The following is a 55,512-nucleotide window of genomic DNA, read 5'->3' on the forward strand; positions in this document are numbered from 1 at the left end:
CAGCGTTGGATATCTTCACAGGACCATCATTTGATTCTCCCTCTACACCAACCACAGATTCTGGCTCCAAGCACGGCAGGGCTGCAGAATTCAAAAATCAAATTATAGAATGTCTGGAGTGTAATGGCTTTTGGAGATGACTGCTTGTGACTTTACTTGCACTGACCATCCACATTGGACCATGAACCAATACTGCATTACTTAATCAAATAATAATAATACAGTTGTACCTGAACAAACGGCAAATTGAATTGGATATTAACACATGCAAAAACAGCTTTTAGCTCATCTAAAGGAAGAAAACTGTTCTTGAAATGCACTCCTACCCTCTGTGTCCATGTCTGTGATGAAGTCTCTGCACCCCTGTACTTGCAAGTCTTCCAGGACAGCGTCATGGGAGAAGTTGTTGAGCAAGGCTCCATATTTTCTCTCTGAAAGCAGGGCAACCCGTACTGATGGCCACAGCTTTCCCAGCTGGGCACTGTATGTGGTATCAAAGTGCTGCAGCGCCAGACTGGTAGGAGGGAATTTGGGACGTGTAGTAGCCTGTTTAAAAAAAAAAGGTCAAAATACTGGTAATGGTTTACTTTTGGATTGAAATGTTTGCGTGAAGGGCAGAATTGTATACAATTTAATTTGAAACATTATATACAATGAAAATAAAAAATAAAATGGAATGTATTATGCATCAGCAAATGGTAGAAATATCATTAAGTAGTAAATCTCTTTAATAAATAAACTGTATAAACTGTCATTAACATTGTCATTCAGCTACACAGGTCACAGGTCAAAACATGCTCACCATATTCTCACAGTGATCCTGTACTTGGAGCATTATTTGACAGGGGATAATGTTCTATCAAAAAATACTACCCCTCACATCTTTAATCAAGATGTGATAATAGAGTAACAGAGTATCATTTATCTGCGGTCAGGCTATCTGACACTCGTTTCCTGCGGTCAAACTATCTGACATTGACTTTGATTGTCCTCCTTCCAAAGGCTCTAAAAACCATGCTAATTCAATGCATCAAGCTGATTTGTAAGGATGTCAACAACTGGTTTGCAAAATAAAATACTGAGAGCACTTTTGTATGGGAAAAAGTCAGAAAATTCTCGCAGCTGTATGATGAGAGTTATCTAAACGTTCCAAATAAGAATGAGTTGTGTTCACAGTATTCACACTTTTAAATTGGGAAATAATTAATTTTGAGATGAAAATACATCTTCCATTAGGACATCTTTGACTACTGCCATAGGGTCATGGTAATGCGATTTTTTTCTACAGCTTTAGAGAATTTCCCATATTTAAGTTAAATGTCCCATATTCAAAAATGTGCTTTCAAACGTGCACTCTGTGTTTTTATTTTGAAAACCGGATGTTTATGTCATATGTTCATCATCAATCAGTTTGATTAAATTAATCGCATGCGCTTTTTTTTATTTTTTTATTTTTTTTACCGTAAAACCTTTGTAAAGAGGGCGTTACAATTTAACGTCATGTACTTTGACCATGGAGAAACGAGTGTCAGGTAGCTTGGCCGCAGTTATCTCGATGTGTAACCCAAAACACACACATTAAGATATCATAACACGTTGAGAGTATGAAAGTCGTAAAGTAGAATGTTACGATAAGGCAGGAAAACTCGACAGAACACCGGTTCTCACACACTTACTGATACTTTGCAGCCACAAAAATACAAACAAAATATCTATTATAGCTGTGACTGCATCCACTCGCCACTGCTTTGTCTACTAAGTTGAAAACATACCCATTTTTCTTTCATTCGGTGTCTTTTGGGCGTTAAATTCCTCATATTGTTCACGTTTCTTAGTAACAATCTGGTGTTCATGAGTAGCGCCATCTTGCTGTCTGTGTGCGCCCGTTTTTTGGGTCCGACGTCGCTTTGACCCCTAACCAACAGTTCCATGTGTAGGAATTCAAGTAGGTGGGGGAGAGGATTCTAAGGGTGGTGCTTCAACAACTACACCGTTGATTGGGTCAGAGTAATGTCCATAATGATTTTGACCAATAGGAAATCACATCCGGCCATCGTTCTGGTAGCTTCCTTCCCTTATTTGACCGTCCGACCTCACGTCTTCGTCAAGTATCAGTGAAGCTCCTCGGCGTTCATTCCTGTTTTCTCAGGTTTTGTTGTGAATTCTCTCAACTTCAATCATGGTTTTCGAGAGGAAGATGATCACCTCCGGAGACCCCGACGACGAGGTAGCGAGAATATCGCTTTGTAACCGTTCAGTTGCTTTCTGTAAACGTGTTTAGTAAAGTTACCCAACACATAGTAAGTGGAAACATACTATAGTTCCCCTCTGCTGCTATTAAACATTTAAAATACATGTTTTTAATGTAATTTTAAATTAAGCGTCAAAAGTAGAAGGTAGCAGATTTTTATTTAATATGAAGATAGTTTATAAAGTGTTTGCTCATTTTTTATGACTCTGGTCTGGGGCGCCCTCTCTTGGTTGAATGTGTTTGTAATAATGTGCAATATCTTTGTGAAATTAGAATTATCAATCTAAACTATATAATATATGTCAAATGTTATTGTTACTGAATAGGAGGAAGATGCTCCAGAGGAGGAAGAAGAAGAAGAGGAGGAAGAGGATGAAGAAGAAATGGTGGTAAGTTTGTCATTACTTATTTGGTTTGTTTGAACATTAAGTCATTTTATCACACACAACATTCCTTTTGTAAAGAAAAATGTATATTATAATGAACGTATAGACATAATAAATAATAACCATATGATAACTTTGACTGATGATGAATTCTGAACACTGCATTTTCCATTACTGTTTTAGTCTGGAACAGGTCAAACCTTTTGATTTATTAATATACACAATAAAGCTCTGAAGTCTTTTAAAGTTTTGAACATTTTGCAGTCGTTTTAGTTCAACAGCTACAATAACTGAAGTGCATACTCGTACATGCTGTAATCAAACTGTCTGCACGACGCAGCAAGTACACCCGTGTACATTATTAATCATCCTGTAGTTTAAAGGCACCGTCTCACAGACTAACATGCCACGTTCCCTTTCAGGACCCTCTAGATACGATACGAGCCAAGTGCGAGGAGAGTCAACACTGTGTCCACTACAAGGAGCGCCTGGAGACCTGCGAAGCTCGAGTCAACTCGAGGTCCCACACGGAGGAGGAATGCACAGAAGAGCTGTTCGACTTCTTGCATGCACGGGACCATTGTGTAAGTGTCACGCTCAAAGAGAGAAGACGTGAAGTTGAGAAATGCAAAGTGTTAAAGAGAATTGCTTTGTGCAGAGCACATGCTTTGGCCCTACTTGTCTATCTTTTTATGAGACGAACCGTTCTCCTTTGTCATTACAGGTGTCACACAAGCTGTTCCACAAAGTGAAATGACCTGCCTGCCTGCCCAGTTTCCACCATTTGCAGCCACAGTTTTTATGCAGCTGCTCTAGTGTAAAATAATGACATCTGTTGTTCTCCTGTGTATTAGTGGACATGAATTTTACTGGAGGTTTGTCCAATAAAGACCCAACACCTTGCTATAAATAATGCAGCTCTGTAGACTGGAGTCAGATTCTGTTAGAAATAAATTTCTGCTTGTACGGGTGATGATGGGCATGTTCTTTTGAAAAGGTTGTGTAAAGAACGGTTCAGTCAGTCATGGGGTGCTTCATGTGTAAGTTCATCAAGTCAATTTGCTGCTACTGTAAGGGATTTTCCTCAGGTTTGGTCATGGATTCATTATTCTGTCCAATAATAAAAGGCTTTTCTTCATACAGTTGGTCAGAGTTAACTTTTCCCCATTGTTTTTCCCCAAGTGAATGATGGTAGATCCAATTGAAGCAACTAAGGTTTCACGATTTCACGTCAGGTAAGGGACAAAAGTGATAATGAAATTATCAAAACATGGAATATATTGGCATATTGGCTCTTAAACACTGAAGCCATGCTCCTTCATAATGATAAAAGGCAAGAACTTATCTACTTATAATTCATGAACATGCAGCTACATTTTAAATCAAGGAACCCAATGTTGAGGCAATGATTACAAGGAAACTACAGAAATATTTGACTAAAACTTTATTTAAAAACAATAATATATTAAAAATCATCGTATTATAAAAATAAGCTCTTAAAAAGTGCCAGTATTGGACACATGGTGGCAGTGTGACTTCAGTTACTGCCTGGAACTGTGAGGTAGCTGGTGAATGTTGATGTAGAAGACAATTAGGGAAGAGTTAAAAAATGCACATGGTGCACAACATTAGAAGATGGGGAGACGTCCTCCTCCTCACCAAGAGTTCTCTTTGTTGCCAACAAAATCATCCATGGAGGCCTGAGGACAACATTGGAGACGGGGTATTTTACTAGAATGAATAAGATTTGACTTCAGCAAAAGCAGTTACATACATTAATATAAACATTGTTGAATTCATATTAATTTAAGAGCACTGTACTGACTTGCATGAGCAGCCTCTCCTTCCTCAGTTTCTTGCAGAAGAGGAGAACATCTGGATCTGCTCGCACCACACGAGGGTCAAAATCCATGACCCTAAGACCCTCCAGGCTCCGAGCCCGAGACAAGGCCACGTAAGCCTGGCCGCTCTCAAATACACGAGCCAGAGAGATTTCCACACAGTCCAGGGTCATTCCCTACAACAGACGGACAATAGAACAATTGTTTACAGGCCGAAACAATTAAAATCTGAATTTTTATAGTTTAAACTGCAGCCTGTCTTGATGGATCGATATTCCAGAATATGGATTTGAACAGGAACCCCTCACAAAAAGTGTTGTGCCATGCAGGAAAGCACATTGAGTTTGTTGGATGTGCGAGTTTGAACATGAAACACATCACCTACTGTGCATCAAACTGTGAATTCAAAGATTGAATCATTGAAAGACACGTATAAGGAGATAATTTATGGAAAACACAGTTTCTGCATTTAAAAACCCCCCACAACCTTGGTGTTCTCCTGCATTATTTGTCCACTTAAGTGGGGTTTCATTAACACATGGGTCGTGATCAATGAACTAAATTACCCAGAGGCACTTTCTCCGTTTTCTATAAGCAATTTCAAAAGGAGTGAGGTCCGAATGCCCAGTGTCCAGTTGAAACTCACCTTGAGGAGAACATGAACGTTTATTCCTCCCCAAAAAACATTTCACAGCACTACGTTCAAGAGGTGAGACAACACACTAAAACCACATAATCAAATCCTGCCGGAAATGTCAAGAAGCTACCATTATTATTGCGATTCATCAAATAGAATCTATTTATGTCTAAACGCAATTTCTCTCCTGCGCCCAAAAAGATGCAGTGACCTCATGTCTGGGTTTTTTTTTTGGTCCCCACTACTGTTATAATCAAATCAATCTGAAATGAATTTTTGATGGGAGCACATTATTGCCCCCCCCCTGCAGATTATAAACGTCACAGGACAATCAGCTTCTGATGACTCAGACGCCACAATCAAAACCTCAGCCATTTCTTTAGTTATCTCCAAGTGATCAGAAATGCAGCACAAAAGAAAAAATTAATTAAAATCGTAACTCCTTGTGCGGGTTATTCTTTCAAGACAAGGCCACGCTGAGCATTTGTTGCTCCAAGACCGTGAGTTGTAACCGGTTTAACGCGTGACCGACTGAAACTGTACGCACTTGGCTCTTGTGGATGGAAATGGCCCAGGCCAGTTTGAGTGGCAGCTGCTGTCGACTCAGGTGGATCCCACCGTTGGACTTAAAAACCCAGCGCTCTGGTTTCAGCACTTCTGTAACGCCACACAGGAAACGCACACGTGGGAGTCCTGGAGATAAAGGAAGAAAAAAGGTAGTCAATTCTTTGTTTTACCCCAAAATAGTCACTGCATTTAAAGTCGAGAATAAGAAGTTGACCATAACAAGGCAGCTCTAACAAGAAGTTGTGAAAAGAAAATTACATCAAGAAAACTAATTCTCAGCAGAATTAAACATTTCTAGTTAATCAAACAATTTGTTACTGACCCTGTTTTCCAGACTCGAAAGCGACGACAACCCCTCGCGCTCCATTCACCAGGCCTCGAGCAACGTCGAGGTTCTTTGTCAGCATGACCTTGAAAATGTAAGCAACATAATTTCAGAGCCTGGCATCGCAAAACTGTGCAATGTTAACTGATGACCTGCAGTGGTTACACAGATTTTGGAATTATTAAAACCCGCAATCAAACCTGAGCTCCCACTTTGAGCTGGATCAGTCTGCTCACAGGGCTGTGAACGTCGATGGTCTTCACCTGAGATGGGTCATTGTCAAGCGCCTCAAACTCCCGCACTGAACCTAAGAGGCAGGGAGAGATTTATCAAACACATCGTATGTGTGGCAGGTCACATCAGAAGGAATATGCAAAGAATAGTAATAGTAGTAATAGAAATTGCCCTAGTTTAAATGCAATTTATTTTTCCAATAAAAGTGGATTTGGGGTCCAAAAGAAACCTTTAATACACATATTCAACTGCTGTTCTAGTGGATCAGACACACTGCCCAAACGTTCCTGATGCAGGTTCAGCTTACAAAATCAAGAGAAAAAAACAGGAAATAATAAAAAATGGTTGAGGCCCAAGAACAAGATGACTATTTTCAACAAAAGATGCCAAGGATAGATCGATTTCCTTCTGGTTTGACACCACACTCAGTGACACCTATTCAGAGTTGAGAAAATCTAATTGAATTGAAGAATTCAAACCTGGCAGCTGCTGCAGTTTGTTGTCATTGGTGAGCTCCACATCATCCTTGTGTGTGCACAGTCTGGTCGCTAGAATGCCGTCCCTCTCGATGTGATGGTAGGCACTTTTCAGCAGCTTGGCAGTGACTTCCTCCGTCACCCTGAATAGAGTTGAATTAAGATAGAACTGATTTTATGCAAAGTAGAAAAAAAGGATGCACCATGTCTGCAACAACCATTAATGTGTTTGTTTATTTCTAAATGGATACACATTATATTGGATATTTTGAATAGAATTATTAAATTAGTGTGTTCTCTGTGGTCTCGTTAGCTGAGAAATGGACAGAAAAAGAATAATGTTTTACCTTCCCACTCTCACTGCCTGCAGCAGGGAGATGAAGGACTGGTCCGTTTGCCTTCGCACTTCCATCAGCTCCATGTTGACTTGTATCACTTTACGCCAACTCCTGGCCTGAAGGTAAAAAGAGAGGAGGTGTTTTTCTCAGAAGTTGTTCTTTGAGAAATTAAGCAGAGAAATCTGGATTCTCACTCATAACCACAGCATTGACAATCCTAGATATACCTGGCTTCTGTAGTGTAATGTCTCACATGTGCTACGACCGACATGTCAGCATATAGTGAAATAGCAGAAGAAGAGAAACAGATTGTCAAACCTGGAAACAGAAGCTCGCCTTCTCCTTCCCTTTAGAAACAGGAGGCAGCTGAAGGAAGTCACCACACACGATCAGCTGGATGCCCCCGAACGGCTCAGTCGATCTCCTCACGGACCTGGGAGAAGATGACGGAATGAATGTCTTTACACTGTTTTTGCCTTATGACCATTTTAAACCCCCCCCAAAAAGTATCATTTATCACCAAGTTCTGTGGTAAAGGGAAGTTGGAGTCATTAATACAGTGATTTTAAATAATCTTGGGAAAATAAATTTTTCAATCGTTTCTATGAATTCACAAAAGACCCAGTTCAGGTAATCTCATTTTTTACTGCCCACTTGTGGCGTTCTTATATATATATATAAAAAAACTTGTAATGATGGACTGTTTCTTAAATTGTCAAGATGGAGCACTGACAATCAAAGGTTTGTAAGTGCTGCCTTTTTTCTTTATACCAAAATAAGAAATGACATCTATCATTTGTGCAGGATGAGACTCTCAGAGAATAGTATATTATTGTATGTCATTAAACTTTTTCCTTTCTCTCCCTACTAGATGTGTATTCCCTTCCTGTCCTCTCCCTGCCCTCATCTTGCAGGTGACCTGTTGGCTGCAGGATCCAGACACCAGGCTACTATTATTATTATAGTCATCATCATTATTATGCTGTGATTAAAATTGATATTAATATGATTTCTTTTCAACAATCTTGGCTACTGCGTGTATAAATGACACTGTGGTACAATAAACGCACCATAACTGATTCAGAAATGTCCAGTCTAAACCTATAACTTAATGCAGGATTTCTTAATCCTGGTGCTGGGGACCTACTGCCCTTCTAAAAAAATACAAATGGCCAGCTTGAACATAATAGAATAAAAGATAACTACATGGTCCACCAAGCCTTCAGCTCGCCTCCCTCTTTTCCTTACTATCGAGTTTTCTCTTCCCTCTATAATACTGTAAATGTTTCTGTCTTACCAAGTACAATGCCAATAATGCATGTTGTGATTTGGTGCCATACAAGTGAAACTGAATTGACCGTCATCTCACCGAGCAACCGACTCCAGCTTGTCAAAGAACTGAGCCTCCACCATGGAGATCTCGTCGATGATGAGGTGTCGACAGCTCGTCCAGTGCTGCAGAACCCCGGGCCTCTGAGCCAGCTCGATGCACTGCTCCAGTGGTGCAGAACCAGAGCCGATACCTGCAGAAAGCAACAGGCACAGAGGATGGAGAGACAGTTGGTCAGAGGGGACACAAAGGACAACACAGATGGAAATACAATACTTGACTGATACTCTCCATCTCTCTTCTGCATATTTAGATTTAATCAAACATCTTTCAATGTTAAAATATATCCATTATCTCCTTCTGGATTATATTTAGATACAATCTGAAAATTCACTGCAATATGAAGCATAGCAGTAGTAGACATCAGTTTGAATAAAAGCAATAAAAGGAAATGGGAACAATTACATTATTGTAAATTATTGTATTGATTAGAAGAGAAATCGACCTGGGACATTCAGTTCATCAACAGAACATTTGATGAACAACAAGTAACGGTTTCTCTTATTGATCGATTACACATTTGAGGATCGAAAAATTAATTATGAAAATACTCAAGACATTAAATTACAATTAAGACAAACGAGTCTATCATAAGAAATATTTGAGTGCCAATTCCAATTCATTCGTGTGCTCGGTTTAGAGATAGACAACATACACGTACCAAGCCATTATTACACAAGGGTGTGGTGTTGTCAAGACAAGTAAAGTCATATTTATTGATATAGCACAGCACGGAGTTTAGTGCTTCACAAAGGGCAAAACAGGCAAATGTCAGGCCATGGCTCATCATACTCCACAGTCCAGCTCAGCCTCAAGTCTATTTTTTACACAATCCATGAAATATTTAAAACGATAAATAGCCCAACTATGGAAAATGATGTGTATAACCAATGATTTACTTTCCCCCCTCCTGTTTTTAAAAATCACTGCCAAATTTCACCTTATTTTTTTGAAAGTATACACAATTTATTTTAAGGGTGAGAAAGATGAGCAGACACACACCAGCGCTGTGAAGAGAAGGTGGCTGTGTGCAATTACACCGTGGTTGAAAACCCTGTAACAAGGACCAACTTAACTTCCTTCAGTTTTTGGTTTGATGCGAGTCCCCTGGGTTTGTTTTGTCTGGGGTCACCACCAGAGTCTTTTGAAAATCCACAGACGTTTAAGTCTAGAATAAATCAATTTGGTCCATTAAAAGACACACAATAACAAACCTGCAAAGTTGTGCAAAGTGGTTCCTCCAATGTGACACGCAGCCACTCCTGTGCTGGCTGTGGCAAAGGTGCTCTTTGGAGGAAGAGATCCCACGATTCTCTTGAGCAAGAAAGACTTTCCTGTGCCTGGAAAAATACATCAAGGGAGATTAGATCAATTTCACAGACAATGACATGAGTTAATTTACATCTTTAACTAAACAAACTATTGTATGGTCCCTCTGCACAGCTGCAATGTTGACATGCGTCAGCAGTAAAAGCAGTGTGTCAGTGAACAACCATGCACTGCACCTTCATACTGAGAAAGCCAACAAACTCATCATTATGTAGATTTACACTTGCGATTTTCCTCCTCTAATCTGTCAAAATGGCTGCTGCTGTGCAAAAGGGGCCATTATGCAAGGATTATGACTATTTCAGTCATCTAAAGTGTGATCACACACACACACTCACCAGCACTTCCAGTGAAGAAGACATTCTTGCCGCTCAGCACTGCACTCAGAACAGCAGCCTGCTCTTTGTTCAGTTTACGTGATGGCAGAGACAGAATGGGCTTCTTACTCGGATTCGTCTTCACCTGAAAGAATCGAAACCAATCTATTGACTCATAAAACGTTTGTGCATGTACATAAATAAAGAAATTATTCTCCTGATTAATATTTAAGACTTGTGTGTGCAAGACTCACAGGACTAAAGTTACTGTCAGCCCTTGACCGCTTGACCTGCTGTCCTGGTCTTACAGCGGTTTGATTGGTACGGTCCGTGAGTCCACTGGGAGCCAATTTACTCCTCAGCTCATTGACCTTCTGGATGTCTTTTTGCTGCAGGGGGCTGATGGCCTCGAAGCTGCGGGGCAGAGCAGCTTTGAGCTTCTCTCTGGCGCTTAGAGGCTTGCTGCTCTTCCACGCCTGGTATTTGATGCTCAGGGTTTTGAGGAAGAGGCTCAGCTGGTCAGGAGGGCAGTTGGAGATCAGCACCTGGGTGTTTTCAGGGAGCAGTTTGACGGTACACTTGCCCTCTCTGGCAAACTTGGTGAAGAGTTTGAAATCTTTCAGGCTGAAACTTTGCGGGACTTTTCCGTTGTGGACTTGAAGTATAATTTCCTGGAACTCATTCCGGCCCAGGACAACAGAGGCTTTCCGGATGACCTGCCTGCGTGTGGCCTGACCAGAGGAGTTGAGCTGCTCCACCATCACACAGCACTGCAGCTGGGAACCGTCCTCCCCTGCCAACATCGCTGGAACTCTCTGCCCAACACAGATTTAATAATAATCAGTGAACAGCAGTTTACTCAGGTGCAGTCAGATAATGGTGCTACACAAAACAGCACAGTGCATCAAATGGCAATTAATGCTTTGTTTGAACAGCCTAAAATGAGTGAAGTTAACTTTAATTAACCAGTCAGTTTCATTGCAAAGCACTTTTTCCTCTTACACACAAATAAATGAAGAATTCAATAAAAACCCAGGATACTGTTACTGCGGTTGTATTGTTCCGTTTCCGTGTTTTCACAAAGGATGAAAACATGTCACACATCGCGATCATAAACAAACAACTCGACTCAGACATGCGAAACTTTAGATGAAGTTACAGTGTGCAACAAGCGCTTACCTTAGTTTACGTCCTCAAATAAAATGTGTCCGAATAACCTCCGTCTTTGCTGCTGTGTTTGTGACGGAGTGAGCAGCAGCTGCTCCGGACGCGAAACAAACGAATTTCAAATTGTCGGTGCGTGAACTCAGCCAATGACAGCGCGACACCTCTGACCAATCAGAGAGAGGGGATTTAACAAAGTAACCAATGAACGACGAGATGGGGACGTCGCTCACGGCTTTAAGACCAATCACACACATTTACACTGGTCTACCAAAAAGGCACATGGCTAACCGGAAATGGCTACAACGTTTCTGTGTTGGTCATTTAACAGACGTGTCAAAAGTAACACACAGCATATTTGTGAATACGTAATTTCAACAAAGCCTTGTCTTATTGAAAAAAATAAATAAATATATATCTGTATATATATTATAATTAGTGTGTGTTTCATCATAATGACATTTTAATGATTTTTAATGAATGAAAATGCAATGGCTCAAAAGGCAAATTTGATTCTGCATATAAATCTGCTAAGTTACGTTTAACGTTAATGTTAAATATAGATGTGTTTCATTTTTGGGAGTTAAATTATGGAATGGACTTAGTGATGAACTTAAATTATGTAGAACACTGTTGAGTTTCAAAAAAAACATTGAAAGGTAAAATAATTAAGGACTACAATGTAAAATGAAATGTGAACTGATAAATAAGAATTTAGAGTACATTTTTGTTAAATTTTTTTGTTTGTTTGTTTTTTCTTCTTCATTGTATTACTGATATTTTGGGTTATTTCATGGATTGTGCAGATTAGGCAAAAATAAGCCTCGGCTTCAGCCTATTCCTTTTTCAGTTAAAGAGTTTCTTTAACATTTTGTTGTGAGAAAATGTTGATTGTAAGTGTGTATGGTAATATTTGCCAATTAATTGCACATAATTTAAGTATTTTATATTGTAACCAAAATAAAACTATTCAGTCATTCAAAGGTAGCGAGTTAACAGGATCAGTAGCAATGCTACTGGCAGTGTAGATTCAAACTTCAAATTCTAAATATAAAGCCAAGGCTGCTTATTTCCCCACAGTGTCTTTCATTTTTTAAGTTAGTTTATTTTGTTTGTTTTGTTTTTTTAAATCTTTCAGAAATTGAGAATCTGTCTTCATTTTTACCACCAAAATCTAATTAATTCTTCCTTGAGCCATAACACTCATCCCCCCAAAAAAACTTTAATCAAATCTTTCCTTTACTTTTTGAGTTATGCTGCTCACAACCAATACATTTCAAAACGACTACAACTGTGATATTTTAGCTTTTGGGGGCCAGTGAAGCAAAAACCTGTTTCTGGTAAAAGCCGCAGGAAAACAACATGATTAGAAAGATAATCAATAAAGCTAAAGTTAATCCTGAACAACTGCAGAACTTAATAAAATTGAATTGTTGTCATTACCGTGGGTTTTTACTGGACAAATGTTGCTCATCTTCTTGCTGGAAAAATTGCTTTCCCTGAAGCAAAATACACATCATAAGGCTGAGGAATAGAGTAGCTGTGTTGGAGAGACACTGTTTTACTGTATATAGGGTATGTGATTGCAGTGGAGCTGAGGAATTGTGTGTAGAAAATGAAACAAATGATAATACTACATTAAATAATTAGAGTCGCCTTATCTCTCGCTCCGTCTTAATCAAATTTTCTATACCAGTGTCTGAAAGTGAGGAAGAGGAGGACGATGAGAGAGCAAATTATCTTATTGGGAATAAATCTACTTTTTTACACCACTGTATTTTAACGTTGGCAGTAACGGTGTTACTTTGCGAGCTCAATATTTTCTCAGGTGGATATATTTAATTTCTTAGTATTTGTTTCACTTTATGTCCCCATTTCTTTACTGAATATCAGTGAATATGCTTGGCTACAGCATGTTGGATTAGACCAAGCGTATACGTCCTTTAATTTAAATTAAACATGTATATTTTACATGTTTATATATTTGGTTTAAAGATAAAAAGCCTTTAAAATCCTCTGTCTTTGCTTTGTTTCGGAATAGTTTCAAGAGCCCTTTTTTGGCACGTCAAATTCTTTTATTTTAAGTTTTGGGAAATGTGCACAGACTGGACTAATTTGAGATGTGATGATGTCATATTATGTTCACTGAGAAGGAGCCGTGATGTGTGATGACCTTACTACAGGCAAAATGTTAATCATCTTTCTTTGACTTAGACATCAACCTAATAATATTTCCAGTGGATTAAAATGTGCCCGTTAAGACGATGGACATTTTAAACTCATTAAAATTGTTCCATCTTGGCGATTATTCATTAGGATGCTGTTGTGTAACAACAACACACTGCGTCAGGTTGTATCAGTTCGGCTGGTTAACATTTCATTAGGCTGTGGATTTCAGCACATGGGGGTTTGCTCTTATTATGATCTGTTCCTGTGGTGCATTTATAGTAAACACGGCCTCTGATGGTAAATGATGATATTCCGGCCTGGTCCAGGATGAGCACAGCATGACTCTGTTGAAACCACAACATCCTTTTAATTCTCTGTATTCTGGATAAACAAAAAGCTGGACAAGAGCAACAGTGATTTTCCAGCATTATGTGCAAATGGAAAGATACGTTATGTGAGTGACAATTTTAAGCTTTGATTAATAAATGCATTTTGAGCATGCAGGGCCCAAAAAAGATGCATTAGAGAACATTTTCATTAGTGTGAGTATTTTTTATGGGTGGAAAGAGCACTTATGAACTGAAATGAGGTGGGCATTATTCATCATTTCACAAATAACTAATTTACAATAACAATATTAATCCAAGACACAAGATTAACAAGACAGTGCCACAACACAATGACAAGAGCAGACTCAACACGAGTGATGTGTGCATTGTATAACACTGAATGCATCCTGAAGCTAAACCCACACATATGCAGTGAAACAGTCAATGCAACAACACTTCCTATTAGTATAAAAATACACTGTATTTATAATGTAATGCTAACATTTAACTCTAGTGTTTCCTAAAGCTGTAGTTTGCAACTTTTAAATATAAACACATGTCTGTCACATGACTGTTTCATGCAGTGTTTTGGTGACATAATTTACACTGTGGCTTCAAACAGTAAAATTCTTTATTTTAACACTATTTCAGAGTGTATTTACCACTTTTTGTTGTTACTTTAACACTAACAAATATCTAACACCATTCCATCTTTGCCTTACTTTAACATAGCACATTTTACTGAATAAGGAAGATAATAGATTTTCCCCAGATCTTTATGAACCTGGATGTTTACAGAAAGTACACGTGTTTACCTGTGGAGGGCAGCATTACACCTCTGATTGTGCAGCCTGCCAGAAAATATCACTAGAAGAAGAAGGAAATGTGAGTCATTAAACATTAGACTAATGAGTGATGACACATAAACTGGTTGGTTAGGGGAGATTTGTAAATGAATAGAAGAGGGTGAACCTTGTCAATGACACACAAGATTTTTGTGCTTGTCCATAATGGACGTCTCACTCTGAACACAAACACAAACGAGGGAAGAAGCTGAGACAGTGCTAAATGTGAGCCGTTTACACAGTTTCTTCCTCCTTTCCTCCTCCTCCTCACTCACTTTACCGCAATGTGTTCCAGGTTCAGTAACAGAGCTGCAGACTGAGGCACAGACATAACTTGTATCTTGTCAAAGTAAAGGGCATATCCATTATCCCCACACTGACTGGTAATGTTCATGCAGAGCAATTTGAATTTAAAGTGCAGAGCTCCTTCTCATTCCAGCAGCCAGTTATGCTTTGCTGTTGAAAGTGCAGTCTGAAGATAGGAAGGGAGTAATGAGAGAGTGGGTTTTCTCCAGGTTCTCTAGTTTCCTCCCACAGTCCAGAAACATGCAGAGGTGGGGATTGGGTAAATTGGACACTGAATTATGACCCTCCCTGTGATGGACTGGCGTCCTGTCCAGGGTCCTTTCACCCTGTGTCAGCTGGAATTGGCACCAGGTCCCCCCGAGGACCCTCATGTGGAGGATAAATCGGTGGAAGATGAGTGAGTGAGAGTGAGTGTAATGAGAAGCAAGCATTGGTGAAGTACATCAGATGCTCACCTGACATCGAGCTCATAAAGTGCTCATATGACTCATACCATGAAGGAGAGCTTTTCTTCTCTCTCTTGTGAATCTTGCATTTATCCATCTTTTATGCTCTCTGAATTGAGTGAGAGTTGAAGAATGTATGAAGCTGCCTCTGTACATAATAGTATCAAACACATGGCATTCACACTCTGCATACACCCGGGCAGAGAAGAACACAAGAGGTCTGTGTGGCTTCATCAAAAATCATAAAAGGTAAAGGTAATGTTTAAGGTCTTCCATGCACATCTATTTACTGCTTATCCTTTTACAGAGACAAACAACTTTCTATACTCATACTCTATACCAGGGGTCACCAACCTTTTTGAGTCAGAGAGCTACCTTAAGGGTAAAAAATAATATGGAGGGCTACCATATAATATTTTTTTGTTTGTTTACCATTTAAATGATTAATATTATGCATTCAACTGCATACACATTCCTTCCGGTGCTTACTCCTAACGATTACCAGTTTTTATAAACAATATCAAAGATATTTTACTGACAGATCATACGGATACATGCAAGTGAGGTGAAGTGAAGTGAGCCCGCGGGCACTGTATTGGCTGCCCGCGGGCTACCAGGTGCCCGCGGGCACCACGTTGGTGACCCCTGCTCTATACTATATAGAGTATACAAACCCTTGTCTTTCACACACAGAAAGTAACTATATATTTATATGTTATATATATATATATATTAATGCAAGCTTGTTTCCATTTTGTAGTTCATTTCTGGCATCAAAGTATAAACAGACTGCATACACACAATACTCTATGGATGGATGTCCACATTGCATGTGCATGTGCAAGATTTAGCAATTTAGACATAGAGCAGAATCTTTGACCTGTGTGCAGTAAAATCTTGAATGCAGATTGATACGTCGTGTATCACCCTAAAGAGGGTCAGTAATGTCTCATTATTTCTGAAGTGGAGCAGTATAGCCTGTGACTCAACCTATTATATGTGAGAACACAAAAGGTGACTGCAGTGACACTGAGTGTAGTATATATGATTCTGTGCCTGACAATCCGAGCTTTATGGGAGAGATGTGTGCACAAAAATATGGACAAAAAAATGGACGAGAGGCTGCAAATTATAGTGTGAAAGAGGAAGAAAGACATAATCGCAATAGGCCTTGAGTTGGTGGCAAACCTTTATGTAGCTGAATTCCCTACCACATTAAAAAAAAAGCCACTGAGCCAGACAGACAGATATTAATATTTCAAAACTCTGATGATTACCAGTTACAGAGAATGAACAACAAATGCACGCCAATGTGAAATTGCCTGATTAAAGAAACATGTTTAGTCTGCTTTTTGAGAATCAAACCACACCATAAGCACTGAAACAGGAGTTAGCAGAAGAAACAGTAGGAAGTTACCGCCAGCAGCCGATTAAATCAGCTTAACACATATGGTGAATATCTGCCTTAAACCTGTTCACCTACCAGCACCTGTCTACTCCTAACATCAACGTCAACACTTAACCAGAAAAACAGTCTGATGTTATCATGACAGTGAAACCACAAACTCTTGGTATGGGGAAATATATGTTATTATATTACATTTCTGTGTGGATACAACATCCAAATATGAGAGAGGACGCAAATAAGTGCTTTTAATAGTTATTAATTAAGTTAGTGTAAAATACTGGTAGTTATAACCTGATATAATTCACTTAGGATTTGTTTTGCCAAATCCTGTAAAGACTTAACTTAACCTTGTTTTCTTTCTTCTTGTTTGTTGCAACCTTGAATCCTCTTTTGCAGTTTCCCGTATTTAGTGGTGGTGTCTCAAAAAACAACAACAGCATAATGCCGTCACCATGGAAACACATTTCCACTGCAATAATAGCGAGTTCCTTTCATTTTTCAATTAAGGCTGAGGGGTAAAAAAACATCTGCAGTAATCTGAAGAGCATTATCTGGAGTGCTTATCCAATGATGGAGGTAAAAGCTGAGAAACAGGGTAAAACCTGACCAGACCGCCATCACAGGCCTAAAAGAGTTTCCAATTAACAAAAACCCAATCGACATGTCTTTGAAATGTGGGAGTCGACATGCAAACGATTCATAGAAAAGCTCCAGTTAAACTGCAATTTGAAAAGGAATGTTTTGAGGCACATGCAGCATATATAAATATATATACAAATGATTAATGACCCATTTTCTGTGACGTCATCAGATCAGTTGATGTAATTCTTCTAATCAAGAGCGGTTGACAGTGACTTTGCACGTTAAGCCGTCTGCAGGTCGTCAGAGGTGATGGCAGAGAGTTGAATCTCTGTCTACACTGATGAGGCCGACGTTTGTTGTGAACAGACAGAAAAGACACAGCGGAGAGCATGCTGTGAGGTGTTTAAAACAATTGCAGGCGAAATGAACAAGACTTTCTTGGAAAGAAAAGCGATTGAGTTGGCACGACCCCGGAGAAAATAAGTCAAAACACACCTAAGGCATCACCTTAATGAGGTTTGTGCACCAGATGTCAAACTATTTCATTTAGTGCAGGCAAATGGCAGCTTTGAAAGATAACGACTGCAGAGTAATGACACACTTTCCCTATCAATTAATTAGTGTAGCTGTAGTGCCATGTTTCTGTATCTCTCTGTACTCACTCGCTCTCTCTCCAACAGACGTGTTAAACTGCTTTTTATTGCCTTTGGTCACATCGATCTTTCCAATTAGGGAGTTTTTCTTAATCACTGTATGATGCTGTTGTAAATCTATTTGGTCATTACAGGTAACAGAAGAGATGCCTTGTGATTTCTTTAATGGGCTTTGGAAAAAAAAAAAAAAATCCTCCCACTCCAATTAATATTTTGCTGTCACTTTTTTAGAGGTGCCCACATATAGGGAAATAGATTAAAGTAAATTATACAACGCAGGACTTAATGATAGCAACATATGATCAACAGATTCATAGAAGGAGGTTAAAGCTGTAGTTTGTAACTTTTAAATATGAAAGATGGTTCATTACTCAGGCAAATTGAACACTCTAAATTGACTTGATGATGATTATTTAAAGGTCCCATATTATGCAAAATCAACTTTTTAATAATTGTTATACTTAATATTTGGGACTCTGGAGGCCCTACCAGTCGCCAAAGTGTGAAAAAAGATGACTCACTCACAATCCTCCTCAGTCGTAGTACAGGAGATAAAACACATGATGTTGACTTCCGCACTCCTTGGGACGTCATAAGATGATGTTGTCTCGCGGAGCTCCGCTTCGTCTGTAAAACAAGCAAGAGTGCTGGCGAGGGCAACGGCATTCAAAAACCGGAAGTCCAAGAAAAGTTCTATTCTTGGCTCCACAGTGTAGCACAGAGTTCTACACAAACTTCCAGCCTCAGAAGATTTATCTGTCCAGTGGATACATGTTATATATGACGGTAATGTGCCTGCTAGAGCCTGCAAATGATCACTTTTCCAAATGCTAACTGCTGTTAGCTCCCAGTAGCCTCTGCGGCTGATGTCATTTCCTGTCCAAGTTTCATTTTACTTTTTCTTTTTTTTTAAGGTGGACCTAAACAGATCGTACTAAACTGAGCGTTCTGAACAGGGCTGTTTTGGCAGGGTGATTGAACTGCTGTGGTGCTTCATCCTTATGGTATTTTGACAAAAGCATGTCACAGACATATTCATTAGGACACCAGGGAACTAGGTTAACTTGGAGAAATAGGATATACTATGGGACCTTTAAAAATTTAAGAAGAAGCTGCAGATAATAATGTTTCCAGGCCTGATTTAAATGAGCTGACAGTCTGAGCAGACTTTGATCCACAGGTGAGGAGCAGAATAAATGAATGCTGCATCACTTTAGTTGGTTCTGCATCAGGGAAAACCTGTCCATCTGAGAGCTGTGGATGCTTCATAGGGAAGTAAAACGTTCAGGACGTATTCTGGATCAAACCATTCAAAAACCATTGTCAAATGAGTCCAAGCTCTGCTGATGAATATCAGACTCTCTCTGTGTTTCTCAGCACACAGGGTGACAGATTAGCCTCATGAAACACTACGAACCTGGCTGTGACAGAGTGTAAGTGCTCATGTGTAGCACATGCAGGGATGGATCAGAGACGTACAGAACAATTAGAAGCAACGCAGAGTCCAAATAGCCTATAGTGTTTCCATTGATCTGAATGATCTGGCGGAGTCCAGGGAGACGAGTTGAGGATGAATTACTGCAGTGGGTTGAAAAGTTAATTAGCTAAAGGTTGATTTACGACAGGTACAGAGGCCTATGACAACACTCTCAAGCCAAGGGTTTTATCCTCACGTGAAGACGGAAGTCAGGCACTGTGAGAGATGAGATGATCTAGTTTTAACAACAGAATTTTTATAATTTAAGTAGTAGGTTTGACCAGGTCAAATAAAACTGGTTTAGCTTCTTCTTGTTCTTGCAAGAATTTCTATTTTTCATTTTTAATCCTCAAATGTAACCCTCCAGGCCTGTTGTTGTAATAAAGGCTTACAAAAGAAAATAGCTCTGCCGCTGGCTAACACGAAGGATTACACCAGATGTATCCATCATGGACGGCGCGACCGTTAGACACATTTATCGACTGCATTTGAAGGACTAATGGGAGCACTGGGACAGCCCACGCTTCAGTGCTGTGGCACATTTTGACGTCATCAGACGTCACGACAGCTCCACACGTGTGAAGATCCAGCCCTTGGATTGAGACGCAGCTTCATTCTTGGTCTTGTGAGGACACTTAATGAGTTCCCTAATCTCTTATCTAAACTGTTACTATCACAACAAACAACCTAATCCCAGCTCTTACCTTGACTGGAATAGATTAAACGGGGGTAATGTATTTATAGGATGATTCATGTTCCGATGAGGAGTCATGGAACACATTTTGTCAGTGAGAATAAAAGATAGAGTGCAAACATATAATGGTATTGTCTTCCATTGTAATGATATGCCCTCATAAACTATATTACTATATTTGCTATATTATAGACGTATGAAATGTGATTCCCGTGCCTCATGAATAATTAGCTTTCATTAAGCCTCCTGGTTTCACCGAATTTGTCAGAATTCTGTGGCTAATGTTTCTTTCTTTCAGTATTTGGCCGTTTGGGATCGTGTGAAACCTATACTGTGAGCCACTGTAATGGGATTAAAGAGTGTTTCAGCACTGGAGATCCGTCTGTGGAGGTAGCAGTTAATGTTGTTAGGAGGAGGGATGATGTGAGTTAATTGGTGGTAATAACAGAGGTGTTTGGCATTTTAATAACACATGAGAGGACAGTGGATGGTCCATTTTGTCCACGTGGCGCTGATGCCACAGAAAAGCTTATTATCGGGTAAAAGAGTTGTGCTGTTCATTTTCTATACCTTTCTCTCAGACAGATAAAACTGAAAGTGACTTCAATGACTATTATATTACATATATCCATGTGAGTTAAAGGGTAGATTGTTTATTTTGACCAAATTTGACCCGTTTTTTTTAATTTTATTCCTTTTTATTTAATTTATAAAACTGTTTACTCATAAAGCTTGACAGAAACACAGTAGCTCCTTGAACCCCTCCTTGAACTGGCACCTTATTGTGGTGGAGGGGTTTGAGTATCCGTATGATCCCAGGAGCTACGTTGTCCGGGGCTTAATGCCCCTGGTAGGGTCTCCCAAGGCAAACAGGTCCTAGGTGACGGATCAGACGAAGAGCAGTTCACTTAACCCCTTATGAGAAAATGCTACAACAAGACGAGTACGTCGCCCGGACTGGCGTTACCGGGGCCCCATCCTGGAGCCAGGCCCGGGAGGGGGGCTCGCAGGCGAGCGCCTGGTGGCCGGGTCTTTGCCCACGAGACCCGGCCGGGCTCAGCCCGAAAGAGCGACGTGGGCGCCCTTTCAAGTGGGCCCACCACCCACATGAAGGGCCATAAGGGGCCGGTGCAATGTGATATGGGTGGCAGTCGTGGGCGGGGGCCCCGACGGCCCAATCGCGGGACAACAATCCTAGCTATGGGGACATGGAATGTCACCTCGCTGGGGGGGAAGGAGCCTGAACTTGTGCGGGAGGTGGAGCGATACCGACTAGAAATAGTCGGGCTCACCTCCACGCACAGTCTGGGCTCTGGAACCCAACTCCTTGAGAGAGGCTGGACTCTCTACTACTCTGGAGTTGCCCAAGGTGAGAGGCGGCGGGCTGGTGTGGGCTTGCTTATAGCTCCCCAGCTCAGCCGCCATGTGTTGGAGTTCTCCCCGCAGAGCGAAAGGGTCGCGTCCCTCCGCCTTCGGGTGGGGGGTAGGTCTCTCACTGTTGTTTCGGCTTACGGGCCGAACAGCAGTGCGGAGTACCCGGCCTTTTTGGAGTCCCTGGAAGGCGTACTGGAAAGTGCTCCAACCGGGGACTCCGTAGTTCTGTTGGGAGACTTCAATGCTCACGTGGGTAATGACAGTGTGACCTGGAGGGGCGTGATTGGGAGGAATGGCCTCCCCGATCTGAACCCGAGTGGTGTTTTGTTATTGGACTTCTGTGCTAGTCATGGTTTGTCCATAACAAACACCATGTTCAAGCATAAGGGTGTCCATCAGTGCACGTGGCACCAGGACACCCTAGGCCGGAGGTCAATGATCGACTTTGTGGTCGTGTCATCTGGCCTCCGACCGCATGTCTTGGACACTCGGGTGAAGAGAGGGGCTGAGCTGTCAACCGATCACCACCTGGTGGTGAGTTGGATCCGCTGGCGGGGGAGGAAGCTGGACAGACTTGGCAGGCCCAAGCGTGTTGTGAGGGTCTGTTGGGAACGCCTGGCGGAATCACCTGTCAGGGAGGTCTTCAACTCCCACCTCCGGGAGAGCTTTGACCAGATCCCGAGGGAAGCTGGAGATATTGAGTCAGAGTGGACCATGTTCTCCACTTCCATTGTGGACGCGGCTGTTCGAAGCTGCGGCCGTAAGGTCTCCGGTGCCTGTCGTGGCGGCAATCCCCGAACCCGGTGGTGGACGCCGGAAGTAAGGGATGCTGTCAAGCTGAAGAAGGAGTCCTATCGAGCCTGGTTGGTTCGAGGGACTCCTGAGGCAGCTGACAGGTACCGACAGACCAAGTGGACGGCGGCCCGAGCAGTCGCAGAAGCAAAAACTCGGGTCTGGGAAAAGTTCGGGGAGGCCATGGAGGAGGACTACCGGTCGGCCTCGAAGAGATTCTGGCAAACTGTCCGGTGCCTCAGGAGGGGGAAGCAGTACTCCGCCAACACTGTCTACAGTGGGGGTGGGGAGCTGTTGATCTCGACTGGGGACATCGTTGGGCGGTGGAAGGAATACTTCGAGGATCTCCTCAATCCCACTGACACGCATTCCCCAGAGGAAGCAGAGGCTGGGGACTCAGGGGTCGACTCATCCATTACCCAAGCTGAAGTCACTGAGGTGGTTAGGAAGCTGCCCAGTGGCAAGGCACCGGGAGTGGATGAGATCCGACCTGAGTACCTTAAGTCTCTGGATGCTGTAGGGCTGTCCTGGTTGACACGTCTCTGCAGCATTGCGTGGCGGTTGGGGACAGTGCCTCTGGAATGGCAGACCGGGGTGGTGGTCCCTCTTTTTAAAAAGGGGGATCGGAGGGTGTGTTCCAACTATCGGGGGATCACACTCCTCAGCCTCCCGGGGAAAGTCTATTCCAGGGTACTTGAGAGGAGAGTTCGGCCGATAGTCGGAACCTCTTGCCGAAAGGCAAAGCTCTCGATTTACCGGTCAATCTACGTTCCTACCCTCACCTATGGTCATGAGCTTTGGGTTATGACCGAAAGAACAAGATCCCGGATACAAGCGGCTGAAATTAGTTTTCTCCGCAGGGTGGCGGAGCGCTCCCTTAGAGATAGGGTGAGGAGCTCTGTCACCCGGGAGGAGCTCGGAGTAGAGCCGCTGCTCCTCCACATCGAGAGGAGCCAGCTGAGGTGGCTCGGGCATCTGAATCGGATGCCCCCTGGACGCCTCCCTCGGGAGGTGCTCCGGGCATGTCCCACCGGGAGGAGACCCAGAGGAAGACCCAGGACACGCTGGAGTGACTACGTCACCCGGCTGGCCTGGGAACGCCTTGGGGTCCCCCCGGAAGAGCTGGAGGAAGTGTCCTGCGAGAGGGAGGTCTGGGCGTCCCTTCTCAGACTGCTGCCCCCGCGACCCGGCCCCGGATAAGCGGTGGAAAATGGATGGATGGATGGAGAAACACAGTAAATAGCAGCGTAAAGTTTTTATTTACTTATTTATTTTATTTAATTTTTTTCAATCCCAGCTTCCTATGTTGTTGTGGAAATGAGACCCTGAGTATCTCAACTAACACAATAATCTCTGGAGAATAGATTAAAAAAACAAAAAAAAAAAAACTGACAATTGTCTCACATTCCCAAACCAGAAATGAGGAGTAATTAGATTTCTAACTGCACCAACGTATTAAAGCTCGCACCTGTTTCCACACACTCTGTGCACATCTGTTGCTCGTGAGCGAGTGAGATTTTGGTTCTTGTGTCTCCAGTGTGTCTGTGTGGTGGCGCAGATGATGAAAATGTTTAATATCCTGCAGCCGCCTGACGCATGATGTGACAACAGGACCATTAGCACTGGCGGCTCCACGCTGAGCTCAAATTAGTGGTAAGGGCTGTTAGCATGTTTACTGCATGCAGAGACAGTGATCTGGTAAATGCTGGAGTGTGAAGATGCCATGCACCAAATCCTCAATTAAATTATGCATCTGAACTGTATACTGTATATATGACCCTGAGGGACACCTGTATTATGACTTCCACAACTGGAGGCTTGGTCCATCCTTTCTTTACGTCCTCAGTTTCTATGGCAACAACCAGTGGCCAGTGAGGCAGCACAGTTCAGTTCTGTATTATTGTCTTCACAGTTGTCCTTGAGACAGTAAACTCTTGCAAAGCCGAACTTAAACACTGCACTGTACGCTCCAGGCTCCCTAAATATGAGAAGAAGTGAAAGACAGCGATGTGTGGGATGAATATTCACTCGACTGACATGTAGAAGGACACGTGTGGGATGATGGAATTCAAAAGTACACGACAAAAGAGCTGTCAAGTAACTCTGCATTTGTGTGTGTTTGTGTGTTTATCACATCTGTTGAAAAACACTGGAGGCCCAAATTAACGTCTTAGATTAACAAACAGCTTCCCATAACTGAGAATTGATAAGACCATGAAACTAAACTAAAAAACTATCAACAAGACAATAACAATGAATATAGACAAAAGAGAAAGGCACGAGAGGATAAACGAAATAAAGCAGGGGAGGATAAGGAGAGAAAATGAGTTTCTGCCTCCCCTAATGAGCTTCAGCAGCCATTTGTTTGAATGTGTGTGTGTGTGTGTGTAAAGAGGCAGCAGTAGAAGAAAAATCATATAGAGCTGGACGATGCCGTCACAGATGCGCAACGCCTCTGCCAGCATCGAGCAGAGTGACGACACACAGACAGTAGCATCGCCATCAGGCATCAGCATTGAATTACAGCGGCGATAGAGACGTCACCGACATTGAGTCATTGCTGCATTCATTCATTCACTTTGCCCAGAAAAGAAACTTGGCATTGCTGTAACCTCTGTGGACCAGGGGTGTTTGTGTGTGTGTGTGTGTGACTAAAGAAAGAAATGATAGGAGAGAGAAAACTAGAATCACTGCACAGTGAGTTCAGTGAGTTCAGTGAGGGTTTGCTAGTCAAGCTGCAGTTTATATGCATGTATATGTCCAAGATAAGATACTGCAAGAAGTAAACAAAACTATACATACACTATATTTGTGTGTGTGAAAAAGGCTCTTAACTCTCCTGAAAATATATGGTTTGCTATAAAACCAATAATAATAATAACAAATGATGCTCAGCAAAGCAGTGTTTAGATCTCTTGTGCTCTGTGACATTCCTACGCTGCACACAGGAAGTGATTTGTCTAATGTAAAGAAAGACGGATGCAACAGCAACCTTACCACTTAAAATTCTGAAAAACATGTAAACAGCAACAACAAACAAAACCTGCTCATTTAGCAGTTTTACCAGATCAATGCTTCTTGGCCAGGCGCTGCTGGTGTATACACACAAATGCTCCCTCAGCCAAATCTGAGAGTACTGCTTGAAAAGGCCTGTTTTCAGATGGACACAGCAAACACACAATGTTGCATAATTTCCGTTCACAAAGACAAACAGAGGCAGAAAAACAACAATAACAACAACAACAACACAACAAACACACTGCAGCTTTAATTTAACTTCAAGTTAATCCAAAGAAATTGAGATATGAATCTGAAACCTGTCCAGTCTGCACACGAACCGACATCTGTATTTATCTTCATAACATTTAGCCATACACACAACACACAGCACCAGCTTTGATAAGACATTAGCCTCTCTGTGCCTCTGTCTTAGAAAGGACTGCAGCTGCAGTTCTCTGTGTTGTTTCCACATTTGTGGATTCAAGGCAAACACTTAATCTTGGGTGAAGAGCTCTTTGTGTGTTGACTGCCTAGCAACAAAGTTTTTGCAAATGCCCAAAATGCCCTATTTTACTGCAGACTCGTCACACAAAACAACAACGTCCCAACGCGTCCTGAAGAGTTGTCTCATCCCGTGTCAAGGATAAAGAGAAGAGAAATTAGAATCTTGTTTTTCAAGTAGCATATTGATGCTCAGATTACATGTCAGCAGTTGTGAATGTGGCTATTGTCTCCTGACTAACGACACACACACACACACACACACACACACACACACACACACACACACACACACACACACACACACACACACACACACACACACACACACACACACACACACACACACACGACAATCTTGCTTATTGGCGTTTTTCATATTTAGCCGTATAAAGGTCACTGCTGTGATCGTTTGCATTCAGATCATTTAATATCTAATTAACCTGAAGCAAAAGAATTGTTTTAATTGCCTGTTAGCAGTCAGACCAGTATAACAACGTCCATGTGACGTAATTACATGCTGATCAATACCTAAATACTGATTTCCCTCCAGACAGAAAATCGTTCCTGGTGTTTTGTGCATATTAAAGAGTCGGAATTAAACCTTTTTTTATTGCCTTCAGCAGGTGCATTTGGTGTCACCTGCCCTTTCCGGTGTGTTTATTGGTCATTGTGATGTCTTTAGATTTGAGTGCAGATTATCAGATTATCAGATTATTCTTTCTTTTTTTCTCTCTTTCATTTTTGGATTGTAATATTAAATGTATGTTGTACATTTTTCCAGACTGCACATCCCCCTTTCAACGACACACGAGACACGAGGCTATAAGAGAAGATTACAATCCTGTGATATGAATGGGAATTCCTCAAGGATCGTGAAGTATATTGGGAGAGAAGACCAATGACACACAGACGCCACCCACAGACGTAATCCAGTCCACATCTTCTTCGTATGTGGGCGGCCTTCTGGGAGAGAGAGCGAGAGAGAGAGAGAGAGAGAGAGAGAGAGAGAGAGAGAGAGAGAGAGAGAGAGAGAGAGAGAGAGAGAGAGAGAGAGAGAGAGAGAGAGAGAGAGAGCGAGTTCTGTGGTAATAGTTGTCTGTGTTTGTGTGAGTGTGTATTTTTATGAGGGCATCAGATTACACATCACACACACACACACACACACACACCTCAATAGGAGCATGTTTTGGTCTCCATGAGGACTGCTGGTCCTGACAAGGTCAGTGGTCCTACATTCACAGCAGCAGCAGCAGAAGCGTAATCTACTCAGTGTAAATGAATGAATTCATCATACACAGTGTGGTAAAGGTCTGTCTAAATATACAGTGTCAGAGGCTAAGGCTGTCTGTCTTTGTCTGTGTAAGTAGATTCACGTCCTTATCTTAGGGACTGATGTCTCCTGTGTGTGTGTGTGTGTCCCTGAGAAACTGTGTTGCTGACCATGTGTAACATGTTACTGTATACGCCACACACATTATATTACCTTTGACATTTTACAAACATGTGATCAGCTCGATGTCATTAGGACTAAACATCATAACACTGCAGGTCAAAATCATGTGTTTCTGTTGTTTTCTATACATCTGATGAACACAGACTTGTATTTCCTGTTCCCATTGTGTGTTAAAAACCTTACATTGACACAGGAAAGAGCTTCATGTTTGACTGGATGTGTATTTTTCCTGCTTTCTGTTATGTTTTGTTCAGTTTGTCACATGACTCTTAAAGGTGAAGTAAGTAGTTTATAGTGCCATCTAGAGGAGAGGCTGAAATTAAATTAAATGAAAGAACTGCTCCTCTGCTCACCCCCTCCCTTCCCTTAGCGATACGGTATCCTCAGCCGGTCAAATGTCGTCCTCGTCGTCTTTCTCCGTGTCAGCAGATGATGTTCGTGAGGCGAGGGAGAGGGTGAGCTACCGCGGCCGTAGCAGACGAAGCGGAGAGAGAGGAGGCGGGACTTCCGCTACAAGTAAAGAGACGCTTGATTTGTTCTCTCGCGTTTGTCTATACAGGCTCCCGTAGAAACATGGCGTCGTGGCAATGCAGTAGCGGCCCGTGACCATGTTATTTTACATGACTTTTTGAAACACTACGAAAATGAAACAAAGAATATTATACAGCGACTAGAAAATGCAGGAGCACATAATATGTATACAAATGTGGATTTTGGGTCATATAAACCCATAAATACTACACAGTGTCCCTTTAATATAAAAATAAATAAAAATAAAGCTTTGCTTTGTCTTTACCATCCATTACAGTACAACACTGTTTAAATGTTAATGCTTGTTGTTATCATCATCATCAAATAATTATATTTGGTGAGTCTGCTGAAGTACATTTGTTCTCAATGCATTATTTATTCAGCAAGATGCTAAAGCAGAATTTTCATTTGTAATTCTTTAGTGTAGTATTATTTCCACTGTAGCCTGAAGGACCTTCTCTGTTATACTCAACGGGCCTACACACTCAACACTCAGCTCATCCCCCAGCAAAACTGCCTCCTGTCCATGTGTGATTCACTTCAGTGACTCACTCCATTAGGGCAGACGATGTGATGCTATTTGAACACCTGTAGCGCGTCCAGTGATCACCTTATTACAGCTCTGCAGACGCAGTCGCAGGTCAGGAGACGCATAACTGTCAGAGCAGTTGATTGGCGAGCATAAAAGGAATAAGGAATTTCAAATAGAAACCTGTAAGCAGTGGTGTGTGCAGACATTCTGGGGCAGGGGCTGAAATGAAAGAAAAAATGATTAGGCAAACTTTCTAGAAACGAATCTGTATAACAAATGACAATTCAAATGCAATCTTTGGGCATGATGACACTTTTAAAACATACAAATATTAAATATAAAATTAATCTGGTCAAAGGGCAAAGGAGCAGGTGTTTGAGCGCCACTAAATGGCAACCGCACAGTCGTGGTGAGAATGTTGACCGCCGTCATGTTGATATTTTGCTACCAGGACTTCAGAGGCAACTGGACTAGACTATTATAACGTAACTAATCATCTACTTTCTCTAAATGGGAACACAATTTACAAAACTGACCTGGAAGTAGAGATTAAGACCATTAACTCTTCAGGAAATGTTTACTGACATTATAAATTTGTTGGAAAGTAGACTCATTTTGCCACACACTTCGCCCCCTGGTGGCTAATCACTATATTCTTACTTCCTGATTAGCTTCAAAGGCTGGTCGGTTTATTACTATATGGTCTGAGCACCACCATGTGCACCTTCATGCCTATAAGCTCAACTGATTATTCATGAAATTATAATAGGTGATGATATGAGTGAAAAGGAAAATGATTTATTAATGGAAATGAAAAAAGATATGGCATGAGAAGAGACTCACGAAACTACGAGAAGAGGAGGTTTGAAACACAGCTCGGCTCAGATTGTGACGATAAAGTTAAGACTAATTTCGCAACTCATTGAACACATCAGCCATAAGTGACACTCATTATATGTGTGTGTGTGTGTGATAGTCAGGTGTTTGTTCATGGCTTTATGTTAACTCGTTCATTTATAATGTATCTCACAGGCTGCAGTGCAGCTCCCTGCTCTTACAAGTCAAAAAGAGATGATCATAAATCACGGCTCTATTCTGGACTGACACCGATTCCCATTAACACAGAAAAGAAAACACACACACACACACACACACACACACACACACACACACACACACACACACACACACACACACACACACACACACACACACACACACACACACACACACACACACACACACACACACACACACAATATCCGGAGTTCAAATCCATTCTGTAGATAAAGATGTGGGCTCTAAATATGTTTAATCAGTAACTCTGACAGTTTGTCCCCATGCGACACAATGTGCTGTTTGGTTGATGTGATCAATAAACATTATTTATGGAGGAGCCTTTTTCATTGTAACGTGTGGAAAAGTGTGCTCCTATTGTTTTTTTGTTTTTTTTACATCACATTATGCAAATGTATTCACACCTAAATCAGACATCACATGAGAGTGAACATGGTGCAGAGTTTACACCTTTAAAGCCATGTGTCTTCAAGGATAAGCCACACAGGTTCCACACGAGTCACCTGGTAAATGATTTGATCACTGCATCTGTCTCCGAGCTGTTATGCACCTGCATCAGTTATCGATTAGGGGGGTAAACGTGGAATAGCAGCGCGTCCACTGTCTCTGTTCGTGGTGCTGATTGTGTTGACGGCGTTGTCCTTGGTGCTGAAGTTGGAGATTTATGACACGGTGTGCACATCTCCATCTCCTGTACATTCTAACCAGATATGGAGCCAGAAAGTACTTCTTAGTGACTTTGCAAGAAGAATAATGTGAAGTGAAATAAGACAAAATCAGACAAAGTCATTAAACTGAGAAAAACTAGACAGAGTCTATGAATCTAGTTTTTTATGTTCAACAAACTTCATCCATCCATTCATTTTCTACCTTTAATCTTGCTGAGGGTGAAAGTCCGTGTAAACTCAGCACAGGGTTTACACACAGAGGAGACAATCAACACGTTTATTGTGCGAAATGATAGCAGATGTTTGTATTTGGCTCCCGGCTTTAATGATCAATGGGTGCTGGTATTTTGCCCCAGAGGCGAGCAGTGGGAAGTGTGGATTATTGATAGAACGCATTTGATCCTGGGAAACCTCGATCGCAGCGCTCACAGCCCGCACGTCACCCACCTGACATCAGCACACAGTTTAAAACCCCGCAGCACCAAGCAGTGAAAACACAAGCAAGCACACGCCTTCATGTGGGCGCGCATCGAGAGGAAAACACGGCGCTTAAGATCCACTTGTGTGTACTTTCTGCTCTCAGACACTTTGTTTTAGGAGTAAACTGTTAATGATGAATTATTTCGAGTAGAATTTCTGTTTTTTCTAAACCTCACGAACTTCTTCACCGTCGTGCGTATTTGCTCGAGATAATGAACAACGACACTCTTGCGTTTGGAGAACTGGACACGAATGTATCTGAGCCGCTGACTCCTCTCTCTCTCAGCCGCAACCACAGTGCGCTCCGGCTCGAGTCCAAGTCTCTGGTCACTTCAGCCACGATGTTCGCCGTGGGAGTGTTGGGGAACCTCATTGCCATAGCTGTGCTGTGCATCTCCAAAAAGGAGCAAAAGGAAACCACCTTCTACACTTTGGTGTGTGGGATGGCCATCACAGACCTGTTGGGCACATGCTTCACCAGCCCCGTGGTGATCGCCACCTACGTAGCCAACCGTTGGCCAGGAGGAGCGCTGCTGTGCCACTTCTTCTCCTTCTCCATGCTTTTCTTCGGGTCAGCTGGTATGTCAATCCTGTGCGCCATGGCTGTGGAGCGATATCTGGCCATAAACCATGCGTATTTCTACTCCCAGCACATAGATCGGACGATGGCGCGCTTTGCGCTCCTGATAACTTACCTCGCCAACATTGTACTTTGCATTATGCCCAGTTTTGGCTTCGGGCAGCACGTCAGACACTTTCCCGGAACTTGGTGCTTTCTAGACTGGAGGGCGATGGATCCACTGGGAGCCTGCTACTCCTTCCTGTACGGCGGCGTGATGCTCGTGCTGATCGCAGTCACCGTCCTTTGTAACCTGGCCGTGTGCAGGTCACTGGTGGGGATGAACCAGAGGACAGGGATCGTGAGGGCGGAGTTGTGTGAAAATGGAGGTTCACGACGCCTCTTCCCGCGGCTGCCGTCGGTCACGTCAGCGGCGGAGATCCAGATGTTCTGGCTGCTGATCTTCATGACCATCGTTTTCCTAGTTTGCTCCATTCCTTTAGTGGTGAGGAACAAGCATTTCTACTTCAGCTCAGATTAAATTAATGTTTTTATCATTGTGTCATGCATTGACAATATGCCAAGTCCAAATGGACACCAACAGACCACCAATTTATACAGAACCTATAGTAATAGTAGAACACTAAAGCCCTAGTCTTTCAACTTGAAGGTTAAGGCTAGACACCATTTACCATGTCAAACAAATAACTTTGCATTTTAATTTCCAGGCTTTAGACACAAGCGTGGCCAAATTATAGACTCAAACAATAATTTCATTGACTCATCATCAGCTGATGAGGCACATCATTCACGAAAGGTGTTCCAAATCAATCACAACAAGGACACATCCTCAATTTCACCTAATTCACCCTGTTTTTCTACCCTACAGGTGCGAATCTTCGTCAACCAGCTCTATGACCCTGCTTATATCTCTGCTGGGGGGAAGCCAGATTACAGGAGCGACTTGTTGGCGATCCGTTTCGCTTCGTTCAACCCCATCTTAGACCCTTGGGTTTACATTCTGTGTCGGAAGAATCTGCTGCTGAAAGGCTGCGAGAGGCTGAAGAGGACAGTGGTGCGCGCGAGGGACGGTCAGAGGGACAACACCGGCTGGGTGGAAGGTCAACACTCTCCTCCGTCTCTGAACAGCAACGACACCAGTTACGCGTCATTACGCACGGCCAGCTACCGGAACGACGCGGAGCACCAGATGCAGACCAAGAACCAGTCGTTTACAGACTTCACGATGAGACAGGCGTGGGAGTACGACACCGCCCGCGTCAACTTCCACCCGTTCAGCGTCGAGTCGACCGCCATCCTCGGGTGCGATGAAGAAGTAGCGGCTGAAACCAAAGACCAGCTGACGGTCAAGTCTTCTCCAGACCGCAGTCCGACACAAACGCGCCCTGCGCGCGGCGTCAGGAGAGTGGACATTGTGACCTGCACCATCAGCACGTCGAGCTCCTGTCAGTCAGTGAAATACCTTTGATGGATACCTTCACTGCAGAGACAAATGACATGTAATTATATCAAGTATATGCTGGGCCAAAAGGTAAAATATAGTTACAGTTTTATTGCTACTATTTTGTCTGTTTTGCTCACTTTAACTAATCTCCCTATGATTTCATCTGATGTGATTTGATTTCTTGTGATAACAAGATTTAGATGTATCATTACAGTTTGGGTTACATTTAGTATTTATCATTTAGATTTAACTTTCAAATTCAGATGTATCATGTAGTTTTTAGGTTTAGTCTTAACATTTAGTTTTCTACATATACTTTGATTTCAGTCATAAAAATCATGTTTTCATGCACAAATTCTCAAATCACAGGATGTGAAGAAAGTGAGCTACAGTAAAAAAAAGTACAAGCAATAAAACTGCACATTTTACATTCAGCATCCTATGATCGTGCAGTATGACACACTGGAATCCTTTCCATATCGACAAGAATGGAATTAAATCCCTCATGTATGACTCAACTTATATGTTCAATGTTTGCTATAAACTTCAGAAGTTGTTCAGTATCACTGGAAATGTTGATGATGAGTCACTTTGCTTGATGGATATTTTGTTTCCCATCTGCAGAGAGCAACATTGACAACATTGGATGCCTATTTCCAAAAATGGAAATGTATAATAAAACCCTATGGGTAAAATATGTGACACTTAATTAAGAGATTATATTAAGAATTCACATGTCATTTAGAAAACACATGTATCCAATTGTCAGTGTGTTGTTACACAGTTTTATTTCACATGCTGCTATTTTTACCAGTTAAATCTTGTTTTATATTGTATATTTACATATTATTTAAAAGCCAAAGTCGACATATACTTTTTTTTAGAAAATAAAAAATCCATTGTGTATGTTGTTGCTGTATGACCTGTGGTTGTTATGTCGGTGAGAGGAATAAAGTGACAGTGAGTCAGGACACGTGATGACCTTTGTCTGTTTTTAGAGCAAATATTCCCAGAGACAGGTGGTGATGGTGGGAGAGCTTCACTTCCTTCACTTCAAACTGGACACCAGAGGAGCTGAGTTGACGTTTTATTTTGTACCAACAGGTGGCGCTACAACACAACAAAAAAAATGCCATGTGGAGTAAACTGGACAGGATGAAGGTAGAGGAGGTGCTGCTGGTTCACCACACACATCATTGTAGAGGTCACTTTGAGAGGAAAACCTCACCAAATAGCAGTGATAACAAGTTCCATATTTTAAAACAACAACAACATCAACAACTTTATTCCCTTAGAGGATAATGCCATACAAAAATAAAGAAAACTTCATGTAACAATAATAATATTAATATAATAATATAATAGAGTGACATACTGAATTCAATGACTTAAAAACGTAAAATGAGAAACATTGAGGTCCTGTAGTATAAGTGTATTTACTTGTTTGATGTTACATACATTCTGGATGTGAAAAGTTGATGTTACAACTCAGATCTACCCACAAAACTGGAGTATAGCATATATCATTTCACTCATTTGTTTCTGGTGTTTAGAAAAAGTGTCCTCGATGAAATGTAAGAGAAAACCCTGCACTTTTAGATCTTCTTTTTTTGTTTGTTTGTTTTTAAATTTATGAAACCACTCAAGTAATAACCGTCTCCATTCTCTTTAACTGAAAGTCAGCTTTTGCAGCCCAGAATCATGGTGCCTTTAAACGTGAAAATCCGTCTGTGTGTATGAGAGTAAGAAATAACTGTTCGACATGAAATCTGCATCTTGGCAATAAATAGATATTTATCCACAATAAAGAGTCCATAAAAACAGCTCTACGAAGCTATAATAAATAAATAATTTACCAGAAATAAATATATTTTTACTCTATACAGTAATACATGAAGATGCATGGCATCCATTTGGCTGAGTTCACCTGAACATAGAAAACGGTAACGTCCCTGTCTGTGTTTGGAAAGAGCGAGACTGAACTTATGCTGTAAGAGTCAGTAACACTATATAATAAGTACACTCTTATTAGCATTAGTTAAGCATGAATAGATATTGAATTAATCATTTAGAACACATGAATACTCATTAGTATGTAGTTTATAAACACAGTTATACATGTTTTCCTCATGTGCTGAAGTGTTGGCATGTACTGAGCGACTGCTGCACACACACACACACACACACAGAGAGGTGAGAGAGTAGTCCCTTGTAAGTCGATCAAAGAGCTGGTTTGTTGGAGGTGGATGCTGATTGGCTGCTTGAATACAGCAGCTACTTGGACATTTGTTCCTCAGCTGAGGGGATGAGTAAAACATTTAAAACTGTGTTTATAAACTACATACTAATGAGTATTCATGCGTTATAAATGATGAATTCAATATGTATTTATGCGTAACTAATGCTAATAGTGTGTACTTATTATAAAGTGTTAGCCATTCGTCTTCAACCAGAAAACAAACACAGTGTCAGTCCCTTAACTTTTCTCTTCACCTCTCGAGCTTTGTCTCGCCCACATGAAGTCAAAGGGTCACGTTCACGCACAGAGTCTCTCCTGTGACTTACAACTGGCCTGTTTCTGTATTTCTGCAGTTATTCAGTTGAGAACAATTTACTCTTTGATGAGGCAACTTGTCAATCCAGCCCGTGTTTCCCAGGTGACCTCCCCCTCAGTCTCTGATTTTGACTTTCGCCCTCAGTCATCCAGCTGCACCCAAGCCTCTTCCTCCTCAAAACAACACGCGCACCACAGGAAAGCAAAAAAAAGTGGCCCTCACCACTTCCTCTGCTCTGTGTACATATCAGCGCCCCCTCTCGCTGCTTCCTACACCCAGGTCTTCCTCATATCACCCCCCTCCCCGCCCCCGCAGAGGCCTCTTGTCTTGTCTCTTTTCTCGATGGATGTCACCTGCTCTCGTCACCCTCTGCCATGTTCATATCTTCAGCCCATGCACATGCAGCTGGCAGCAGATAACGACTGAATGGTCCTCCACGTGGTATGGGCGTCCATGAAGGAAACGGACTCGTAGCGGTCAGGCCGGCAGCAGGGGTGGTTGCTGACTTTGCGGCGAGGCAGCGACCCGTTTTTCAGCAGCGCCTTCAGTGCCAGGTCGTAGTCAGTCCTCGACGACTGGCAGGAGCCCACACAGAACTTAAAGAGTACAATCTCATCAGAGTCAAACCCCAGGCCCAGGTCTCGAACCTTCATCTCTCTCTTCTCGACACGGCAGTCCCTGCTGCTCTGCGTTGGCCGCCTGCCTTTACCTTTACCCTTTTTATCTCTTTTCCCCGTCTCTTCCTCTTCCTCCTTGTCTTTCCTCTTCCTCTTCTTCTTTTTCTTCTGCGATCCTTTGGGCTGAGGTTCTGTGGGGTCAGAGGAGCGCGGAGAACGCCCTGCCCAGCGACTGCCGGGATGGTCGTCCACCTCATCCACGACAAACGGGTCTGAAATGAAGAGGGAAGAAGAAGTGGTGAGTGAAGCGTTGCTGTGGAGGCATTTACTCACAGTTTGTGAGTTGAGGTAAAGATGGAGTTTTTGCAGACTGATTAATTGGTCATTTTTTAAACAATTGGCACTCATTTGTGCAATAACGTTACACATTTTTGTTCTCAGAGATGTGAAGAATGCAGCTAACACAACGACATTTTATTTGTTCATTCATACGTTTATTTGTCAGACTGTGGTGTCCTGATAAACTGTCTCATGCATTCATATTTTAGTTTATAGTTCATTTTTAACGTGCACAGCAGTGCAGACATTAAATGCGGATTTAGGAAACAGCCTTTAAGTTTTAAGCTATTCCAACTCTTACATTTCAAAACCTACGTATAATTATAAGCAACAACCACTTAAATTCTCCTGGGCTCTACCTTTGAAAGAAAATAACTTGTCACCTTTTAAGTCACACACATACAGTATGTACACACACACACACACACACACACACACACACACACACACACACACACACACATATATATATATATATATGCGGTATATATATATATATATATATATATATATATATATATATATATATACCGCATATACAAATATACTAAGTAGTAAATTTGACTTTCATAAAAGCTTCACTACCATGTAGAGGATGTAAAGTAGAATAGGGGTCACTGTCATCTTCCTGCTCCTCGTCCTCCACCACCTCAGGTAACGTCACAGGAAGCTCTCGCTCTTCCTGGCCTCCCAGCAGGTCCACGGCGCGGCCCGAGTCTGATCCCGCGCCGGCGGCACCGGCCTTCATGTGAGCTCCTTCCACTAGAGGCAGCAGAGACAGCAGCACCCAGAGCAGCACCTATACAGGACACAGACGACAATTCACACACAGGGCTTTATTTAACACTGTGTTTTCTCTTCAAAAACTACAACTGCCACGAGGGAATAGACAGTAGTTAATTCATTGTTTTTTTGTTTTTTTAAAGCTGCTTTTATTGATTTTGGCCACTTACGGGCAGAGGAACTAAATGTACATACAATCTTACCTTCTCATAAAGTTGATTTAACAAGTTTGCCACCAGTTCTATTTCTAATAATCATCTTAGCTTTAAGTGTGTTTATGTTGCTGGACGTATAGTATATGACTGAAACATGTGTAACACAGAACTAAAAGGAACTTGGTGCAACTTCAGTACGAACACGTACTGTATATTCACTTCTGCAGTGGCAGGACGTTTCCCACTCTTATCAATGTTTATACCGTTGTTCGGCTAAACATCAGATGGATGTAGCTTTATATCTTATATACAGACATAACGGTGACATAAAGTCACACAATAAGCAATGAAATAATCATATTATTTTGCGAAAATGACACAAAATATGATAAGTCCTCACAATACTGAAACATATTGCAATAACAATATCTGTCAAAATGTAAAAACACTGGCCCCCTGATATATACATACAGTAAGTGCCTTTACTAACCATGTATTAACTTAACTTAAGTACTTCACAGACACTAGATACATAATAAAGACTATGAATTCTCAATCTCCAGTATCTCTACTTCCTTTTCACGCTGGATTAAAGAGTGGTCCATCAGATTATACGAATGTAGCCATGAAGGCTTTGGATTTATGGAGCGAGAGCTCAGGTCTGAACCTTCTGAGGATGGATTTCATTAGCAATTTTATTCCCACACATAACTCATCCCCTGGTTTATAGTAGTGGCCTGTGGAAGTGACAGGATGCCAGGGTTATATGCAGAAGGTGATTTCATATGAATGGATGGCAAATAATGAGCGAGAGCGAGAAAGAGAGAGTAAAAGATAAGAAGAGGAAAACGGAGGAGGAGAGGAATGTTTTACATTGCTCCTTTCGCAATAACGTCTGTTTCTGACAAACCTTGGCCTTTGCTGACATTACAGAGGTAATCTCCTGTCTATCCTTCTTCCGAACCCTCCATCTGGTCCCACCTGGAGAGAGAGAGAGAGAGAGAGAGGAATGTAAGAACAGGAACAAGATCACTATGTTAACTTTCCTCCATACAGAGCACCCTTTCAGAGGAGTAACATAAACTAAAGGCACATCATGCGGGCGATATGATGTCTATACATCCACAATTGTCCACTTACTGTAAAAGAAACAGCGAAAAAAACACACAACAAAAACAGCTTGCGGGCCCCTGAGCAAGCCGACGTGTCACATAAATCACGTCTTCAATGCGCCAAGACGGTGTGTTTGTTGCTGCTTGAGTAAAAGGCCAGTGTTTTCTGCCAGCTAGTGTGGCTAGTGTTGGCTTGTTGCTTCATACATCCATGCAAACAGCCCCCAGTCCAGCAACAAAGGGCAGCGTCTGCGATATACTCGTCAAAGGCATTCTTCGAGGTTATTCCAGTGGCAGAGGTACAAGCAGGGGTAACCAGGCATTGCACGAGCACTTCACGGAGGTCCAGGACAAAAAAAAAAAAAAAAAAGCCCCCAAAACAAACAACACAAAAACCACAGAGATGCAGGACAGGTGATAAGAAGTGTCATGGACGCAGATGTTTATATATAGTACGTGCAGGGTGAGGGATTGCGCTGGCGATGGAGCGCCCAATACATGAGGTCATCAGGTTGCTTTGTAGTTCCCAAAGTGAGAGTATCATGTACTTCAAAACACTAGTTCTTCATAAATCCTTCGCAGGTTAAGTCGAGTCACTGAGCTACATCCTCTGGGAACTATGAAGAGTTATCTTTTGAAACAACATTTCAAAAGAATCAATCCTGCACCAAAGTGGTGGACGAACCAACCAACAGAACAAGAGACTGACGTTCAAAGAGCTGCATGTGGTGTAACAAGGAAAGTAGAAGACACTAATGGGAATAAAATGTCTTAACAGTAACAAGATGAATGGTTACAGTGACCGAAGGGGGGGGGATCAATATTTCATATTCTGTGTACATCTACCCTGTAATGTCTTGGTTTCTTTGATGAATTGTGAGGTCAGAAAAGGTCAAACTCTATTCACAGAGAAAATGTTTCAAAATCATCAATATAAATTTGTATTATGGACACTTCTATTCTTCCACCAGCTCAAGAAAACACTATCCATCACAATCTCACAGAGCTTTAAACTGCTTCATGTGTCTGATTATTGGTCCAAAACCAACATGTACAAATTTTTGCCCAAATGTCACAATAGAAGTCCCTGATAACAAATAATTATTAAGCTTTCTGTTGGTTTATAGTATTTGAAAAAAATTATGAAGATTAGACAACGATCTGATTGTTTCCAAATTGAAAAACATAACCTAATGATAACTGTGCTCAGTGTTGCTGTGTAGCTCTCTCACTTGGGTCAAAGTCAGTGCATAAATTCCACTTTCCTCCTCTTGTTGTTTTTGTTTCATCTTTGTTCTTTGTTTACATTGTTGTCTCTGTCCCTATAACCCCCCCCCCTCTTTCTTTACCTTTCCTTTCCCTTGTGTAACCCCTCTGTGAAACAACCCTCTGTCTACAGATACCTCCTCCAACATCTTTTCAAACCACATCTACCATCTCTGAGAAGCTTTGCGTGACCTTGGCACCGAACCACAGCAAAGCTGTATGAACAGTGTAGCGTATGTATTTGAGTTGTGTTCTGCTCACAGATCGCTCCGATACGGAGCGCGCCATGTTTATTTAAGTAGTCGAAAACAATCCCGGTTTCCCAGTTCTTGCCTGTGCAACGAGATGGAAGACTGACAAAAAAGGTTCAGGATCACAGGTCACGATAAGACCTGTGCTGAAGCCTTGATGCAGCTCTGCATGCTCCAGCTGTGGAGATCAGGTCGTGGCTAAGTGAAGTTACAGAAAGCGAGGGGTGGGAGAAGGAGCAAGAGGACAAGCAGACGAGACGAACTGAGCGTAATTCAGAGCGACAGACAGAGTACACGCCACTGCTGCAACCTAAAACCAAACTGTGCCGACTCCTCAGCTCCCCCTGTCTCCAAGTTGATTTAAGACCTAACAGCATAGTGAGGTGGGACAGCGGGCTACAGATCCTCGCTGGTCTCAGGAGAGGTGCCGCTCTGAGTCACTAATGCCACAGCTGGGAGTGTTTAGCCCCTCTTAGATTAGCAAGCTGGGAGTCTACGGGCCCGTCTGCTGGTTCATTTCAGCGCGGCTCTCTGGAGCTGTTTACAGCCCGACGCCTCCAGCCATCTCACAGGATGAGGTGTGTTTGGGAGCTGAGGAGTGGAGACAAGACTGAAAGAAGGAGGGGGACACTGGACTCTGAAGAGCACCAGACTGACATGAGTTTACCGATGGTGTGCGTTTCTACAGTTTCAGGTCGAGCGCTGCATGTGCACGTTTCTCTGTGTGTTTAGAGAGGCCAGCACGTGTTTGTTCCTTGTTTGGCTGATTAAAGCCTTTGGTTTGTCCATCAGGCTGCACGTCTGCAGCAGAGAGACGCAGAGTCCTTGTCACCTTCCATTTACAGTGTTGCTCCTCTGTGCTGCGTGGTTGTTGTTCACATTTAAAGCGGAGACGGGAAAGTGCAACCCTTAAAGACAAATTCAGCTGCTGGACTTCCACAGCTTATTCTGCTCTTATAAAACCGCTCCATCAAACATGAAGACAGAAAGGGAATGCTGGAATTGCATTGAACCGTCATACGAAAACATGTTTCTGAATAAACACCAGCATTTTTAACTGCTGCTTGTATAAATAGCAGTTTTGCTAAATGATTATCTCTTTTTGAGGTAAAAAAGAAATACAATAAGAGAGGCTGTACATAATGTGCACTAGACACTCAAATGTTTTCTATACCCTAATCTGACTTTAACCTCATGATATACATGTTTTATTTATTTTGCATCATAAATATATTTTTTTCTAACACTTTAGATTAGGGAACACATGTTCACCATAAGGGGTAACTAACATATATAAGTAGCATACTAGCCCTTTATTAGTAATGATTAAGCACATATTAACACCTTATTCTACATAACCTTATTCTACTTCTATTATGACATGAATTAACATTTTGTCCTACATAAGGTGTTAATACGTGCTTAATATTTACTAATAAAGGGCTAGTATGCTACTTATATGCATGTTAGTAAGCACCTGGTTAATGGTGAATATGTGTTAATCTTAAGTGTCATTTTTTTTATTGTGAACTACATATTGTTGCATATTAGAGGTATTTTATTTTGAAATTCTCCCATCCAATGCAAGGTTATTTTTGAAGCACTTTAAAGCCACCGCAGTGGACCCAAAGTGCTGTAGAGAATAATAAATAAAAGGCATAAATGCTCACACGAGGAAACAAAAGGAATAAAAATGTCATATTCTTCTATAATTTGAAGCTCAAATCGCCCACCCCTACTGAACCATTTCTGTTTCCCAGAGAAGTTGGGCTTTTTTTTTCTCCCCTACTGACCAGACCAGACGCTCAGTGGCCCCCAGGTCATTTGAGTTATACAGCCAAAACCTGGCAATTACATATTTAGTCAAAAAAAGCACAGTTACCCTGTTTCCTTTAATAAAAAAACCTATATATGTATATATATATATATATATATATATATATATATACATATATAGTTAATTTATGTCTAATATGCCACATGAATCTAAAACAATCATAAAACAGATATACGGTCAGAGTTTTATTTTGTTTTCTTGTGTGTAAAACAGTGCAATTACACCACCCAGGTTCTGTCAGCACATACAAATATTACAATAATTACCCATTGAAAATATGCCATTAAGACTATTGTAGAGGAACAGACAGAGCAACACACACATAAATGTGTTTCACATTAGTGCTCTATGTGCCCACTGTATACTATTACACCCTCATACCTGAGCTGTGCCCACAGAGCCTCCATAAACCTCTCACCAAGTTACAAAAAGAGAGAGAAAATACTCTCCTGTTGTTGCTCCCTCCTCCCTCTAAAAGCCAAACCTCTCTGATAATGACCGGCCTATTAGAGACACATTCTGTTCTCTCTGCTGTAAGTGTGTGCACATTGGTGAAACGCTCTGACCTCCAGCTTTAACCTGTCACTAACGCGGTGCCTGATTGCAGGAATGGGGAGGAAAGAGTGGGGGTACAGTAAATCACTGCTGGCTCAATAAAAGACACCTGCAGTGTAAGAGGAGATGCAGGAGAGAGAGAGAGAGAGAGAGAGAGAGAGAGGGAGAGAGGGAGGCAGCGGAACACCAGGAGAGAGCCGTCTGATCACTACCAGACACCGAGAGATCGGTGGAGGTCCCACAAAACGGAGCATGATGATATGTGCTGTACATGCATGTGCCCCAGACCTCAGGATATATATATATATATATATATATGTGTGTGTATATATACCACCGTTCAAAAGTTTGGGGTCACTTAGAAATGTCCTTATTTTTGAAGGAAAAGCACTTTTTTTCACTGTATATAACATTAAATGAATCAGAAATACACTCTATTGATAATGTGGTAAACGACTATTCTAGCTGCAAACGTCTGTTTTTTAATGGAATATGTACATAGGTGTATAGAGGCCCATTTCCAGTGTTCTAATGGTACATTGTGTTTGCTAATCGCGTTAGAAGACTATTGGATGATTAGAAAACCCTTGTGCAATGATGTTAGCACAGCTGAAAACAGTTTTGCTGGTTCTTTGACGAAAGGACAAAATAATTATTTTTGAATAAAAATCCTTATTTCTAATCTTGTCAATGCCTTGACTACATTTTCTATTCTTTTTGCATCTCTTTTGATGAATAAAATTGCGATGTTTAATGTAAAACTTGGAAAAATTGTATAATCTTTCTTGTGGCGTCCTGTTGACAGAGCGTAATATCTTTTCAGTGCCTCAGTGAACGAGCTTCAGGGTGTAAAACATACGCTCTCCGATTCTGACCAGGTGGATGTTCTTACCTTCATGTGAATACGCGTCTAAGAAAAACTCTGCTGGGACACATTTGTGATGTAGACTTATACAAATATACTACAGTCAGGTTTTTTTTTTCTTTAAATGGCCACACAGTGGCTTGCATTGTTGCTGGTTCAAATCCAGGTTTGACTGAGGGCCTTTCTGTGTGGAGTCCAAAAATATGCAGTCTAGTGATAAGGTTAATTTGCCCTACACTACCGTTCAAAAGTTTGGGGGTCATCTATACAGTTTGTTTTGTGTTTTCCATTAAAAGTCATACTTTTATTCATCAAAAGTGTTGCAAAATGAATAGAAAATATAGTCAAGACATTGACAAGATTAGAAATAATGATTGCTTTCGTCTTAGAACCAGCAAAACTGTTCTCAGCTGTGCTAACATCATTGCACAAGGGTTTTCAAGAGTTTTCTAATCATCCAATAGCCTTCTAACGCGATTAGCAAACACAATGTACCATTAGAACACTGGAAATGGGCCTCTATACACCTATGTACATATTCCATTAAAAACCAGACGTTTGCAGCTAGAATAGTCGTATTTCTGATTCATTTAATGTCATATTCATTGAAAAAAAGCTTTTCCTGACTCCAAACTTTTGAATGGTAGTGTATGTCAGCTGGGCCTGGCTCCAGCTCCCTGAGACCCACACGTCGAGGATAAAGCACAAGACAATGAACTTCTTTAAAAAACATTACCATGATGTAATGTTTTTCTACTTCACCTCTTCTTCACCCCATCTCCTCCTCTTGTTTCGCAATTTCATCATGCTTCATATTTGAGTTTCAAACACACTCGAATATATCTCTTTCTTTAAATGAGCAATCCTTCCCCCTTTTCCCCGTCGAAGCCAATTTCACTCTTCAGCAGTTTGCGGCAGCGCGTCTTAACTGTGCGAGGCAGCAGCACAGTCAAAGCGGGGAGGAAAAAAAAGCTTGAGGTGTGATGGAGGGGGAGAGAGATGATAAAGAATCACACGATAAGAGTCGAGGAGAATTAAAAATAGAGGGCGGGTTATTGTGCGGGGAAGGGGCTAAGGAGGAGACGATAAGGGAACCACTGAGTGGAAAAGAAAGACTGACAGCAGAACAGACGAGAAGGGAATGAGAATAAAGAGAGAGAGCGAGAGAGGGAGCACGGTCAGTCTGTAATCCCATAATCCCTGGCAGGCAGACGGGATGTAATTGCTCGTTAGTGACAGTTTTCACTCTGAGGCCTGTCACTGCTGGAAAACCACAAAATGAGTGCAGCCAAAATGAGAAACAGAGAGCAGGTTCCATGCTTCCAATAGGCAGGTAGAACCCCCCCAAAACACACACACACACACACACACACACACACACACACACACACACACACACACACACACACACACACACACACACACACACACATTCTTGTACAGCAATCTTAGCGAGGACACTCATAGGAATAATCGACACGACTAAACTTAACCCTGACAGTTAAGCCAAAATACACAAAAAACATCTCTGTCTATTGCACACAGAGGAGTCATGGCAATCAGAGGTGAGGATACCACAGAGCCTGGAGGAGGACGGCGAGGAGAGGACTCACTTCGTATGACTTCACCGCTCTCTGTGTGTCGCCCACCGACTCACAACACATGAGGATGCAGGTGTTTCAGACTCTCTCACGTCAATATGAACAGCCACGGTGGGCAGAGAGATAATAATCAGCAGGATTTAAGTCACAACAGCAGTTAGCACAGACATGTGCTAACCACTTTCTTACTTAAACCAGCTGTTTTATTGCTGGAACAAACTATGAGGCACATGTGAAGTTTTGGGTTTGTCAAATTGTTCCATTTTCACTATTTTCTTATATTTGTTGGTTAAAAAGACCCTGTCATGGACTGGCGAAATGCCTAGGGTGAACCCCGCCTTTCACACTATGTCAGCTGAGATTAGCACCAACGCCCCCCCACGACCCTCATGTGGAGGATAAAGTGGTAGAAGATGGATGTCGGTTAAAAGTCCACTTAGCTTCATATAACTCTATCTGTGTTTCGCACTACAGTGGAGTTTAGATCTTGTGTTGCCGAGCCACATTCCAACATGGCACAAGGAAGTGAGGAGAAGGAAGAAAACAGCATCACTGAGCGAGTAAAGCGAGGCGGCTGCAAACAGGTCGATTACCACCTGAAAGAAACGCACCATGAAAATGTTCAGAGGTGAACTCTGCTGCTTAAAAAGTTGTCACTTGCCTACATCTGTCCCCGTGCTGCTGCTGTATTCACACAAACGCTCCCTCAGTCAAGTCTGATAGTTTTGCCTGACAGAGACTTTTTTCCAATGAAGAATAATGTGACATTGTTTCTGTTCACAAGCTGCAGCTTTAAACAATTCATCCATAATCCAGAACAGATTTTCTTTTTTGTATTTAGAAGCTAAAATTAAAGGGAGTTATGACTCTTTTATTTGGCTTGATTTAATGACTGCCAACATTTTAATGTCTTTTTTTTTCTTTCAATAATCAAGTCATCAAATGATGTTTGTATAAAAGCTGCTTTCCTGTCAGGTCTACAGAGCACTGCATCATTTCATTTAGCACACAAAGTGCAGCATTTAGTACCTGAAACAAAGAAAACAAAGCTACCTTCATCCTTTATCTCCTTCAGAAAAGTGATGAATGCATCTTTGAGATAGATCTTTATTCGTAAAATTAGGATTATTTTGCAGATCATCACCTTGTGTTTATTCAGGCTGAACTCTTATGGAGAACAGTGACTCTTTCAAGTTTTGCCTGTAGGGTTAGCACAACCTGGACCTCATTAGGACCTATTAGAGGTAAACTTATCGGTTTCTTGATGATAAACCTGAGTGAATAGTGATTTACCTCACTGCCCCTGCAGCCTTCTCTCTACACCAAAGCGAGGAGCTGCACAGAAACGTGTCTAATGGTTCTTTACTGGAATAAACGAAGCCCCGTTTTTTTTTTTTTTTGTGGCGAGCAAAAACGTGTTTGAAAAGCGGCAGCGCCATAGATTTACACCGTCACACGTGCAGGTTCAAGTTGCTGGGGGGGAGGAGGAGGAGGAGGAGGAGGGCTGAGGAGAGTTACTGCTGGTCATCAAAGAGCGCAGGACCAGTGGGGTCACAACAGGCACAATGAAAGGCACATTTCCCCGGGACGTAAAAGTGTCATCCGTGACCAAGCGCATTAACCTCGAGCCGCTGTCATCATCTGAACCATCAAAGTCACCTGACTCCACATAAGGAAACATATTCTCAGTGTGAGGCAGACACTGACACGAGCCGCTAACACTATCATATATTCAGGAACAAATTATGGTACGGTCCACTATTTTATGATGTCTCTTCTTCTTCAACTTTGACACTTAAAGCTGTAGTGCGTGGCTTTTAAATATAAATAAATGCTCACTGCAGTCAAACCATCGTCACATAAGTTCGCACAAACAACCCTCTCTTTTTCTCAGAGTAAAAGTTACAAAACAGATACAGTAAGCAGTGTATTAGCAGGGTAACTACTAAGAATTCCTCATGGGGGCAACAGAAGCTCCACACTGCAGCTTTAATATTGTGTGGGTTGTCACCGTCTGTTTGACAATAACATTTTACTGGTAAAACTAGAAAAAGCAATTCAGTGAGGGCACAAACATATGCTCCTCACAGTTTCAACACATTCTCCTCTCTCACAAGCTTACGTATCAGGATCGACACCAAGGCTGGCTTTACACGACAACGCTCCCTGGTGAAGCCGACAAAATATTTGATCAGATGTGCCTTTCGTTTAGACGGCGACATCGTTTTTTTTGGGGGGGGGGGGCTTAAAAACGCAAAAAAAATGAACCCACCCTCCAGAGTGGAAATCTTAAAAACGGGTCGCGTTCCCGTCTAAAGGGTTGAAAACGCAAAAGTGGGCTCTGAGCTGCTCACGCTGGCGTTGACGTCAGATCCGTGCAGTACAACCAATCAACAACAAACATGTCGGATTATATCCATCAGTCGGACATTCAAGTTGCCTTAGCTGCCGAGTTAAGGTTGTGGTTTTTTGACTGTGGGCTACTCAGCGCTACTAGAGAGAAGTAGAAGGACGTTTCAGCACATGCACACGCACCTAGTGTTGTTGTATGACAGTGCTTCACAGTGCCACCTAGCCACCTGGCATGCATACTACATCAAATTTCACACACTTTTGCGTCACCGTGTGCATGCAGATTTCCACCCAAAGACGCTCGTCTAAACGCGAAATAAAAAGTGGGAACGCAACGCCACTTTTGCGGTTTGTGTTCAGATCGTTGTCGTGTAAAGCCAGCCTAAATTCCAAGCATTTCCTCTTTTGGCCCTAACCTTCATTCCCAGAAAATCTCATCAAAATCCGTTCAGACAAAACGCAACTTGTGGTAAATAAATCATTTGTGGTAAATTGTGTCTGCATTTACATGGAACTTTTGAAGTCTCGATAACCAAGTGTAAGTGCTTTTCCGTAGAGTCGACCTTCCTCCCAATGTAAGGTCAGGTTTCGAACCCCTGGCTCAGCCAGTCTAGAGCCAGTCTGAGTCCCTGGGCAAGACATTTAATCCCAGATTGCTCTTGGCATCTGGACTGGCAGAGTGTGAATGGATATGAGATATGTGTGATAGAAAAGTGCTGCGCATAGATATACAGATACAGTGCATCCATATATTCATATCCATTCACACACAGTGTCAGATACAGTGCAGTACTTTTTTATAACACACTTTTCATAGCCAGTCCAGATGCCAAGAGCAATCTGGGATTAAATGTCTTACCCAGGGACACAGAGGGGTTCAAACCCTGACCTTACATTTGGAAGAAGGTCGACTCTACTCTACCACTTTTATTAGCTTGTAAAACTTATTTTGCTGCTTTTCTGAGCCCAGTGGGGGGAAATCTCCACAGTGTAATGAGTTATGTAGAATTAAGATTGATTATTTGCTTGTACATCTCTCGATTGCTTTGAAATAACCCATTAATTCGCCATCAAAAACTGCTTCAGCCATAGAAATCTAAGCGAGGAGGGGAGGAGTTTCTGGTATAGTAAGAAACTCTAATGGTTCTGCTGCTGGAAGGATTTTCCACATCAGCTGCGACTTCCACTTGACAAGATTAAGTGTGCAGGGTCACTGCAAAGTTTAGTTAGTGTGCATTTGAGACTAATTACCCATACGGAATCTCACAGTGCAACAAACGTGCGTCTTGCGATGTGGTAAATCAGCTAAATTAGACGGGATGCCATCATCCGCTCCTCTGGGCCTGTTATTCCCATGAGATTCACTGAGATTAAAACAATCTCCTGATGTGACGGATCCGCGTCCTCACCTTCTCGCTCGTCTTCACTTTGTTTTTCATCGAGACAGCTTCCCCCCGTGTCCCTGACCCCGATAACCAGAATTCCTGCCTGATTAAGTTGTTTTTAAAAGGAAGCCACACAGACAGCGGTTGGGTGGGTGAGCCTCACCTTAAATGGGAACACAATTTAGCAGCAGTGTTGGAGGGATGATGATCAGGGGGTTAGTTTTTCACTTTCTGGTGTTTGAGAGGATGGTGGCGCTATAGAGGCAGAGGGAAAGAAACAAAAAGGACGCTCAGTTTCCCTCTTTCTTTCTATTGTCCTTGATCACATTTAGGATGAATTTGCTCCTCAGAATTGAACCAATCAGGAAGCTTTGTCCGTACAACATGCGAGAGTGCTGGCGAGGGGAACAGTATCCGAAAACCGGAAGTCCGCGAAAAGTTCTATTCTTGGCTCCACAGTGCAGCACAGAGTTCTACACAAACTTCCAGCCTCAGAGGATTTATCTGTCCAGTGGATACATGTTATATATGACGGCAATGTGCCTGCTAGAGCCTGCAAATGGTCACTTTTCCAAATGCTAACTGCTGTTAGCACCCAGTAGCCTCTGTGGCTGATGTCATTTCCTGTCCCTTAAGTTTCGTTTTACTTTTTTAAGGTGGACCTAAAGAGATACTACTAAACAGAGCGTCCTCAACATGGCTGTTTTGGCAGAGTGATTGAACTGTTGTGGTGCTTCATCCTAATGGTATTTTGACCAAAGCATGTCACAGACATGTTCATTAGGACACCAGGGAACTAGTTTAATTTGTAGAAATAGGGTATAATATGACCCCTTTAAAATATCAATATTTGCCCTAGCATATCAGTTAGCGTATTGCATGAAGAAGGTCTACGATATAGCAGCAAATCGATATTTTAACCCACCAACCCAGGCAACGAAGAAGACGATAACCGTGAATACTTGCATGAGGTTTTATGAGGAAGTCCCACCACGCGTACAACTCGATGCTCACAGAACACAACGCAAAATCGCCGCTACTACAATGGAATATGATATTCCGTACGCATGCCAGGAAGGCTACAGTCCCTCGCTAGTATTAACAGAAGTGTGCGGGCATGTACATGCATGCAGAAACTGCGAAGTGGCGGAATGTGCTAAGTATATGACTTGGCCCAGGAAGTCAAAATGCCTATGTGAAGCTACATGAAGCAGCCTCTGGGATGCATCTTTAGTGCCGCGACCCGACCTGGACAGGGGACAGTGTCCTGTACCGACATCTGTGTCCTCAAAGACAGTTTCTTAACAACAAGCCGACACAAGCAGCTTTTTTCAAGCAAGAGCCCGATTGTTTTACAACTCATACACAAGTCATATGACGCGCGTGCCGTTATTCCTGCAAATGTGCGTTTCAAATGTTAAAAGATGTGCATTTCTACTGCATGACCAGAACCCCTCACTTTTTACACTTCTCACACATTCTCTGAAATCCCCTCTTTCTCACAACACGCCCGACAATCGCGACCTTTTCTTGCTCCCATCTCGTGTTGTTATTTCTCCAAATTAAACCCACGCTGAGCCTGAGAGTAAGAGAGATGTGGCCATCAGTGAGTGACACACACACACACACACACACACACACACACACACACACACACACACACACACACACACACACACACACACACACACACACACACACACACACACACACACACACACACACACACACACACACACACACACACACACACACACACACACACACACACACACACACACACACACACACACAGGCACACACACTGGTCATTAATAGTGTGTCCTGTGTCTGGGTGAACCAGCACTCCTCAAAAGTGTTTCCGTGTCGCCCGCTCGTGCCCCAGACAGGCTGGGTTTAATGACCTGGCCTGATGGTTCAAAGCAGCGCTCAGACGCTATGATTAATGAACGTGACCTGCTAATTTCAGAAGAATACAGCTTATTGTATCAAAAAAAAAAATGCTCCCACAGACACAAACGCTGTGCGCGGCTAGTTAACATTCTAACATGCTTTTTTCAGAAAAAAAGTTGTTTTAAAGCAGGAGATTCTTTTGATAAGGACAGGAGTTCGCTTTATGTTTCATCAGCGGGCTCCGAAAGTATTAACTGCTGCTTTGTTCTAAATGATTTAAGCTGTTTGAACTTGAAGAAGCCAAAGTGCTCAACAACAACCAAACAATCCAAGATCAGAGAAAGAAGCAATTCCCCGAGTGTACTTAAACAAGATTGTCGACTGCCGCAAACGCAAGGACCCAGAAAACAGAAGTTGCATGGGAGGCATTTGTCTGGAAGAACACATCCAACAAATAGAAATTTCTTTTTGTCAGATCATGCCTCCTTCAATTTGCCCTGAAGGAATCACTGTGGGTTGCTGCGTACTTTAAGCACTTCCAGATTGAAGCTGCCCTGTGGCACTCCAGGTTGCATAATCAATCTCTCTCACTGCACTCTCTCTCCATTAGCACTGGGACAAAACAACCAGAGTAACGTTACACACTGAGGCGGAGACACATCTGATGACAAGGCTGCCTGCACACAACACACATCCATCTTTTTATGACAGAGCTCCACTAATCGGAAAAGACTGCGCTCCGCTTTATTGTTTGAACAGTTCACCTGGTTATAAGGTCGAAGCTGCTCATAATTGTTTTTACTGACTTTATTTGGCATTCAACATTGCTGTAAATGCTTTTTATAATATTTATTGAGCTTTGAACGTGCCTCAGATCTTCCACTCTGCACTTTTCTCCAACTAATTCACCACAGTCGTCGGTGACGATAAAGAATATATTCCAAAACTAGATTTTAAAATGTCAGAGTGTTAAATTTAATACATAGCACACTTTCACACCAGCATGGCTCCAGCAAAAGTTAGAGTTCCCAAAACCAACAGTTAAATAAATCCGTTTGGAACCTGAGAAGTTTGGTTCCCAGGAGTAAGTGTTACATCACCAGTGGCTATAGACAGAAAGAAGGAGAAGGACGACACACGGGTGACAATGGCAGAGTAAACAAAGAACATGTAGTGGTCCACAGAAGAGGCAAAGACAAAGTTTAGTGGCGATGAACTGAAGCAGAAGTGAACTGCCATCCTCCACGTCGCCTCTGTCACGTTCACTTCCTCTTATATTGTGCGTATCGTCTAATCCCCGGTGTCGATGACCTTCGGTTCCACTGCACTGCAATGTGCAACAAGTGTGAACGCAGGCACCGAGACAGGTTTGATGAACGCACCAAGGTTCCAGTAGCTGCAAATGTATTTGTGAGGAGGCTTCGATTTTTCCACATTGACAAAATCATGTTAACATTGTTTATCCTGCTTTTATTGAATCAGTTTTTATCTTTTTGTTGCATTGTTTGGAAACTTGCCTTTTAACCCTTTAACACAGCGCATCGCAGATGACACTTTTGCGCAACAAAAAAACAATAACGTGGTTATTACGGTAATTTTACTCGTGTTCTTGCAGGAAGTCGGTGAACCAGAGTTACCAGAGGAGAGAGTGGGAACAACAACCTGTACATAGCTTCCAGTTTTTGGCCCGTTTTTGGACATTGAGAGACAATTTTATCGTAAAATGTGTTTTATACTGTTTCGAATTTCAAATCACGTAATAATAATAATAATAAACCTTTTTGCTTTTCTTCATTTTAAATTGTTAAAACGGTATTTTAACATGCAGTGAATTGTAAATAACTGCCAGATATGGGAAGTGAGTCTGGAAAAATGGGCAAAAGCACCTTTTATGGTTAAAAAGTCTGTACATTTTGAGGGTTAGGTGTTAAAGGGTTAAGAGCACAGTGATTTGAGCTTCTTCTACAGTCCTGTAAGATGCCAAATGTATTTATTCATTTCGTTCCAGTACTGCATGGTCCAGTGTTTTGGTATTTTTGTTTTTTTTATTACTATCATGTACTTTAAATCTTGTATAATGGAGCCTGGAACACATTTATATCACCTTTTTATTTTAATTCTTGTATTAAAGGATGTCTCTGTTTAAAACTGCAAAACAAATCTACCTAATGACAGATAAGGGAACTTGACTTAAATCAGTGCTAGTGTTGATAACTCACGTCTACGAGTGTGGTATTGGCTTTCTCTGAACTTGAGGAACGACACAGTGCAGCCGCCGGAGCAAGAAAGAGTTAAACCCATAACACCAACAAATAGCACGCTCGCTCTCGTAAAAGCCACATGCCAGTTAAAACAAACCAGACCACACAACAGGAGGCTGCTGGTAAAGAGTACACGCCAGGCCCACACTACCTGACCCTCACTGAAGCCCGCTGACCTTGTCACCTTTGACTGGAGGAAGTGAAAGCCGTGGCAGCATGACGGGGGAGTGTGACATGCCTGGAGCAGAGGCCATACTCTCATGTTTGGCCCCCGAGAGAAAATTCGAAAAAAAATAAGACACAAGCAAAGAAAAACAAGGTTGTTCCACGACATGTTTTCACACATTTTACAGGCACGTGTGACATGTCTCAGGTGAGGCCAAAGCTCTCGCACACACTCATAGAGATTCATCAGGTACACACACGCCTGCAGGAGACGACAAGGAAAACAATCAAAGTAAGAAATGACTGTGAAACATCCGAGGTCTGCTCCGCGTCCTCGCACTGAGCCTCATCTATGTGACATTGTATGTACATGAATGCATGAGTCAGTGGGTCACTGAGTCAGTGAGTAAGTATGAGAGTTCATCTCATAATAAGGATGAGCTCAATAACATGTATGAGTCAGTGACACATCATGAAGTTACTTCTGCCTCCGAAAAAGAAGGACAAATCCTGGGAATGTTCCTGATGGGGGAAAGATGGAAGTGGAACTATTGATCAGGAAAGAAACGCTGTTTCAAAAACATCCCGGAAAAGGATCTCTGCCTCCACCATCACTGATGGAACGCAGTTTCATTTCAGAGTGAAAACAAAGGTGCACCTGAAGCTGCTCCTGAACAGTGTGTGTGTTCATGTGTTTGGACCGAAAACCATATAAACCATACAGAGTGAGGACATTTTGGTTGGTCCTCACATATTTAAAGGGCTTTTGGGGTTTTAAGACCTGGTTTTACTGTTAGAATTGGGTTTAGGTTAGGCACTTAGCTGTGATGGTTAAAGTTAAGGTAAGGGGCTCAGGGGCATTTTGTCTTTGAGGGTCCTCACCTCGTCAGGACCAGACATTCTCATGGAGAATGATGCAGAACTGGTTTAGTTTAGAGCTTATGGTTAGAGGTAGTTTTTAATTATTTATGGTTAAGATTCTGGGTGTTTAAGATGTCCAAATTAATGTAAGAATAGCTGTGTGTGTGTGTGTGTGTGTGTGTGTGTGTGTGTGTGTGTGTGTGTGTGTGTGTGTGTGTGTGTGTGTGCACACATTTATTTTCTATTTTAAAGGCATTTTTGGGGTCCAGACTAGGATTTAATGTACGAATTGGTTATGATTTAGTTGTGTTTGGTTAAGGTGAGAGTAAGGGGATAAGGAATACATGATGTCTGTGTGGCCTCACTAAAAAAAGTGCACAAGAATGTGTGCGTGTGTGGATGTCTAGACCTGCAGCCCATCACTAAGAGGTCACTGTTTCCTCCTCAACCACACTCACATACACACACGTGTCATTTGATTTATATTATCCCACCATCCAGTGTCACCTTCTCACACCTTGTAAACATTTGGAAGCATAAATCATAAAACTTCTCCTTCATAACCACAGAGAACAAACACACCCACCCTCCTCCTCCTCCTCGTCTTGGATCACACTTCACAAACAACTCCCAGTAAACAGTAAATTCAACCCAGCGCTGAGTTCATGTCACAGTGACCCTGAGAGTCAAGAGGGGGCCAAGCGCAGCTGGCAGGTGCGTGCAAGGTATTGAGGTCTGAAGCTCAGCAAAAATAAAAGAGAAAAAAAAAGCCACTGATGTGAAAAGAAATCAAACATCAAACAGTGTCGGCACAACAAACACTGGGCTCTCACAGCAGCAGCATTACGCACCGTCAGAGTAAATGAGCGAGGCTTTGTTTAAAAAACCCACTGAAGACAGAATCTTACCAGCTGTCCTGTGCGTAATCGTCTGATCCATGCGCGCAGCGGAGAGGACAGGAGAGCCGCTCCTGCCACGCTGCGTGCACCTCATGTTTTTAGCGATCCATGCGCCGCGGTGTGTCATGTTCTACACCGTGCTGTCACAGCGACTTGTTCAGTGTGTTCAGTGCGGACTGACTCCTCCGAGGCTGGAGCAAACATGAAGAATCCATCTAAACACAGTTCTGCTTTAACACGACAGGCACCTCCTTCTTGTTTTGGTTTTTTTTGGGTTGTTTTTTTTTTTTTTTTACGCGGCCAAAATCCCTGTTACTGTGGTCGATGTGTGTCCTGTCACGGCTCCGTGCAGAGTCTCAGCTCCCTGAACAAGAACAGAAGAGGTGGGCAGTGAGTACAGGCGAATGACCTGTGAGCGGAAGTCACATCATCCTAAATCTCCTGACGTTTTATGGCGCGTCTTAAAAGTTTTAGATTTAAAGTTGGGTGATAAATGACTCTCCCCCCTTCAAAACAAATCAATTTATTTCTCAGATTTCCTCAAGTGCAAAAGCAGATGTCCTCTCTGGCTCCTTCTCTGCATCAGTCACCTCCTGGCTGACTAATCACTAGTTTTGTTTTGGGGTTTGTTGGAAACATCTCCATAGAACTCTTCTGGAAATATGTGAACTTTGTTTTTTGTAGTTGTTTATTTTGTAGGCGGTGGAGCTATCCAGGTCAGAGAAAACAGACGTTACAGCTGGGCTGGTGCGCGCAATGTAGAGTCTATATACAATCTAATAGAGTGGGAGTGTGTTTGGACTGAGAGAGAGAGAGACACAAACAAACACAAGTGTAAAAACTCCATGTCCTCAATGTGCCACTCGTGCTGCCTCTGCTGACTCACGTCCAACCATCGTTTAAGTGAAATGAAGCCAGTTTTTCAGGCGCAGCTCTCCTCTGCTTGCCTCCACTAACCTGTTCAGTCTTGCCTCCAAACAGCTTGTATAGTTAATGAGTAAATAACACCGCGGGAATTTTTCTCACAATATGTTCTGCGTCTCTTCAAAAAAAAAAACGTGAAGCCAAGGTTCGACGCAGGCTCAAAACGTCCAGACAGAGTCTCTGCGCGCACTCGCCTCGTTTCTGTGACACCGCGCTCTCCCTTCACGTCTTCTTTTA

At 42.1% G+C, this 55,512-nt stretch overlaps 5 protein-coding genes across 5 annotated transcripts in view; 2 read left to right on the plus strand and 3 right to left on the minus strand.

The window, feature by feature from the left end:
• The window catches only part of nsun4 (NOP2/Sun RNA methyltransferase 4), a gene marked incomplete at both ends in the record, with an annotated part of 55,233 nt that extends 53,368 nt beyond the window's left edge, over positions 1-1,865 (minus strand). The window contains 2 exons of the mRNA XM_083889516.1: positions 327-546; positions 1,773-1,865. Of these exons, the coding sequence (XP_083745642.1) occupies positions 327-546; positions 1,773-1,865 (313 nt within the window). The remainder of the gene's footprint in view (positions 1-326; positions 547-1,772) is intronic.
• A 222-nt stretch (positions 1,866-2,087) lies between these two features.
• On the plus strand, positions 2,088-3,777 carry LOC310927685 (cytochrome b-c1 complex subunit 6, mitochondrial-like). Its single transcript, XM_083890057.1, has 4 exons — positions 2,088-2,227; positions 2,578-2,640; positions 3,060-3,221; positions 3,362-3,777. Exons 1-4 carry the CDS (start codon positions 2,180-2,182, stop codon positions 3,392-3,394), a joined length of 306 nt encoding a protein of 101 aa, XP_083746183.1. The 5' UTR covers positions 2,088-2,179; the 3' UTR covers positions 3,395-3,777.
• Positions 3,778-4,292: 515 nt separating this feature from the next.
• On the minus strand, positions 4,293-10,894 carry pif1 (PIF1 5'-to-3' DNA helicase homolog; the record flags this gene model as incomplete). The annotated part of the gene is made up of 12 exons (XM_083890110.1): positions 4,293-4,337; positions 4,463-4,654; positions 5,663-5,808; positions 6,005-6,092; positions 6,208-6,314; positions 6,721-6,860; positions 7,065-7,171; positions 7,374-7,488; positions 8,425-8,578; positions 9,660-9,785; positions 10,113-10,236; positions 10,346-10,894. 12 exons carry the CDS (start codon positions 10,892-10,894, stop codon positions 4,293-4,295), a joined length of 1,893 nt encoding a protein of 630 aa, XP_083746236.1.
• A 19,875-nt stretch (positions 10,895-30,769) lies between these two features.
• Positions 30,770-32,623, plus strand: ptger4c (prostaglandin E receptor 4 (subtype EP4) c; the record flags this gene model as incomplete). The annotated part of the gene is made up of 2 exons (XM_083889517.1): positions 30,770-31,639; positions 32,024-32,623. Exons 1-2 carry the CDS (start codon positions 30,788-30,790, stop codon positions 32,621-32,623), a joined length of 1,452 nt encoding a protein of 483 aa, XP_083745643.1. The 5' UTR covers positions 30,770-30,787.
• A 2,917-nt stretch (positions 32,624-35,540) lies between these two features.
• Positions 35,541-52,680, minus strand: LOC310927223 (uncharacterized protein; the record flags this gene model as incomplete). Its single annotated transcript, XM_083889518.1, has 4 exons — positions 35,541-36,043; positions 36,696-36,909; positions 37,959-38,029; positions 52,611-52,680. The coding sequence occupies 4 exons, from the start codon at positions 52,678-52,680 to the stop codon at positions 35,541-35,543; spliced, it is 858 nt and encodes a 285-aa protein (XP_083745644.1).
• Positions 52,681-55,512: the final 2,832 nt, after the last annotated feature.

This window comes from Microchirus variegatus, assembly GCF_963457635.1.
Source record: "Microchirus variegatus genome assembly, chromosome: 5".
Classification (NCBI taxonomy): Eukaryota; Metazoa; Chordata; class Actinopteri; order Pleuronectiformes; family Soleidae; genus Microchirus; species Microchirus variegatus.

Excerpts from the sequence above, each read along its gene's own strand:
- LOC310927685 (XM_083890057.1), top strand. The coding sequence starts at position 2,180 with ATGGTTTTCGAGAGGAAGATGATCACCTCCGGAGACCCCGACGACGAG. Across the intron at positions 2,641-3,059 it reads AGGATGAAGAAGAAATGGTG|GACCCTCTAGATACGATACG; the intron begins GTAAGTTTGTCA and ends GTTCCCTTTCAG. Across the intron at positions 3,222-3,361 it reads TGCATGCACGGGACCATTGT|GTGTCACACAAGCTGTTCCA; the intron begins GTAAGTGTCACG and ends TTGTCATTACAG.